Source organism: Papaver somniferum, chromosome 6 (assembly GCF_003573695.1).
Source record: "Papaver somniferum cultivar HN1 chromosome 6, ASM357369v1, whole genome shotgun sequence".
Lineage (NCBI taxonomy): Eukaryota > Viridiplantae > Streptophyta > Magnoliopsida > Ranunculales > Papaveraceae > Papaver > Papaver somniferum.
Genome location: NC_039363.1, coordinates 13,294,808 through 13,366,277, shown reverse-complemented (window position 1 = coordinate 13,366,277; position 71,470 = coordinate 13,294,808). Strand labels below are relative to the sequence as shown.

Here is a 71,470-nt window from a genome sequence, read left to right as displayed (position 1 = left end):
GAAAATTAGCCGCTCATCATGTTGGAAAACCTCTCAAAGAATTTCATTGATGCTCAAAAATGGTTTACAAATGATGAGAATATGGGAAATACAATAAAACCAGAGACCTACGACCCTTAGTGACAAAATAAGACTGTTGCAGCTGTGTCGCCAACGCTGTGGCAAATAAGACTGCCTGATGTACGACCCACAGGTGTGAGTCGTTATTACTGTAGAAAAACGACTGCTGGTGCAGGTCCGTTCTTCGTGTTCTTCATGTTCATCAGCATCAGCAGCAGCAGAAACCGAGTTTAGGAAAACTCGAATTTCTTCTTCTCTGGCTCTACTCAGCCCCCCAGACTCTCGACACCTCTTCTATGAGTCCCCAGCACTCTATATATACTCCACAGGATCAAGAAGTCTCGCTATAACTCGAGATAATTCTCTCTTAACTCGGTTTGATGAAAAAATATTCTGGGAATATTTTCTTCCCTGATTTAGCTTCTCACGCATAGATTTCTATCCTGTTCACTCTAGAAATGTTTACACACGACCCACAATGTTGCTAGAGCCCTCATGCATGAGCAGAACACGCTCAAATCTTCTCCAATTCCGTGTTCAACCCGTGTTTCCCTGTTTTGCATTCCGTGAATTATCCAGCTAATTCTGGCCAAATTTGATCGAACCAAAATCCCAAAACGTGTTTGCTAGGACATATCACAACTTCCTACCAAAAATCAGCCATTGAATCGCCCTAGAACACGTTCAAAAATTCCAACAAAACATCTGCCAGTTGATAGTATTTTTTTCCCGCCAATTTTTGGTTTTTGAATTTGGGAAGAAGATGTCCTCCCCGCTAACCAGAACTGGGGTGTGAATAGCAGCTGCCTTTGGGGTGACCTGGGGTGCCCCTTAGTAATTGAGGTGCCCCTTATCCAACCGTGAGAGTCCGAATAACATGTGTCCTCCGGGGCATTTACCAACTTTTCGAGCCGAATTTTCCAAAAAATGTTTATTTTCCAAAGGTGCCTACAAACACATAAAACACCAAAATTAGTACAAACTCGAGTGCCAACAATATATAGTATTGAGATCAAATTAAACATAAAAATGTGTCTATCAAATACCCACAAACTTATTATTTGCTAGTCCTCGAGCAAAATTTAATTTTGAAAAGATAAAAAGACCACACTTAGCACGTGCAGCAGGCCGTTAAACTGCTAGGTGGCCCTAGTGGCGGAGTGTTGTCTCCGGAGGGTTTACCAGAGGTGTACCCACAAAACCTTTTCTCCTAATTGGTCACAAGTATCCAAAGAGCTATGAGGACATACATATTCTCAACCTATCTCCAAGTAAGTAGAATGCCAGATAAATTAAAGGTATCAGCTCTAAAGCTGACTGAAGAAAAGGGGAGACACATCCACACGACTGCTAGATAAAGAGATATCCGCTACACAGCTAGATAAACATTGTAAGATGCGTCCGCTGCTTTACAGCTGGATAAGATTAGGAGAGAGATAAAAATGAGAGGGACATCTGCTACATAGCTGGGCTAATTACGTGTGATGAGTTAAACCAGTGCTAGAAAGATCTTGTGCCAGATTGAAAGCAGACTAACAAAGCAACCAAAATGCATCTTTCTTCGACTCTCTCACAGTGCTCAGAAGAAATAACGTCTTCTTCGGTCTTCAACTGTTGATGATAAACTCTCGAACCTCATAGAACTTTGACAATTAACTCTTATCTTCGACTTCTTGCTAAATTTCTTCTTCCCTATGGCCTTATTGAACAAAAAGAACGTAATGATGTTTCATTTTTTTTTATTTTTTTTTTTGGAAAACAAAAAATTACAAGACAAAAATTTACATGGCCATGAGAGAAGGACTTTAAAAACTTGGATCTTCGCAACTTGTGATGTCTTGGTATCATGGATTCTAACAACTTATAACATTTGCTCTTATAACTTCAACTTTGATTTTTGAATTATTCTCTTCTATTGTTGCTTCTAAACCTAAAACGTCTTCAACTTTCTTCATAGATTTTGATGTCGCTCCGCTTGTTGATGATGATAAGTTTCTACTGAGAGAGAGTCGCAATCCAGTAACTAAGACTACATTGTGAGGTTGCTTTGTCTTTCTGGCATTTCCCTGACCTACTTGCCTTTCCATCATGTATGGTTAGGTCCATCACGGTTACCCTCTAAAAGGAACAAGTTCTCTCCTGAATTTCAAGGATCTCAATGTATTTTTCTCTAATGTCTCAATAAGTTGTTATCTCTAGCATTCCAATTTCTATCTTTTCGGTGAGAAACAATATTTAAACTTAGCTAACCGGATACCATGTGACGCTAGAAGTTTCAAAAGTGCAACTAAAAAGTTTCTCCCATACCCCCAAACTTAAATCTAACATTTTCCTCGATTTTCTAAAGATAAAATTAAAAGCATGAACAAGGAGAAACTGTTACCAATGAAGCAAAAGAGATAAGGAAAGATATTACCATGTCGCATGAATATTGGGTTACCTCCCCAGAAGTGCTAAGTTTAAAGTATTCAGCCAGACTAAGCAAGGATTAGTCACCACGTAGAATCATATAGTAGTAGCCGGAATAACTGTGGGTCATCTGGATCAAAAAGTGTTACCCACAAGAAGAGGAAACTGCAACAGACCAAGAAGATACCGAACATACCCTTGCGTAAGACAACTACATCTAGTTGTGGTTCAGGTTCAGGCTCTGTAAAAGGGTCTAAATAAAAGGTTTTCATCAGTTGGATTTCCTCAAAGCTAAGATCCGGTTCAGGTATTAGAGTCTGGAAAAACTCAACGAAGAACTTAGAAGCACATAACAACAACCTGAATAATTGGGGATCCTCAGAGTCAATTAGATTAGACTCACAAAGTTGACCATAATAATGGTCATTCTTAAGAAAATGTGTCGACCCTAATATCCTAAAGTAATTAGGTTTAGTCTCAAAACTTAATATCCGACACATCTGAAAATCATATGTTCCCACAATTGGAAAAAAAGTTTTTGGTGGGAAAACAAAGTCAATCTTGGTATCATATCCTGGGTTAACCATATCAACCAGAGGATGGGTTTCTAACAACTGAGCTTCTCTATGGACATCATTAGGTTCGGGAAAACATGTATGAAGATAATCTTGTAATATGGTTGAGGCATAAATGTCAAGTCCTACACGAGGGAACTTTCTAAGAGTTAAAGCACATGGAGAATGATAATCACCCCCAAACTTAGAGTTTTCTGTGTCTCTAGAACGACTAGTCACAACTTCCCTAATTTCTAGGTCATCAGATTCCTGGAAATGGTCAATTGATTCTTCTAAGTCAGGTTCATCCTCACTCATCTCTACGAGTTCATATTCTTCGTCTAAGACTATTGTTTCTAAATCGCTAGACTCTAAAACATTATTCTCAGAATAAACTCGTTCCTCTAAATCATTATCGGCTTTGTAAACAGGAAATACTACATCGTCTAAAACGAGGGTATCTCTAGTCAAATCCTCGTCCTTTTGAATAGGTGAATAATTATTAAAATTATTTGGATTTGAACTAGAAATAATATTATCATTGTAAAGCTCAATTGGAGTAACCATTTCCTGATCACTATTCCTACATAAGTATAATTCTCCATCAACACTATCCTCATCATAATAACATGAAAAAGATCGAACCTCATCAAAACAAGTAATGTTACCAATTCTAACCTCGTCATCTTGATTATGAAAATAACTATCCTCATTTTTAAGGGTATTATTGGAAACACTATATTGGAAAGTAAGATTATTTCGAGCAAGTCTTTCGTTCGTCTCAGCCATCAGCTTGAGGGATTCCTCTATAGAAAGTTCACTCATTATTGTAGTTCTTTCGTCTATAATTACACTATTCATCTCAGCTAACTTACGCGTCGACTCAGCTAACTCCCTGAGGGACTCTTCTAAAGGAGGAATAGGAACAGAGGGATCATAAAAAGGACTACTTTTAAATAGTTTAATTGTATCCTCTAGAGACGAAGAACTAGTACTATAATCTTCTTGCTAGTAAGACTGATGCATGTGTGGATAATAATTGGGCTCACCAGGGTATGACCCATATCCTTCCAAAGGATGGCGTTCCCAACCACTATTCCCAACATGGTCATAAAAAGGATGATGTCCATATTCAAATTCAGGTCGATAATCATTGTATTGGCTTCTATCATACCAGTTCGACATTCTTAATTGCAAGGGAATTCTACACAATCACAAACAAGGCTGACTCGACCAAATCAAACCTATCAAATCTAGCAAACAACAAGCATGATGGCTCCACTTAGATTGTTTCTAGACCAGCTTCTAATCCTTCGAAAGGGAATTCGTTACAATTTACGCAAACCCCTCTGGAATCAATCCGAGTCAAAGTAAGTTGAATTAAGGCGAGGGAAGCTCAGTGGAGCTTTGATACCCAAGGCCTCACCGCTATCACAAGGCGGCGCAGTCACGCATTCAACTCACAGAAACCATCATGAACTTCGAAGTATGCTAAAAGAGTAACCAATATTTTTCGAACGACTTTCCTACTAAGCTCGTTACCTATAGGTCTCGTTCTAGTCAAAATTTTAAGCTTAGGTTCGCGTTTGGTTTCGTTTTCCTAAAGCGGGCAAGAAGGAAACGATGATGAAATCCGAGTCCTTATCTTAATTTGGCCAGGCCTTTCCCTTTACTAGGAAATTAAAACAACCTTATTCAAATCCTCAGCATATATTCACCTTAAGGCATCCAATAAACCCGCTGACAGGGGATTCACGGGTGTTTCGAAAGCTTACCTCCCGTACCAGACGGGCGCAGAACCGCTGAAGTCGACTCGGGCCACGACTCCTATGTCATGTGCGAATCCGAGGGGCCGAGACGATATTGTAATCGTCGTCCTTCCCTGCAAACAGTTTTATATTTAATGTACCCTTCCTTAGGGTATTAAAAAAATAAAAAAAATAATTGTCCAAGTCCAAAGTCCAAATAAAGTGCAAAAGAAAAGAAAAAAAAATAATTACAAAAAATGGAAGGTCTCTAAAAAAAATAAAATAAATTCTCTCTCTTTTTTTTTCTTTCGCTTTTTTTTTTTTTGCTTTGTCTTTTTCCATCTATTTTGGCTTTAAGCTTTGATTCCAAGTCTTTAGTATCCAACTTCAAACCTGTAATACAAAGACACACCCAAAGAAACGTAAAAAGAACAAATGAAATAAAATAAAACCTAAAAATTCTACCTAAGCACAAATCCGCGTCGGCGGCGCCAAAATGATTGAGTTTTTTGATTGTTGTTGTAGTAATGAGGTTCAAACTCTCGGACTTGTGAAGATTAAATTTAAATATTTAATAAAATTATATACAAAAATATTAACAAAGTGGGCGAGAGGTAACCAAGACACTAAAATCCACTATTACACATGAATGATGTCAAATATTTCATAACTCTAATTATCCTTTTAATCCTTTATTTCTTAATCCACAAATAATCAAACATATTCTCAAAAATTAATTGTATACCATAAGCATAGATTATCTAACCAAAGCATAACCTATCTAATTGAATCACAACTAATGAAGAAAATTATGTAAACTTTTAAGAACTCTGCAAAAGCAGTGATTGAGTTAATTATAATTAAATATTAGAGAAAATGAAATAGTTACCCATTGTTCATGTGTGAATAGCTTCATCCATTGCCTTGGTTACGAGAGAATTAGCCGCTCATCATGATGGAAAACCTCTCAAAGAATTTCATTGATGCTCAAAAATGGTTTACAAATGATGAGAATATGGGAAATACAATAAAACCAGAGAACTACGACCCTTAGTGACAAAATAAGACTGTTGCAGCTGTGTCGCCAACGCTGTGGAAAATAAGACTGCCTGATGTACGACCCACAGGTGTGAGTCGTTATTACTGTAGAAAAACGACTGCTGGTGCAGGTCCGTTCTTCGTGTTCTTCATGTTCATCAGCATCAGCAGCAGCAGAAACCGAGTTTAGGAAAACTCGAATTTCTTCTTCTCTGGCTCTACTCATCCCCCCAGACTCTCGACACCTATTCTATGAGTCCCCAACACTCTATATATACTCCACAGGATCAAGAAGTCTCGCTATAACTCGAGATAATTCTCTCTTAACTCGGTTTGATGAAAAAATATTCTGGGAATATTTTCTTCCCTGATTTAGCTTCTCACGCGTATATTTCTATCCTGGTCACTCTAGAAATGTTTACACACGACCCACAATGTTGCTAGAGCCCTCATGCATGAGCAGAACACGCTCAAATCTTCTCCAATTCCGTGTTCAACCCGTGTTTCCCTGTTTTGCATTCCGTGAATTATCCAGCTAATTCTGGCCAAATTTGATCGAACCAAAAGCCCAAAACGTGTTTGCTAGGACATATCACAACTTCCTACCAAAAATCAGCCATTGAATCGCCCTAGAACACGTTCAAAAATTCCAACAAAACATCTGCCAGTTGATAGTATTTTTTTCCCGCCAATTTTTGGTTTTTGAATTTGGGAAGAAGATGTCCTCCCCGCTAACCAGAACTGGGGTGTGAATAGCAGCTGCCTTTGGGGTGACCTGGGGTGCCCCTTAGTAATTGAGGTGCCCCTTATCCAACGGTGAGAGTCCGAATAACACGTGTCCTCCGGGGCTTTTACCAACTTTTCGAGCCGAATTTTCCACAAAATGTTTATTTTCCAAAGGTGCCTACAAACACATAAAACACCAAAATTAGTACAAACTCTAGTGCCAACAATATATAGTATTGAGATCAAATTAAACATAAAAATGTGTCTATCAAAGACTTAATGAAACACACAACTACTCAATAGCCTATTAATAGTTTAACAAACTTGACTCCCAAGCAAAGAACTTTCCTAACAAATCAAACTCTAAACAAAGACAATTTTAGAAACTTAAACTCTCAAACTCTTAAACATTAAATTACCCAGCCGTTTGTTTTATAAAACGGCCGGACCTTTCTAAGCCAATTACCCATTACCCAGTCGTTTGTTTTACAAAGCGGCTGGACCTTCCTTACTCGATAGTTTCTTTTATTAAACTGTCGGACATTCCTTAAAAAAATAAACTTCTTCTGTTTGTTGTTGTTTGCTTCACATAGTATCTTGGTTTAACCTTCAACATTCTCCCTTAAACCAAGGTTCTCTTTACTGATCATCCCAAGTTTTCCACGCAAGTAAATAAAAGTATTGGACTTCAAAGACTTGGTGAAAATATCAGCTACTTGATTCTCACTTTCACAAAATTCCACGGCTATTTCTTTGTTACTGACAAGCTCTCTAATGTAATGATACTTGATGTCAATGTGCTTACTCCTTCCATGAAGCACTGGATTCTTTTTTAATGTAATTGAAGACTTATTATCACAAATTATTGTTGTAGGTGTTACCTGCTCATGGAAAAGAGATTTCAACATCATTCTCAACCATACAGCTTGTGTAGCACAATTGCTAGCAGCAATATATTCAGCTTCTGTTGTAGTCAATGCAACAACCTGTTTCTTCTTTGATGACCAAGAGAAAAATCATTTTCCTAAATGGAATGCATAACCTGAAGTACTCTTTCTTCCTTTTGTATCTCCATCCCAATCACTATCTGTATAACCAACTAACTTTGGTTCTTCTGAAACTGTGTAAAGAATTCCTATACTTGTTGTACCTTTAACATATTTCAAAATACGTTTTGCATCTTGTAAGTGTGACTGTCTTGGTGATTACATAAACCTACTAACCAATCCAACTGCACACATAATATCTGGTCTTGTAGCAGTTAAGTATCTGAGACATATAACCAGACATTTAAAGTCAGTAGGATTCACAAGCTCTCCTGATCCATCTTTTGTCAACTTCAACCTCTCCTCTACTTGTGTTAAAATAGGATTACAATTATCCATCTTGAACCTCTTCAGTATTTCATCTGCATATCTCTGCTGATTAATAAAGATATATCTTTCTGTTTGTTGTACTTCAATACCAAGAAAATATGACATTAATCCCAAATCTGTCATCTCAAACTCATTCAATATATCCTCCCTGAATTCATTGATCCTCTCTGAGCTATTTCCTGTAAATATAAGATCATCCACATACAAAGAAACTATAATATTATTGCCAAGAGAATCAACTTTCAAATACAATGTATGTTCATATGGACATCTTGTAAAACCTTTCTCAATGAAGTATGAAACTATACGAAGCTTTGTTTAGATTGTATACTTCATTCTCCTTCCCCTCCATAACATAACCCGCTGGTTGTTCAACAGAAACTTCTTCTTTTAGTACACCATTCAAGAATGCACTCTTCACATCCATCTGAAAAATCTTCCAATGCTTCTGAGCAGCTAAAGCAATAATCATACGTACTATATCCAATCTTGGAACTGGTGCACACTTCTGAGTAATATATTCCTTGTTTTTGTTTATATCCCTTAGCAACTAATCTTGCCTTCAATCTATCTACTTCTCCATCTGATTTATATTTAGTCTTGTAAACCAACTTAACACCTATTGCTTTCTTTCCTTGTGGAAGTTCAGTAAGTTCCCAAGTATTATTCTTCTCAATAGACTTCAACTCTGCATCCATAGCTTGTATCCACCATTTTTATTTGGAAGCTTCTTCATAAGCTACAGGATCACAATCTCCAAACAAAGCAAAGTTATTCCCTTCATCATCAGTATCATCATCATCTTTTGTTAACACATAGTCATTCATTCTTGCTGGTGCAACAATATTTCTTCTTGGTCTTGTATTTTCTTCTTGTTGTGGTGCAGCATCAACTCCAACTTTTTATTGATGTTCAACAACATCATTCTGAGTTCTTATTTCTTGTTCAACTGTAACTGGTATTGTTCTGACAGTTTCGTTTGTTGTTGTTGAAAAAGCGGGGGTCTAACAACACCACCCAATATTTCGCTTAGAAATCTGTATGGACAAACTAGAATATACCTTTAAGAGAATCAACAAGACTCAATCAATCAAAAGTATATCAACGAGTTTATATCTCTCTCTTGATTTGATTTAATCAAGCAGGAACTGCGAGTTCTAACCAAAAGCAAGGAATAACTTGGATGGTACCAAAGATCAATATCCAAGGATCAATCAATGACAAGCAATAACCAAAGGTATGATTACTCTAATTGATGATGTAACGCACAACCTGTATTATTTCAATTATAAAGATAAAACAATATAATGCGGAAATTGAAATAACACAGACACCAGAAATTTTGTTAACGAGGAAACCGCAAATGCAGAAAAACCTCGGGACCTAGTCCAGATTGAACACACATTGTATTAAGCCGCTACAGACACTATCCTACTCCAAGCTAACTTCGGACTGGACTGTAGTTGAACCCCAATCAGTCTCCCACTGATCCAAGGTACAATTGTACTCCCTACGCCTCTGATCCCAACAGGATACTGCGCACTTGATTCCCTTAGATGATCTCACCCACAAATAAGAGTTTCTACGACCCAACGTCACAGGCTTTGACAATAATCAAATCTGTCTCACACAGACAAATCTATCAAAGGTTCAATCTGTTTCCCACAGATAAACCCTAAAAGGTTTTGTTCCGTATTTTGTTAATAATCAAGGTGAACAGGAACCAATTGATAATCCGGTCTTATATTCCCGAATAACAACCTAGAGTTATCAATCACCTCACAACAATCTTAATCATAAGATAGCGAAACAAGATGTTGCGGAATCACAAAAAATGAGACGAAGATATTTATGATTACTTTTTATATCTTTCCTATCGAAGAAATCAATCTCAAGCCAATCAATCTGATTGTACTCGTACGATAGAAGATGCAAGATCATATCACACAACTACGATAAAAGTAGTATCGGCCTGGTTTCACAATCCCAATGAAGTCTTTAAGTCGTTAACCTGGTTTTAGAAGAAGAAAACCAAAGGTTAAAGGAGAACCGACTCTAGTATGCAAACTAGTATCACACGTGAGGTATGGGGATTAGTTTTGCACAGATTCTGTAGTTCCCCTTATATAGTCTTTCAAATCAGGGTTTGCATTTAAGTTACCTTGATAACAAAGCAATCAATATCCACCGTTAGATGAAAACTTTATTTATATTCAAGATAATATTTCTCAACCGTTAGATCGAAAACTTATCTTGTTATACACACTTGACAATGCACGCTTCTAGGTTTGTTAATCGTACCCAAACGTATGCACTTGTTGGTTCAACAATAGTTAAGCAAAAGGTTAGCCATATGAGCATTTCATATCAACCACGTTCTTTTTCACCATAACTAGTTCAAATGACTTCAAATGAACTAGTTAGAGAGTTGTTCAATTGCAAGTAAATCTCATGTACTACACAAGACATAATTGAAGCAAAGATGATTTGATTCACTCGAATCGGTTCATGAACTTTTATATCCACGGTTTGGAAACTGCATTCCTTAGTCTTTTTCAAGTTTAAGTTCAGAAATTATCTTCAGATATATAACCTTCTCAAGTTCGCAGACTAGGTTCGTGGACTTAAGTAACCGGGCAGAGTTTACAAACTCCAGCAGAAATTCTCGGGTATGAGAACTTCTCCAGTTCGCGGACTAGGTTCGCGAACTTAGTTATACGTAAGTAGTTTGTCAACTCCATCAGAAATTCTCGGGTTTGAGAACTTCGGCAGTTCGCGGACTTAGCTCACGCCATTCTTCCGGTTCTCTTGATCAACAAAGTTCGCAAACTTTGGTTCAAGGAATATGACTTATACATAAATGTGTTTCCATAACAATGCTTATGTCCACCATTGAATATGTAATCTAAACTCTCATCTCAATCATTGAAACATTCTTAGAGGACGTTATCTAGTTGTCACACCATTTCTCGTCAAAGTAATTTTCAAGATGATTGAAACATATCATGACTTTCGTCACATGGTAAAGATAAACTTGGTTAAAGAGAAAATCTTACCAACTCATATTTCGAGATATAGATAGGTGAGGTATACTCGGCTCGAAATACCAAATGTGTATAATCAAAGTCTATATATATAGCATACGACTTCTTGTCTCAAACAGTAGGAGATAGAGTAGATAGACTTTTGAGTGATAGATAAGTTCAAGTCTTCACATACCTTTTTGTCGAGAAGTTCCACCGGTTCCTTAAGTAGTTCTTCTACTTGTATGATGAATCTCCATGAAGTCCTTGAGCTCAACTACACTTTTTATCCTAGTACGAGACTTAGCTATAATAGACTAGAAATCAAGACTTATAGTTTTGATCACTAACATCGAAAAACATGCTTGAGATAGCAACGCATGCGAGTTCGACCGAGCAATGCTCTAACAATCTTCTCATTTGTCAATTTTAGTGACAAAACTATCAATACATAAGGAATACAAAAAATATAAAGAAACTTTAGTAGCTCCTATTCCACATGTTTAATCTTCAACATTCCTCGAAATCTTCGTCACTTCCAAGTACTTCAATGATCCCAAATGTTGTAAGTTTAGCATCACCACTGTTGAAGATCCGTAGCTATAACAATGAGAAAGCATCGGTCTCGATCATTGTTATACAGTGTCATAGTACTATTACACAATGTCAAAGTTCAATTGTATAACAACTTCAACAATAATATGATGGTTATATGTATCACTCCCCCTTAGTCAATACTCCATCTCACATGGAAACCACTCCCCCTTACACAATGATCCTAAATCCATATGTATTTGTAGTGTGAATTACATATTAATTCTCCCCTTTTTTGTCAATAAAATTGGCAAAGGTACAAGAACGGGATCATAATGAAATTTCCGAGAGAGACATTTCATGAAAAAAGGAAAAAATACATACCAACTAATTTAGATGCAATCATAAAGCCGAAGCTAAATGCATTCATCAAGGAGTTTAAAGATACAAGATAACCCCTCTAAAGTTCCACAGTCGCACACCCCTCAAGATATGACGATTAAGCACAAGTTCAAAAGAACTCTCCCCCATTTGATGTCATTCTCGAACGAACAACAAGAGCGACCTTAATTTCTAAGGAAAAGAAGGGTTATTATTGGACACCAAAACCCATAGGAATGACTTTTATATCCAAAAACTCAATCAAATTAATCACAAGTAAACCCATGATTAATTTAATTGGAATACGCAATCAAATTAACCACAAAGAGTGATCAATTAGATTGATTATGCTCAACATAAGAGAACTTATGGAGACACGAAAATACTCAACTAAATTAATTACACGAGAACCCATAATTAATCTAATTGGAATACACAACCAAACTAATCACAAAAGTAATCAATTTAATTGTCATTTGTTTTGCTCGGCATAAGAAGACTTACGGAGAAATAACTAACTAACCAAACAAGATGATTAATTTAGTTCAGTATGCTCGACATAACATATCTCACGGAACACCAACTAAGCTAAAAAATCAACTTGGTTGTATAGTGCTCAACATAAGATACATTACGGAGCCTCACAATAATACATAAAATATGGATCAGGGATGATCAATACTGCGGAATACACAAGGATTCATTCTATTTTCAACCACTATTTGCATAACGATATTAATAGAAATTATCATTGAAAAAAAAAATTTAACCTATCTTCCATCAAAGAATTGACAATACAGGCTTAAATTTTGTATTTGTCAAAAGTCCATTCATTCTTAATTTTATCAATACGTGAATACCGATCACGAACGACTTTACTTTTGACAAAATATGGGACAAACATAGTTCACGGAAGTAAACACCAATATCCCATAACAAATTGCAATATAAAAAATCATAAAGATTAATACTGCAAAAACATCATCTTCCAAATAGGTTTTAGAATTTAACCCAATAAACCTAAAAGAGAACAAGAAGATAAAAAATAATAGCTATGTGTTGTCACAATCATTGCTATTCAAAGCACTAGTTATTCTTCCAACTAAACCAAAAAGAAGACATACTGGGCAAAAAAAAATAAAATCAGTTTTCCTTGATGATTTCATACCTCTGGAAGGTCCATCGAAATAGGAATCACTGATATCCTTGATCTTGTTGACCATAGAGACACCATGTTCATGAGTTAGAACTAGTTTTTCGATCAACAATTCAAGCAAGATGTCGATCCTTAGCGCAGTCATGAATAACTTTCTTATGATTCCTGATCAAGATATTTTTAGTACCAAGGATTTTTGCCTGTCCATCAATAAGCTGGTTGATCTGCAGTTCAAGGTTAGCAAGTTCGTTATTCACTGAACGAGAATTAAATCCTTGACAGATTCTACAATCCAATAGTTATACTCTTTCCTTTCAAGCATCTTCTTCAAAATAAACTCTTGAGCAGGATCACTTCCTTTGAGATCATCCTCTACAGTAGGGTTAACTTCTTTTTTGGGAATAGTTTTCATCGAGTTCCTTTCTGAAGCTTAATGAACGCATATATGAGATATATATATGTTCAGGTGTACACCCTAGACAGAAACCCTAGAGTTCCTTGAGGAGATATGGACGTTCGTGGACTAAGCCACACGCCAGAAAAAATGGACCCAACTAGGAAAACTGCATACTGTGTCGATTTCAAAATTTCTCCATCCCTAAAAAGAAAGGTTACAGTGATGAAAGAAAGAAATACTAAAAACTCACATCGTAAGATATCAAACATACAAACTGATGAAAATCATCTAATCACTTGAGCATCTCTCAAACATCATCCTTATATCTCTCAAGTTAGATACAAGAATCGAACTTTTTGCTACTAGGTAGCAGAGGGAGACATAGTCTCACCATAGGTTTTGAGAGAGTAGTTGTGATTTCCACCAGGATATCTGACCTCAGCATTTCTTGTTTTTCGTTGGCATTTTCTAAATATAGGAAAATTTCTCACAACCCTTATCGAAGGTTCAAAAAAGAGGTTTTCTGATTACTGAGTCTAAGACCTCTAGAGATTGGTTATAGACGAGGATTTTCCGAAATGGGTCTTCATATTCTAGATTTAGATTTACCATAGTTGTTCTTATAAGCACAGGACATGCTTTCATTAGAAGCATAAGAATTTATACCACTAGAATGCACCAAAGTCCTGTAATGATCTCTAGGAAAGAGATCATTTTTATAAGATGCCTGGTTTCCTGTGAGCATGAGGTTCACTGCAGTAGTCGACTGACTGTTTAATCCATTGATAGTGAAAAGAAGCAAATTACGAAGTTTAGAAAAAAATTTCTTCCTGGCAAAACAACAGATAGTATAGTGATTTCCTTTTCCACGGATAGTACAGGTTCATGGAGAAGACGCAACAGACGGCATCTGTTTTAACTTTACAGCCCTGTGAGAAGATTGTAAGTTATATAAGCTTTTATCGACACAATCTTCTTTTGGAAGATATTTCTTCATGTACTGTATTTCAAGAGGAACAGTTGGAATAGAAGAATTTTTCCTTAAGACAGAGTTTTCCTTTTCCAAGGTCATGCACTGTTCATGGGCTAGTGAAAGTGATGCTTCTAGCTTCTCTTTTTCAAAACGAAATTTGTCAAGATCGGATGAATGCGTCTTGATCAAACGTTTTTCTCTAATTGAGCCCTCTTTGACAATCTTTTCAAGATCACAAATCTTTTCACGATGTAGATTATTTTATTGAAGAAGTTTATCAATATGTTTAGAGAAGGACTCAATAATGTTATAGAGTACACGTTCTCGATCAATAGACTTTTCAAATTCATCGATAAGCTGATCATGATTCTGATGATCAACAAACTCAGTAGAATTTTTTGCGATTCTAGTGATCTCCATTTCAGCTTTTGCCATTGTGTTCAATGTCTCATTGGAGGAAGAGCGGTCAACACAAGATGAGACAATCTTCCTACCCCGGGATTCGGAAGAATCAACCAAGGATCAATCCTTTGAGGTATTCCCGAGACAATTGACATAGTTGAAAGCTTTTGGAGGCATCTTGGTATGCGTAAGAGATTCTGTCCTTAGACTCAGAATTCTACAAACACAAAATTTTAAGTCTTGAACCTGTTTGCCGGCTCTGATACCAATTGAAAAATAGGGAGTTTAACAACACCACCCAATATTTCGCTTAGTAATCTGTATGGAAAAACTCGAATATACTTTTAAGAGAATCAACAAGACTCAATCAATTAAAAGTATATCAACGAGTTTATATCTCTCTCTTGATTTGACTTACTCAAGCAGGAACTGCGAGTTCTAATCAAATGAAAGGGATAACTTGGATGGTACCAAAGACCAATATCGAAGGATCATTCAATGACAATCAACAACCAAAGGTTTCATTACTCTAATTGATGATCTAACGCACAACTTGTATTATTTAAATTATAAAGATAAAACAATATAACGCGGAAATTGAAATAACACAGACACCAGGAATTTTGTTAACGAGGAAACAGCAAATTCAGAAAAACCCCGGGACCTAGTCCAGATTGAACAAACACTGTATTAAGCCGCTACAGACACTAGCCTGATCCAAGATAACTTCGGACTGGACTGTAGTTGAACCCCAATCAGTCTCCCACTGATCCAAGGTACAGTTGTACTCCCTACGCATCTAATCCCAGCAGGATACTGCGCACTTAATTCCCTTAGCTGATCTCACCCACAACTAAGAGTTTCTACGACCGAAAATCGTAGGCTTTGACAATAAGAGTTACTATTTATATCTTTCCTATCGGAGATATCAATCTCAAGACAATAAATTTGATTGTACTCGCACGATAGAAGATGCAAGCTCAGATCACACAACTACGATAAAAGTAATATCGGTCTGGCTTCACAATCCCAATGAAGTCTTTAAGTCGTTAACCTGGTTTTAGAAGAATAAAACCAAAGGTTAAAGGAGAACCGACTCTAGTATGCAAACTAGTATCACACGTGAGGTGTGGGGATTAGTTTTGCATAGATTCTAGAGTTCCCCTTATATAGTCTTTCAAATCAGGGTTTGCAATTAAGTTACCTTGGTAACAAAGCAATCAATATCCACCGTTAGATGAAAACTTGAATTAGATTCAAGATAATATTTCTCAACCGTTAGATCGAAAACTTAGCTTGTTATACACACTTGACAATGCACGCTTCTAGGTTTGTTAATCGTACCCAAATGTATGCACTTGTTGGTTGAACAATAGTTAACCAAAAGGTTAGCCATATGAGCATTTCATATCAACCACGTTCTTCTTCACCATAACTAGTTCAAATGACTTCAAATGAACTAGTTAGAGAGTTTTTCAATTGCAAGGAAATCTCATGTAATACACAAGACACAATTGAACCAAAGATGATTTGATTCGCTCGAATCGGTTCATGAACTTTTATAACCACGGTTTGCAAAATGCGTTCCTTAGTCTTTTTAAGTTTAAGATGAGAACTTCGCCAGTTCGCGGACTGGGTTCGCAGACTGAGTTCGCGGACTTAGTTTCACACAAGTAGTTTGTCAACTCCAGCAGAAATCCTCGGGTTTGAGAACTTCGGCAGTTTGCGGACTGAGTTCGCGGACTTGGCTCACGCCATTCTTCTGGTTCTCTTGATCAATAAAGTTCGCAAACTTTGGTTCAAGGAATAGGACTTATACATAAATGTGTTTCCACAATAATTCTTATGTCCACCATTGGTTATGTAATCTAAACTCTCATCTCAATCATTGAAACATTCTTAGAGGACGTTATATAGTTGTTACACCATTTCTCGTCAAAGAAATTTTCAAGATGATTGAAACATATCATGGCTTTCGTCACATGGTAAAGATAAACTTGGTTAAAGAGAAAAGATTCCAACTCATATTTCGAGATATAGATAGGCGAGGTATACTCGGCTCGAAATACCAAATGTGTATAATCAAAGTCTATATATATAGCATACGACTTCTTGTCTCAAAGAGTACGAGATAGAGTAGATAGACTTTTAAGTGATAGATAAGTTCAAGTCTTCACATACCTTTTTGTCGAGAAGTTCCACCGATTCCTTGAGTAGTTCTTCTACTTGTATGATGAATCGCCATGAAGTCCTTGAGATCAACTACACTTTTTATCCTAGTCCGAGACTTAGCTATAATAGACTAGAAATCAAGACTTGTAGTTTTGATCACTAACATTGACAAACATGATTGAGATAGCAACGCATGCGAGTTCTACCGAGCAATGCTCTAACAGTTGTAACATTCCAATCCCATTGTGAATCTTCATCAAAAATCACATCTCTGCTAATGATTATTTTCCCTATTTCTGGATTATAAAGTTTGTATCCTTTGGTTACTGAGCTATAACCAACAAGATTACACTTTTCACTCTTATCATCCAATTTCTTCCTAAGTTATTTAGGCACATGTGCATATGCAATGCACCCAAAAATCCTCAAATGTATTATACTTGGTCTTATCCCTCTCCAAGCTTCTTCGGGTGTCTTATTATTAAAGCTATTTGTAGGACATCTGTTAAGCAAAGATATTGTTGTATCAATAGCATAACTCCAGAAATTCTTTGGTAAATCTTTTGTTCTTCTTATAGTTCTAGCCATCTCCATTATAGTTTTGTTCTTTCTTTCAGCAACACCATTCTGTTGAGGTGTATATCTAGGAGTTAACTGATGTAGAATACCATGTTCTTCCATAAAACTATCAACAAAGGTATATTCTGTTCCCCTATCAGTCCTCAATATCTTAATACTCTTACCAATTTTTTTCTCAGCATATGCTTTAAAACTTCTAAAAGCATGAAAAGCATCACTTTTTTTCTAAGCAAATACACCCAAGCTTTTCTACTAAAATCATCAATGAAAGTTATGAAATAGTTATTACCTCCATGTGATGTAACTTTAATAGGACCACACAAGTCTCTATGTATAATCTCTAAACGTTGTTCTGCTCTTCTAGCTTTGTTTACTGGGAATGGATCTCTGTGTTGCTTGCCAAAGATACAATTCTCACACCTTGACTCTGGAAGATCTATAATTGGTATAGCTGACACCATCTCCTTCTTAGATAAATCTTGTAAACTATTAAAGTTTACATGACCCATTCTCTTGTGCCATAATCAACTATCATTATGCACATGAGTACTGAAACAACTTTCCTTCTGATGCTGAATATTCAAAGGAAATAATCTGTTTTTGTCATCTGTACTTTTGCTATCAGTCTTCTTCTTCTATCTCTAATGAAATAGGTACCATTGTAAATGTTCATAGAGTATCCTCTCTTTGATAATTTCCCCATGCTCAGCAAATTCTGATGTAAGACATGTACATAGAATACATCCATTATATATGCCTTTGAGCCATTCTTAAGAACAATTCCTATTCTTCCTTTTCCCAAAACAGGAATTGTAGAACTATTACCAAACTTCACAGTTTATCTTACATACTCATCAAGATTATCAAATAAATCTTTTCTGCCACACATATGGTTGCTACAACCAGTATCTAAGTACCACTTAAGTTGAGGTTGTTCTTCTGCAGTATGACAAGCAAGTAACATGTTTTCAGCTTTCTGTTCTTCTTCTTCTTTTTCTTCTTGACTTTCAGCTATATTTTGATTTCAAACTAAAATAATCAAAACAGACAATCATCCTTACATACTAGGAAAGCGAGCAACAAGCTGCCCCGCAATTTGCTTTGAAGCTATATTTTCTTTGAAGTTGGCTTTGTAGTTATTTTCTGTTGAAGTTTTAGGATTTGGACAATCAAAAGAAAAATGACCAAAATCTCCACAATTATAACATTGAAGCTTTGCTTTATCTACTGGTTTTCTTTACTGATAACCTCCATTATTTGATCTTCCTCCAAAATTATATCTTCCCTGATAACTTCCATTATTTGATCTTCCTCTAGAGCTAGAATTTCCTTGATTATTGGTCCATCTGACTTGACTTTGTAGTGCTTCTTCTACTGTTTTTGCAGCAGCTGTCTTTTCAAGTAATCTTTGTTCATAAGCCTGTAATGAACCTAATAACTAATTAAGAGTCATAGTTGCAGCAGTGTTACACTCCTCTATAGAAGTTATTTTTGCTTCAAACTTCTCAGATAAGCTTCTCAAAATATTTTCAACAATTGTTGAACCTTCAATAGTATAACCATTAACTTTCATCTCATTGACAAGATTTAAAGTTTTTGAGAAAAAATATGATATTGTTTCAGATGAATCCATCTGTAACAGTTCATATTTGCGCTTTAGAGTTTGTAATCTCACTTTCTTGACCTTTTCATAACCTTTATAATAATTCACCAAACCATCCCATGCTGCTTTAGCTTTATTAATATAGATAACTCTATCCATGAGAGATTCATGAATATCTTGATGAAGAATATAGGTTGCTTTAGAGTTATTCTTCCTGTTTGCTGTTAAAAAAACTCCTTCTGTTGGTTCATCATAACCATCTTTCACAATATCCCACACTTCTTAATATATGAAAATATTCTCCATATGTAACCTCCAGTGTTTAAAGTTTTTACCTTCAAACAATGGCACTTTAATAGAACTCAAACTTGACGCCATCTTCTTATTCTCAACAACTCATACCACATCCCTAGAATCTGATACCAGATGTAGAAAATCTGATATCAAAGACTTAATGAAACACACAACTACTCAAAACAAAAACTCTCTTCTATTGATATAAATAATTTCATGGCTTAACAGCCTATTTATAGTTTGACAAACTTGACTCCCAAGCAAAGAACTTTCCTAACAAATCAAACTCTAAACAAAGACAATTCTAGAAACTCAAACTCTCAAACTCTTAAACATTAAGTTACCCAGCCGTTTGTTTTATAAAACGGCCGGACCTTTCTAAGCCAATTACCCATTACCCAGCCGTTTGTTTTATAAAACGGTTGGACCTTCCTTACTCGGCAGTTTCTTTTATTAAACTGTCGGACATTCCTTAAACAAATAAACTTCTTCTGTTTGTTGTTGGTTGCTTCACATAGTATTTTGGTTTAACCTTCAACACCTCAAAGGCGAAGAACTTAAGTCGGGGCACTGAAAAAGATATGACAATATCTAAATCCTTCTGGGTACATCTGCCCAATACAAATTCTTCAAGTATTGGACAGTTTGAAAAAAGTTGTTGCGTCAATGCCATATCCAGATATCCTCAAATAAAACACGCGATAACCGAAGTACCTTAAGTCTAGGTAATGAAATTGATTGTGGGAGATCAAGAACTTGTTGGTAATGAAACTTAATTTCCAAGATTGTCAGTGATTCACAAGTGAAAAGGCCTTGGGGAACGGGATTAGGTTTCGGCCAATATACAGTAAGAAAAACTTTTTCAACTTTACGGCTTATTAAAGCAGTAATCCATCCTCTCACCCGGTTTGCATCATACCGATCATTGTCACAATGGAGATAGAACTTATGTATATTTGATGATATATGATTAGAAAACAATGTCCTGTCCAAAAAATCCATAAACTTGCTGGCATTCGTATGTTGCTTGGAAGTCATCGGGGTAAGAGTAATAGATAGCCGCCATTCACGAAAATCATGAATCGGGATAGATACCCAGAGATTTCTCCATGTTTTAGACAAAATAGTAGTGGAAGCAGCACACTTGGTTGGAAGAAAAGAGAGTACATGATGAATTATGGATTCAGGCAATTTACTAATCCTATCCTCTCCCATGTCCTCCATGTTGTTGTTAGTGATGTTTCTAATAAAAAAGATTTATAGTTAAAATATAATATTACCTCGATTGTGAATAGATGAGCTTCTATTTTCTGTTTCTCAATCTAATCTTCTTTCTCACATAGTCTTATATGAAACTGAATGATTCCGACTGGGGTTTTAAGGTTTTGTGTTTCTTTCTCTAGATTTTCTTTTCCCTCTATTTTTATATCGCCTTGCCCCTCATCAACATGGCGTGCATGTCAAGAAACAGATTTAAGCGACACTTTTCAAATTCACAAAATTGTTTAAAAAGACCAAAATCAATAATATCTGGATGAAAATGACATTTAGATTTTGATACTGTTTAAATGGACAAAAATGTAAAAATAGCCAGGATGTAAACAGTTTTATCATACCCATTTTCAAATATTTTTTCTTATTTTTAATTTATATCAGGATGCATCCAGTTTCATCCTTACTATTTTTTAAGTTTAAGTCAGGATGAATCCAGTTTCATACTTGCTATTTTTTTAGTGTCTATTTCACTCATACTAATTTTTACTCGTCCATTTGAACCATGTTTTAAAAATATTTGGACAAATGACCCATTTTCCATTCCAAATTTTGGGTCAGTCGGGTATGTTTCGACTCATAAAGTATTAGGATTCAGCTCAAGATAATAGAAACCTAATGATAAAATCATTTGAGTTGGGGATTAGCCACCCTATTTTTGAAGAAAACTTAATAGATTGATAAACTGAATTCGATTTTATTCTTCACAAGTTCTACAGAAAAATATTTATAGACTACTGACCTCCAAAAATAAGAACAATAAATAAATTAAGCAACACACCTATCTTAAGAAACAAATAGAGAACTAAATTAGGGAATCAACTAGCTACAGTAGAAAGCAATAGAGTAACTAGTGGTGTCGGTGTCAACCTCTATGGTGTCCGTATCCAACATAGAGGTTGATTTAGGTTAGTATGCATGTTGGAGGAGACGTTGCGATCTTCAAAGGGAAGAACCAGAAACTTCAGCAACAGATAACTCAAAGAGGAATCCATAACGTTCAACAATTAATGGTACTTCGTGTACAAGTTAATATATGTAGCGAGAGAGTGTGCCAACGTTAAACACTAGGTATGCTTATTATGTGTTCAGATAATGCACAAGAAGAAACATAAACTTTAGAAAGAATTTCCTAAAAATGTCAGCACGATAGTATGAATATCATAATTTGTGATTATGCTCGTAGCTATGTTAAAGAATGTTGCGTGTAATAGTCCTTTTCATTTATTTTTCCTTCTGAATTCAGGGATTTCAGAAGCCACGGATTTCTAACCTTAGCCTTCAAACAGTACTGAAACTCAACTTGAGAATATATTAAAAAAAATAGTGCTTGAAAACAATTGTTTCCTTGATAAATAAGGATTTCGTGAACAGAAGACAACATGATAGAAACAGTTAACACTCCACGACTAAACAGAAGAATCAAAGACCCAACCCCTTGTACTGTCCAGAAAATCCATAAACTTATCGGTATCCTTCTGTCGTATGAGCACATTTGCATTACTGGTTTCTACAGTAACTTCAGTTCCCGGGGAAAGAGTAGCAATAGATCTCCATTCGCGAAAATCAAAAACCGGAATGATACCCATTTATTTTTCCATGTTTTAGACAAAACAGTAGTCGAAACAGCACATTTGATTGGAAGTAAAGAGAGTATATGATGAATTATGGATTCAGGTTGTTAAGCTATGGTCAAGATATGATATATCTTGACATTATTGTGTTTGTTATTTGTTTGTAACTGCATATATATTCTTTCTGTATATATATCCTAGATATTGTTAGTTGTATCTTTTATTTGCCTTATCTAGTTGTTAGGTGTATCTTTTATTTGCCTTATCTAGTTGTGTAAACATGTATAAATCAGGCTTTTGCCTATCAATGAAGATACAGAGAATTATTCTCACAACTACATTAGAATCTCTATGCTCATGTTCATCATGGCATCAGAGCTAGGAAAGATCTGAGAACCAGTTTCCGCTGCAATACAATCCAGAGAAAATACAACCCAGAGAAAACATAGTAATCATGTCAAGAGAAGATTCTCAACCTATCACTGTCCGTTTTGATGGAACCAATTACAATCACTGGTCATTCCTCATGAGGAGTTTTCTTAAAGGAAAAAGTATGTGGAAGTATGTCGATGGTATAGAAAAGAAACCTACAACAAGCAGTTCTATTGAAAAAAGGAAAGAAAATGAAACACAGAAAAAGGATCCAAAAGAAGAATGGGAGATTAACAATCACAGGATTCTCACTTGGATTGGAAACATAGTCATTCCTTCCATAAGCATGCAACTCACAAGTTTTGAGGTAGCCAAAGATGCATGGGATTTTCTTTCGAAAAGGTACACCCAAATCAACTTTGCTCAGAGGTATAAACTCGAACAAGATATTAGATCTATGAAACAATCGCATGATCAGTCTATTTCTGTTCTTCATTCTGAGATGTCTTTAATCTGGAATCAATTAGCACTCATGGAACCAATATGGACCGTAGATTTGGAATTGTGGCAGAAGTATAGAGAGGAAACACGTTTAGTTAAGTTTCTAATGGCTTTGCCTGATGAGTTTGAGTCTGTTAGGGCATCAGTCCTTCATCGTTCACCTCTTTCCACGTTGTAAGTTGCTTTGTCTGAACTTATTATAGAAGAAACAAGGAAAAGAATCACACCGGAGATATCAGGAGTATTTGCTGCGCCCTCACGATCCAGCCCTAAAAATTTTCCAAGAAACTCAAATGCTCAAGTGTAACGTGATATGTCTCAAGTACAGTGTCATAACTGCAAGACCTTTGGACACTTGGCAAGGAACTGCAATCTCCCATCGGCCAATACATCACCTGCTGCCACAATACCTGACACACCCACAACACAATATGGGTATTGTAAGGAATTTGGTCACTCATCTAGATTCTGCACCTCACCAACCTCAAGAAACATGAGAAGGATCAATGTTAATGGAGGAAACAAATTCAATACACCTACCAGATTTACGGCAGCTCCAGTTTCATCTGCAACAGATCCATATGCAACATCGACAACCTCATCTGCATTAGTTGTACCTGGTGGTGGTTCAACACCAAACCTTGCTGATATTGAAGAGATGATTAAACAAGCACTCTCAATTGGTAACAACCCTACAGCTGCATCTTCCTTCTCTATCTCCTCAGGTATTTATTCAACAGAATGGTTTCTCGACTCAAGAGCATGAAACCATATGACTTTTAATCAAAAGTTTTTTGAAAGTCTTCATCCTGTCATCACCCCTAAGATTCATACTTTTGATGGATCAACAGTAACTGCAAGTCATATAGGCTTGGTCAACAATTCAAATAACTTCTATGTACCAGATGTGCTTCTTGTTCCAAATATTACAATGAATCTTATTTCAGTTGGTCAACTGTGTGATCAAGGTTATAAAACATATTTTTTTCCTTTTGGTTGTGCTATACATGATCTCAAAACCGGGAAGCTAGTTGGGATAGGCCGTAGAGTTGGTCGGTTGTATCTCCTTCAATCTCTTGCTCTCTCAGCGGAATCTAAAAGTCATGTCGTAGCTGCTACTCCCACTGCACCTGTGTCAATATCTCCCTTCATGTCTTGGCAATCTAGGTTAGGTCATGCTTCCTTTTCTCGTCTTACATATATGATCAATAAGGGTTTACTAGGAGATACTCGGTTAGATAAAGAAACAAATTGCATCTCTTGTAAACTGGCAAAACAACCAGCTCTTTCTTTTAATCTTAGCACTTCTGTCTCAACTGAACCTTTTGCTCTTATACATTCTGATGTCTGGGGTAAATCTCCAATTATGTCAAAGGGAGGTGCTTTGTATTATGCCAGTTTTATTGATGATTATTCGCGTTATACATAGGTATATCTATTCAGCTCTAGAGCAGATTTTCTTAAGTTATATGTTGATTTCTCAACCATGATAAAAACTTAGTTTAGTAAAGTGATCAAAGTTTTTCGTGCTGATCAAGGAGGGGAATATATTTCCAATCCGTTCAAAGAATTTATTAAGACCCAAGGCACCATTCTTCAACTGTCATGTACTGAAACTCCAGAACAAAATGGAGTTGCAGAACGTAAACGCCGTCATATTATAGAGACAGCTAGAACTCATTTAATTTCTGGATCAGTTCCTTCAAATTTCTGGGGAGAATCAGTCCTTACTAGAGTCTACACCATCAATAGAGTCCCAACAACTGTCATAGGAGGAATGTCACCTTATGAGCGTCTCTATGGTAAGAAACCAAACTATTCTGAGCTTCGAGTCTTTGGTTCAACTTGTTTTGTACTCCTTCCAGAACGTGAACGTCATAAACTTGGTCAAAAGAATGTCTTGTGTGTCTTCCTTGGTTATGGTATTGAACAAAAAGGGTACCATTATTATGATCCATTTAATAGAAAGCTTCGTGTCTCTCGTCATGTCACATTCTGGGAGAAAGTTCCATTCTGGTCACTTCAAGCAGCAAATCATCATCTTTTGAGTCTTTCACTTATTCTGATCCATTTCCTAGTGAATCCAATCCTAGCACTTTTCCTATATATACTCCTGAAAGTCCATCTCCTCTAGTTGTTGATCCACCAAATACGGATGACCAAGACCACTCTACGACTCAACCTAACAGTGCAACTCAGGAACGAGATCCTGATTCTGAAGAAAATTCTTCGCCACCTTGCAATCAAAGACCGCCAGCTAAGTATGCAGACTATCACTGTTCCTTGTCTTCTATTTTGTCATTTTATGAACCAAAAACATACATAGAAGCTGCAGCCATTCCAGAATGTCAAGATTCAATGGATGATGAATTGGAAGCACATGCAGAGGCAGGCATATGGGAAATGGTGGACCTTCCTCCTGGAAAATCAGTTGTTGGAAGCAGATGGGTTTATAAAGTTAAGACCAAGTCAGATGGTGAGTTTGAACGATGTAAATCATGAGTTGTTGCAAAAGGTTATACACAAGAGTATGGTGTTGACTATGAAGAAACATTTGCACCAGTGGCCAGAATGGTTACAGTTCGTACATTACTTGATGTTGCTGCCGCACGACAATGGGGGTTTCATCAAATGGACGTGAAAAATGCGTTTCTTCATGGTGAGTTACAAGAAGAGATTTACATGCAACCTCCTCCTGGTTTTCCTCATGAACCTAATCAAGTATGTAAGCTTCGACGGGCATTATATGGACTCAAACAAGCACCTCGTGCTTGGTTTGAGAAGTTTAGCAATGCAATTCTCCAGTATGGCTTTACACAAAGCTTCTGTGATTCAGCTATGTTTGTCAGATCGTCAGAAAAAGGAATTGTCATTCTTCTCTTGTATGTTGACGACATGGTTATTACTGGCAGTGATCTACAAGGTATTACTGAACTCAAATCATATCTCAGTGATTGTTTTAAGATGAAAGATCTTGGATCTTTAAGTTACTTTCTTGGCATTGAAGTTGGCATGTCACCCACTGGTTATTTCATATCATAAGTCAAATATGCATCTGAGATTCTACAGCGTGCAGGGATATCTGACAATAAGGTAACTGACATACCTCTTGAATTAAATGTAAAATACAGTCCTACAGATGGGACTCTATTGTCTAATCCAACACTGTATCGTCAACTAGTAGGGAGTCTAAATTACTTGACCATTACGAGACCAGACATAAGTCATGCAGTTCACATAGTCAGTCAGTTTATGTCTGCTCCAAGATCTACTCATTATGCAACTGTTCTTAAAATTCTAAGATATATCAAGGGGTATCTTCATCAAGGTCTGTGTTTATCATCAAAGTCTGATCTCACTCTTCAAGCTTACTCAGATTTCGATTGGGCTGGGGATATTACAGATAGAAAATCTATTACAGGCTATTGTGTGTTCTTGGGAGACTCGTTGATTTCATGGAGAAGTAAGAAACAAAGTGTGGTTTCTCATTCAAATGCTGAAGCAGAGTATAGATCAATTGCTCACACCACATCTGAACTCATTTGGTTACGGTGGCTACTTCGTGATATGGGAGTTCTAGTTTCTGCTCCTACACCACTGTATTGTGATAACAAGGCTGCTATTCAAATTACACACAATGATGTCTTTCATGAGCGTACAAAACATATAGAGATAGATTGTCATTTTACTCGGCATCATTTCAAGAAAGGTACAATCACTCTTCCACATGTTAAATCAGAATTTCAAGTGGCTGATCTTTTCACCAAGACTCACTCTGCAGCTCGTCTTCGATTCTTAATTTCCAGACTCAAGATGTGTACTCCACCACCTTGAGTCTGAGGGGGGGTGTTAAGATATGGTCAAGATATGATATATCTTGATATTATTGTGTTTGTTATTTGGTTGTAACTGCATATATATTCTTTCTGTATATATCCTAGATATTGTTAGGTGTATCTTTTATTTGCCTTATCTAGTTGTTAGGTGTATCTTTTATTTGCCTTATCTAGTTGTGTAAACATGTATAAATCAGGCTTTTGCCTATCAATGAAGATACAGAGAATTATTCTCACAACTACATTAGAATCTCTATGCTCATGTTCATCACAGGAAATTTACTAATCCTATCCTCTCCCACGTCCTCCATGCAGTTGTTCTTGATGATGTTTCTAAATAACGAGACATAATAATCATGTTAAACACATAATAATTTAAGCAAGAACAAGACCCAAGAATCTTTGCAAAAAGCAACAAGTATGCATGCATGCATACATAAATATAAATATCTATTACCTCGACTGCTGTGAATCGATGAGCTTCTTCCTCCTTTTGTTTCTTGTTGTTGAAGTCAGTCTTCAACATTTTGTTTCACAATCTAGTCTTCTCTTACGTGAAACCGCGCAAACCGATTCTATGGTTTCCCATTATAAAGAAAAATCCAGGATTTCAGAGTTCAGGTTTCCCCTAATAAAAATCAACTGTTCTTTGACTTCCCTATTTATGTCGCCTTGCCCGTCATCAACAAGGTGTGCATGTCACGAGACGGATTTGAGCCTTAATTTGCAAACTTTGGGTCAGGCGGGTATGTTTTTGGCTTACCAAAAAAAAAACAGATTTCTAATCATAATTACCGACAATTTTCGGATCACGAGAAATATTTTGGCTTGAAGTGGAGAATTAGGTAGAGTGGAAAATTTTGGTTGCAATCCAATTATGGCATGATCCATGTTAATCTGGCACGTTTACTTTGATTAATCGGCAGCATTGTTACATGTTGGAAGAGACATGCATATAAATGTTGCGTGGAGTTGCGAGCTTCAAAGGGACAAAACCAGAAACTTCAGCACCAGATAACTCAAAGAGGACGTGTGAAAGTTGATATATATATGTACATTATAATTTAGGATTCAAGAATATGCCACATTGACCAGAAACTTCAGCACCAGATAACTCAAAGAGGACGTGTGAAAGCTGATATATATATATATATATATATATGTACATTATAATTCAGGATTCAAGAATATGCCACATTGCCACCTTTAGACCCTAGGGATTATTATTGTTAAAAGATATGGAATATATATGCAGTTATGATAGAAGATATGGAGTATATATGCAGTTATTTCGCTTTTCTTTTGTACATATATTTCGTATTCATTAGTTTATATTTGTAGTTATCTTCTTCCTGTTTGTAGCTTCTTGAATCTTCTATAAGTTGACGTTGTAATCCTTAGATGAATCAACAAAGTGAGAGAACCTTTTTCCTCGACATACTATTATCATGACTAATTTTGTCAATTATGTCTTCAGCGAATGCGTGGGGCATAGGGTTCGGATCCCCTGTCTCCTTCCTCCCTATCCCCTGTCCCTCCTATAATATGATGACATGTGTCTTCTATTTCTTTCCATTGTTCGTTACGGTCAGGAGACCAGCTATCTTGAGAAATAATAGCCGAAAAACAATCTCTTTCCTTTATCGGCGTTTAGCTATTCCTAACTGGATATCTCCTTATTAATCAGCAATATTATTCCATTGAAGGGAATCAATGGGATCCAAAATAAAAACTAAATTATTAGATTAAGAAGATCTTGTGATAGTTGAACATTTACAGTAAAAAGAAGATTTAAAACTCAACTCATCAGAGACACATTGTGCGATTAATAGTGGGAGAGATGTTTACGTTCTTCAACAAAATTAAAACTGTTGCTGAAGTAGTAGTGTAGTACTGTAGGGGAAAGGGAAGGAGTGACCACTCAAATGCAAAGGCATTTTGATATCACGATCCACTCTCATATCTCCATGTCCCATGCCCATAAAGCTGAACTAGATGGGATTAACAGCAAAGCAAGTGATATATGCCAAAACAATATCATCACGATCAATTTTGTTTTATATAAATGATGAACTATTAGTGCCTTCGACAAAAAAAATAAATAAACATAGAATCAAATTAGATATTAAGTTTGGATTAATTTTAGTGCAGGGCTGCAATTCGCGGATTCATATAATTAAGAACATGATGAGCTTGTATAGAAATATATAAACAGGATGAAGAAACGTAGGTTTGGAATTTGGTTTGGACTTGCATAAAAGGAAAAAGATCAACTTTCGGCTGTTATTTCTCAAGATAATTAGATCTTTTAACCGTGAGGAATAATGGAAATAATAGAAGACATGTGTCGTCATATTATAGGAGGGACAAGGGGGATAGGGAGGAAGGACGGGGGATCCGAACCCAATACGTGAGAAGAAAAATTAAAACTGGGGAACTAATTTCCTAAATATGTCAGCAAGATGGTATGAATATCAGGATTTGTAATTATGCTCAAAGCTACCTTAAAAAATGTTGCTTGGACTAGCCCTTTTCAGTTATTTTTCCTAAATATGTCAGCAAGATGGTATGAATAGTCAACAGTTTGACAGTCCACGACTAAACAGAAGAATTAAAGACCCCACCAATAAATCTCCTTGCTGCTACGATTTATCATGGCTTGCACGTTTTATTCTTGGGAGCAACTGAAAACTACAATTAGTTGAAACCCTTGGAAAATTTTGTAACTGCGGAATGATTTTGGATGAAGCATTAAATGAAATTCCTCTTCTAATAATCATCAGTTGAAGGACTCGGGCATGCTCCAAAAACAATCTAGCGAACTCCATCTCATTTCTGCGTCGCTGCCCTATCCTTAAATAAAACATAGGAAAGCCGAAGTTTTTTAAGTCTTGGTAAAGAAACTGCCTGTGGGAATTCAAGAACATGTTGTTTTACAAAATCAATATCCAACGCTGTCGGTGATTCACAAGTCAAAAGGTCTGAGGGAACCGGATTGGCTTTCGGGAAGTTCACGGTAAGCATAAGCTCTTCGACTTTACGCTTTATTAACCCGGTAATCCATTCTCTCACCCGGATTGCATCAAAAAAAATATCACAACAGAGATAGAATTTCTGTATAGTTGACATGTTATTATTAGAAAAAAATGTACTGTCCAAAAAATCCATAAACTTATCAGTATCCTTCTGTCGTATGAGCACATTCGCGTTACTGGTTTCTACATTAACCACAGTCCCTGGGGAATGAGTAATAGATCGCCATTGGCGAAAATCAAAAACCGGAACACATACCCATTGATTTTTCCATGTTTTAGACAAAACTGTAGTGGAAACAGCACATTTGATTGGAAGTAGAGAGAGTACATGATGAATTATGGATTCAGGCAATTTACTAATCATATCCTCTCCCACGTCCTCCATGCAGTTGTTCTTGATGATGTTTCTAATAACGAGACATAATAATCATGTTAAACACATAATAAATTAAGTAAAAACAAGACCCTAGAATCTTTGCAAAAAGGAACAAATATGCATGCATGCAAAAATATCTATATATATTACCTCGACTGCTGTGAATCGATGAGCTTCTTCCTCTTTTTGTTTCTTGTTGTTCAACACTTTGTTTCACAATCTAATCTTCTCTTACGTGAAACCGAACTGATTCTAGGGTTTCCCCTTATAAAGAAAATCTAGGTTTTACGTATGACTTGTATTACTTAGATTTCCCCCTATCCATGTCACCTTGCCCCCCTATCTTGTCGTAGGGTTACGAATCCTAGTAGTTGATTTAGGTTAGCGTAAGCTAGGAACACCAAATGACCCTTTTGCTTCCAACAGTCACGAGCACATGGACGTGGTGAAAAATGAGCAGTTCTAGCTAGTTATTAAGTGATTAGTCTAAAACCGCTATCACGGAATCTACAATTTCCTGGGTTTTACTTTGTCCACCAAGATCTTTGCTGCTGATATGTCAATAACATCCTTAGAAAATATACATCAACCAAACATACGGGTTAATTGTGAAGCTGCGTGCCAAATCATCAAACTGCTCTGGCTTAACGATTTCATTATACTTACCAGGGTACTTTGTCGCAACCCTATGACAAGATTCTAAAAACAAGCCATCAGCAAGCTTCATGATGTTTGGCTTGTGGATGGCAGTCACCGCCTTTATGTTGTTTTACATTTTTGTTGCATATGTAAAACTTAAAGCAGAAGACCTTCTTCTTGTCAACATATTTATCTCCCGTTTTTATTCAATAAAATATTTGTAAGCACTTTTTATTATTATTAATTTTGTTCATTAATTTTATTCTTTATTTCATGGTCTGAATCCATGGATTTCTAAACTTAGCCTTCATACAGTGATCTTAACTTAAGAATACAAAAAATGGTTCGGGAATTGGGAGGGTGAATACACTTTGTTTCATCTATAAATAATTATTTACTGAGAAAAAAAGAAGCTGATACGAAATAAAGAACAAACCTACCTAGACTAAACGGAGGAATCAAAGACTTGACAATCAAAATCTTCTGCTGCTGCTATCTGTGCACCCTGTCATGGCTAGCACATTTGGTCACGTTTTACAGCAACTGAAAACTACAATCTGTTGAAGCCCTTGGAAAATTTTGTAACTGCTGAATGGCTTCGGATGAAGAATTTAGTGCAATTCCTCTTCTCAATACCACCAGTTGAAGGACTTGAGCATGTTCCAAAAAAAATCTAGTGAACTCCATTTCCTCTGGGAGACCTTTAAAATTTCGAAGTTCGATTGATTTGAGGAATAGCAACAAACAGAGAGGCGTTGTATCTAACGTCCACTCGTACCCCTTTACTTCTTGGATAAAATGTACCTGCAACCCGCATTGTGATTTCAGCCATAGGTGTAACTGAAAATATAATATTAGCAACAACCCTGCACACAGTATTACCTGATGGATGACTAGAGATTCCAAATTTGGTGAGAAATGTAGAAATTTGACTAATGAACTCATGGAAGGTATTGGAAAATCAACATAATCGTAATCCACTTCCAAAAGCACCAAATTATTGAAGGTTGGGAAACTTGTTAAGGGAACATTCGCATTGACAAAAACCTAATAACAAGGCATACAAAGCATAGATATTGTTAGACAGTATAGCATAGGAAAGCCATATGGCAAAGGAATGACGCTACAACATACTAGAGAGTAAGTTACCATACCTGGAAACACTTGTATGATGCTTTAAGGAGCTTTATATTAGAAGACAGTCTTATAAACTTGGTGGGTTCGCTTTCTGTTCCAAGGAAGAATTCTGGGTCCATTTTTGCTTGGAGCAGATCCTAGGGGAAGCTTCAACAAGAACTGCAACTGGGTTTTATTGATGTGTTTGACTGATGAAAATTACAACCTTCAACAACTGGTTCTATAGTGGACAAACTGATCAATGAGTAACAGTCGGCGACTTCAAATCTTCCATGGAGATTCTGACGTGACAATTGATCACTCATCCATGAAATTCACATTAATTCAGAGCTTCAAAGTCACAGAACTAGAAACTTCAGCACCAGATAACTCAATAGGAAACTTCAAAGTTACAGAAGCCATGCATTTCTAACCTTAGCCTTCAAACAAACTGAATGTGAAACTTAAGAATACCAAAAATTGTTTGGCTGATGTGAATACATTTTGTTTCATCGATAAATAATGATTTACTGAGAATAAAGAAGGAAATACAAAATAAAGAACTAACATACCTAGACTAAACGGGAATCAAAGACTTGATAAGAAAATCTTCTGCTGCTATGGTCTGTCACTCTGTCATGGCTAGCACATTTGGTCATGTACGTTTTACAGTAACTGAAAACTACAGTGTGTTGAAGCCCTTGGATAATTTTGTAACTGCTGAATGATTTCGCATGAAGAATTTAGTGAAATTCCTCTTCTAAATATCACCAGTTGAAGGACTTGAGCATGCTTCAAAAACAATCTAGCAAACTCCATCTCCTCCGGGAGACCTTTACAGTTTCGAAGTTCGAGTGAATTGAGGCAGAGCAACAAACAATGAGGCGTTGTGTTTAATGTCAACTCATACCCATTGACTTCTTGAATAAAAGGTACCTGCAAGCGCATACATACAATTGAAAAGATAATATTAGCAACAACCGTGCACACAGTATTAGCAACAACTGCGCATACAAAGTACCTAATGATGCAAATTGCAAGTGCCAATATTACCTGATTGATGACTAGTGATTCCAAATTTGGTGATAAATGTAGAAACTTGACTAACGAATTCATGGAAGGTAACGGAAAATGAGGATAATCGTAATCCACTTCCAAACGCACCAAATTATTGAAGGTTGGGAAACTTGTTAAGGGAACATTTGCAATGCCAAAAATCTAATACACAAGGCATACAAAGAATAGATACTGTTAGAGAATATTGTATAGGAGAACCATATGGCAACTGAATGACGCTACAACATAATATAAAGTAAGTTACCATACCTGAAAACACTTGTATGATGTTTTAAGGAGCTTTATATTGGAACACAGTCTTACAAACTTAGATAAAGAATCTAATGTAATTACTTTGTTATCACGGGCATGGCAAAAATCTGCTTCAACTAGTGATGGAAAGTTACCCGCAAGAAAGTCTCTTGGTAGCCAGCCACCATACTCAATGGAGGTTAGATTTGGTGCGTCGATCTCAACTCTAAGGTTATAACAAAAACGCTCTCTTAGAGAACCCTTTAAGGCGAAGAACTTAAGTCGCGGTGCTGAGAAAAATAAGACATCTAGATCATTCCGCCTACATCTGCACAATACTAATTCTTCAAGTGTAGGACAGTTAGAAAAAAATTGTTGCGCCAGTGCCTTATCCTTGAATAGAACATACGATAACCGAAGTACCTTAAGTTTTGGTAAAGAAATTGATTGTGGGAACTCAAGAACTTGTTCTTTTCCAAAATCAAAATCCAATATCGTCAGTGATTCACAAATGAAAAGGTCAACGGGAACCAGATTGGATCTCGGGCAATTCACCATAAGATTAAGCTCTCCGACTTTACGCTTTATTAAAGCAGTAATCCATTCCCTCACCCGGCTTGCATCAAAGTGTTCATTGTCACAATTGAGATGGAATCTCTGTATAGTTGATGATGCGTTATTATTAGAAAACAATGTATTGTCCAAGAAATCCATAAACCTATTGGTTTCTTGATGTAGCTTGAAATCACCACCTTCAGTCCCCGGGGCATAAGTAATAGATCGCCAATCAAGAAAGTCAAAAACGGGCATAGATATCCAGAGATTTTTCCATCTCTTTGATAAAATTGTGGTGGAAACAGCATATTTGATAGGAAGAAAAGAGAGTACATGATGAATTAAGGGTTCAGGCAATTTACTAATCCTATCCTCTCCCACGTCCTCCATGTTGTTGTTGACGATGTTTCTATTAATCAAAGATGATTTAAAATAGTCAAGATATAGCTAATGTAATCACACAGACATATAATCAAACAAGAACAAGACCCTAATTTACAAACAACACTACAACAACAAAAACGACAAAAGCGTACCTAGATTGTGAATTGATGAGCTTCTTCTTCTTTTTGTTTCTTGTTGCCATTCTTCGACCCTTTTGTCGATCAATCGAATTTTTTTTCCGTCAAAAACTTATGTGAAACGGAATAATCCCAGTTAGGGTTTTAAGGTTTGTGTTTCTTTTCTAGATTTTTTTGTCCCGGTTTCCACTTATAAAAATCAAAATTGTTCTTTGACTTCCCCTTATCCATATCGTCTTGCCCCCTATCAACGTGGTCCCTAACCACACAGACGCAAATTTTGGGCCACCGTGACAGATTCCTAGCCATAATGGCAAACGTTTGGACCACCTTTTAAATTTAACCTATTTTTGGTTAAAAAAAAAAGTGAAAGTATTATTTTTTCCTTAAAAAGTAGGATATATACTCTGAATGGAGTTGCAAGCTTCAAAGTGTCAGAACCAGAAACCTCGGCATTATAAAGTAAACCACGGCAATAATGGTCTTTCACGCTTCAATTTTAATAAAATTTAGATGCATTACAGAAGGAAGGTATATATGATAATCATAAATTCTGATATTCGTAATATTATGTTTAGGTAATTTATTCCTGCAGTTTATTTTGTTAGTACTTTTGAATAGGTCTTTACTAGAATAAGTCGTATCTGTTAGTAGTCAGTAGTACTTCCTAGTTTGTCGCCATTACTTAGTAGTGTGTCGTTGTTTCTGTTTACACGTTTCTTAGTATTCCAACATCTATAAATAGGTGTTTTTTTTCCCTGAAATTGTATCTGAAGATAAGCAATAATACAAGTATCTTCTTCTTCATTTCTCTGTGTGGTCAGAATTGGTTTCATATCCAATATCTGGCATCAGAGCTAGGTGGTCATAAAGTGTTTGCTTTTATCCCTGTGTGAGTTTTTTTTTTCTTGTCATTGTTGTGAGAGTGAGAGTGATAGTTGAGTAACTATCAGTAATGGCGTATGAAACTTTTGTGCAACCTGCAATTCCTCGTTTTTATGGTCATTATGACCATTGGAGCATGTTGATGGAGAATTTTATAAGATCCAAGGAGTATTGGCATCTTATAGAGGATGGGGTTAATGAACCAGTTAATAGGGTTGCGTTATTAGCTTTGACTCCTGAAAACAAGTCGAAGTTGGATAAAGAAAGGTTAGCGGATCTGAAATTGAAGAACTATTTGTTCCAAGCAATTTATAGGTCAATCTTGGAAACTATTCTTGACAAGAGTTCTTCAAAGTCAATCTGGGATTCGATGAAGAAAAAATATCAAGGAACAGGGAAGGTTAAAAGAGCTCACTTACAAGCATTAAGGTCAGACTGGGAAGTTCTGAGAATGAAGGTAGGTGAATCTGTTTCTGATTACTTGGCTAGGGCAATGTCAATCGCAAACAAGATGCGAAGCCATGGTGAAAAGATGGATGACGTTGTTATCATCGAGAAGGTTTTGAGGTCCATGACGTCGAAGTTTGATTATGTTGTTTGTTCGATTGAAGAGTCACATGATGTTGATACTCTTTCAATTGATCAACTAACAAGTTCGTTGATGATTCACAAGAAAAGAGTCAATCAACATGAAACTGTTGAACAAGCATTGCAGCTGCAGCACTCCAATAATGGCAATTCTTCAAAGAAGAAGGACAAAGGCAATTAACACTATGATGGAAACTCTAAGGAGAAAGGAAGCAACAGCAAAGGAGATCAACCTTTCGACAAATCAAAAATGCAATGTCGTCGATGTAAGAGGTATGGCCATTTTGAAGTTAGTTGTCGAGTTAATTTATCTAAGAATAATGGTGAAAGGTCGAATTTTGCAGAGAAAGATGATGAGACAGAAATAAGTTTGTTAATGGCATGTCATCACCAAGAAGAGATTGATCATCGAAACGATATGTGGTACTTGGATACAGGTTCAAGTAACCACATGTGTGGAGATAAATCTTTTTTTAGTGATTTGGATGAAACTTTTATAAGTACCGTGAAGTTTGGGGATAATTCTACTATTGTTGTGAAGGGAATAGGAGATATCAAATTTCAAGCCAAAAACAACACTCAACAAGTCATCTCAAATGCAATCTACTAAATGTCGGCCAACTCTTAGAAAAGGGATATGAACTGACTTTTAAGAATGGAGTTTGCCGAATTGAAGACCCGAAGAGAGGCTTAGTTACCCAGGTACAAATGACTCGCAATCGCATGTTTCCTTTGTTTCTCAGAAATGATGTTCTTTCTTGTTTTTCTAGTATAGTGAACGATCCATCGTGGTTATGGCATCTTCGCTATGGACATCTGAATTTCAAGGGTTTGAGGATCCTATATCAAAGAGATATGGTGAAGGGATTACCTCAAATTGATTTGCAAGAACAATTGTGTTGTTGGTAAACAACACAGAGACTCGTTTCTTAAGGAAAGTAAATGGCGAGCTAAGAAGGTGTTGGAGTTGGTTCATACCGATATATGTGGGTTGGTCACACCATTGTCAAACGATAACAAGCGGTATTTTATTACCTTTACTGATGATTTTAGTCGCAAAACTTGGGTTTACTTTTTGAATGCAAAATCAGAAGCTTTTTCTGTATTCAAAGAGCTTAAGGTTCTTGTTGAGAAAGATGCAGGGTGTCTCATTAAGACCTTAAGGTCAGATCGTGGTGGTGAATATAAGTCTAATGAATTTGCTGATTTTTGTAAGAAAGATGGCATCAAACGGAAATTTACAGCAGCTTTTACCCCACAGCAGAATGGTGTAGCGGAGCGTAAAAATCGTACAATTTTGAATATGGTGCGTAGCGTACTGTACACATCTGGAGTTCCCAAGAATTTTTGGCCTGAAGTTGTACAGTGGAGTGTTTATGTGCTGAATAGAAGTCCTACACAATCAGTTATAAACATGACTCCAATCGAGGCGTGGAGCGGTGAAAAACCTTGTGTATCACACTTGCGGGTATTTGGTTGTATCGCTTATGCCCATGTGCCGGATGAGAAGCGGAAAAAGCTTGATGATAAAGGGGTAAAATGTGTTTTTCTTGGTTATAGTGATGTTTCAAAAGCTTACAAGTTGTTTGATCCTATAACAGAAAAAATTATGACCAGTCGAGATGTTGTGTTTGACGAAACTCGCTTCTGGAATTGGAAGACTAATGATGTTGGTGAGTTCATTCCAGTTGAAGATGATTTTGTAGGCAGTACAAGTCCAGAAATCCATACTCCTGTTATTTCACCTCCAAGCTCACCAGAACCGCAGCACATCGCAACACCAAATGCTCCTACAGAACAAGGTTCTCCATCAAGCTTACCTACTTCACCTGAGTCAGAAACTTCTCAACCATCTGTTGCAGCGTCAAGACCTCGTCGCACAATTAATAGACCTTCTTGGATGGAAGATTATCAACTACAAGTTTCAGGTGATGATTCTTCTCAAATTCACCTTGCTTTATTTGCTGGCAGTGATCTTGTGAGCTTAAAGATGCTGTTCAAGATCCAAAATGGCTTGTAGCTATGGATGCTGAAATCAAAGCAATAGAGAAGAACAATACTTGGGAGCTGGCAGACCTTCCATATGGTCATAAACCCATTGGTGTTAAGTGGGTTTATAAAACAAAGTATAACTCAAATGACATGGTGGATAAGTACAAAGCAAGGTTGGTTGTCAAAGGGTATGCGCAAGAAAAAGGAGTCGACTATGATGAAGTGTTTTCTCCAGTGGCGTGGCATGACACCATCAAGTTACTTATTGCACTAGCAGCTCAGAATTCTTGGTCAGTATTTCAGCTAGATGTGAAATCATCTTTCTTAAATGGAGACTTACAAGAGACTGTTTATGTTGATCAACCTCCGGGGTGTGTAAGAAAGGGAAGCGAGAAGAAGGTGTATGGACTGCGCAAAGCCTTATACGGACTGAAACAAATTCCACGATCTTGGTACAGTCGTATAGAAGCATACTTCATCAATATGGGTTTTCAGAAATCTCCACATAAGCCTACATTGTTTGTGCAAGCCAAACCAGATGGGAAGTTTCTGGTTGTATTTTTGTATGTGGATGACTTGATTTACACCGGTAATGATCGTTTGTTGTATGAAGAGTTCAAAGCATCGATGATGGCGGAGTTTGAAATGTCAGACCTTAGAATGCTGCATTATTTCCTTGGTCTTGAAGTGGTGCAATCCATTGGAGGTACGTTTTTATCTCAAAAGAAATATGTTTCTGAAGTTTTAAGTAAATTTCAAATGGATACTTGCAATTCTGTTCGAACACCTGCTGAGGTTGGAATGAAGTTGGAGAAAGATCCTCAAGGAAAAAAGGTGGATAGTACATTGTATAAGCAGATTGTGGGTGGTCTGATGTACTTAACAACTTCTCGACCGGATATAACGTATGTTGTTAGTCTCATCAGTCGGTATATGGAAGCTCCAACTGAAATGCGTCTGAATGCCGCGAAGAGAATCCTCCGTTATTTGAAAGGTACTCCTGACCTTGGTATTTTTTATGAAAAAGGTACCAAACCAATTCTGGTTGGTTTTACTGATAGTGATTATGCTGGAGATCCCGACGATCGACGTAGTACGTCGGGCTATGCCTTTATGTTTGGGTCTGGAGTCATATCATGGTGTTCAAAGAAGCAACAGATTGTGTCTTTATCAACCACGGAAGCTGAATACATTGCAGCTTCCTCTTGCACTTATCAAGTTGTATGGTTGAGAAGGTTACTCGTTGAAGTTCATTTCCCTCAAGATGGCAGCACCACAATCTTTTGTGATAATAGTTCTACAATTAAACTTTCAAAAAATCCAGTTTTTCATGGTCGAACTAAGCATATTGGCGTTCGTTATCACTTCATACGGGATCTGGTGAATGATGGAACAGTTGATATACAACACTGCAGAAGTGAAGATAACCTTGCAGATATCTTTACAAAGCCTCTCAAGTTTGCTGCATTTGAGAACCTTCGCAAGTTACTCGGAGTTTGTTCATTCACTGAACAAGCAAACTAATCTTTTAAACTGCTACTGTGAGTTCAGTTTAAGGGATGGAATGTTAGTACTTTTGAATAGGTCTTTACTAGAATAAGTCGTATCTTTTAGTAGTCAGTAGTACTTCCTAGTTTGTCGCCATTACTTAGTAGTGTGTCGTTGTTTCTGTTTACACGTTTCTTAGTATTCCAGCATCTATAAATAGGTGTTTGTTTTTCCCTGAAATTGTATCTGAAGATAAGCAATAATACAAGTATCTTCTTCTTCATTTCTCTGCGTGTTCAGAATTGGTTTCATATCCAATATATTTTTCTTCCCGTGAACTCTCAAACACACAATACCCGTCCCTAAAAGGGGAATGGTAAAGAACCACCACCCGTGAAGGTGAAGATCTTCAGTAGAGGAGCTGAGAAAGATGTGATATCTGAATCCTTCCGTATACAACAGTGCAAAACCAATTCTTCAAGGACAGGACAGTTAGAAAAGAGTTGTTGCGTCGAAGCCACATCCTTAAATACAATCCATGAAAGCCGAAGTACCTTAAGCTTTGGCAAAAATATTGACTGTGGGATATCAAGAACATGTCGGCATTTAAAATTAAAATCCAACATTGTCAGTGATTCACAAGTGATAAGGTTTTGGGGGACCATATTAATGGCAACTTCAAGATGAAACTTAGCTTATATAAAGACAACTGTCTTTATTGATGTTTAGAAAATCTCTCAAAACTAAACACAAGCTCTAATCTTGCTCATATGATCAACCACAACTTTGGTGATCATATATATATAGAACTATGAATTCCTTTTCCTAGTCCTATTACCTTATTACATGTCTTTCCTTTTCTTAGAACTTAGCTAGCTCCCAATTCTTAGAACTTCATGTATTTCCTATTCTTATCCTAACCAACTTGTTAGTGATTTCTATATTGAAGATTAACCAACATTCTCCCCGTTAAGCTTCAACCTTACCCGTGACATATCTTGTACTCCAATCAGTTGTCTCATTTCTTCAAACTTGATCCGAGCTAATGCCTTTGTCAATATATCTGCTTTCTGCTCAGTTCCTGGTATGTATTCAACGTTGATGATCTCCTTCTCGATACATTCTCATATGAAATGATACCTTTTGTGAATGTGTTTCATCTTCCCATGAAACACTGGATCTTTAGTGAGTGCAATTGCAGACTTATTATCAATCTTGATGAGAACTTTTTCAGGTTCTCTTCCTTTGATTTCACCCAACAGTTCTTCATCAAAGTCTATGCCTGATTCTTGAACGTATCCCTTAGCTACAAGTCTTGCCTTATATTTGTTAATAGTTCCATCAGCATTTCTTTTAACCTTGAAGATCCACTTAAGACCAATCACTTTTACCCCACCTGGATTATCAACTAGAAACCAAGTCTTGTTTCTGTTGATTGAAATAATTTCTTCTCTACATGCTTGTGTCCATTTAGTCGAGACCTTTGCTTCCTGAAAATTCCTTGGTTCATCATTAACAGAAAGTAGCATAATCTCACATTCTTCTGCAGCTTGAAGAACATAATCCTCCAGATACTGTGGCTTTTGTATCTGTCTTGTTGATTTTCGCAGTGGAATGGGTTGAGTTATTTCATCGATCTCTTCTTCTTCTTCTTCTACTTCTTCGTTATTCTCAGTGTTTTCATTATTCTCTTCTTCTTCTTGATTAACATCATTGTTTCCATTGGTATTGATGATTATGGGTCATTCGCCTTCATCAATTACTTGACCCCATCTCATGTGAAACATTCCTGGATCCCTACTTGGTCCATCATTAGTTTCTTTCCAGTTCCAGTTTGCTTTTTCATCGAATACCACATCTCGACTCACTATCACTCTTTTCGTTGTTGGATTGAATAATCTGTAAGCTTTGGATCCAGGCTCAATTCCTAGATTCACAAGAGTCTGAGATCGATCATCCAGTTTCTTAAGAGTTGCAGAATCAACTTTTGCGTATGCTTTGCAACCAAACACTCTTAAATGATCTATGTTTGGTTTTCTCTTTCGCAAAATTTCATATGGATCCATGTCTTTCAGATCTTTCGTAGGTATCCTGTTTATTAGGTATGTGGAGTGTCGTATAGCTTCTCCCAATAGATAATTAGGTACCTGCATAACCTTTAAAGAACTTATTGTCATCTCCATTAGAGTCCTGTTTCTCCTCTCCACCACTCTGTTTTGTTGTGGTGTATATGGTGTTGTGAGTTGCCTTTTGATTCCATTTGACTCACAGAACTTGTTGAACTCTAAGGAAGTGAACTCTCCTCCTCTATCAGTTCTAAGCATTTTGACCTCCTCTTTTAACTCTTTTTCTATCAGATTTCTGAAAGCTTTGAATCTGTCAAATGCTTCACTCTTTTCTTACATAAGAATAGACCACATATATCTTGAGAAGTCATCTATAATAACAAATATGTATTTGTTATTTGCAAGGGTTGTGTGGTGTAATAGGACCACATAAATCAGCATGAAGAAGCTCTAATGGCTTTGAGGCTCTGAATGTTGTTGCTTTTGGGAAACCTTGACGAGTTTGTTTCCCAACTAAACATGATTCACAGATTTTTGATTCATCATTTATTTGTGGTAGTCCTCGAACCATCTTGTTTTGAGACATTGCCTTTAAAGTTCTAAAGCTTATGTGTCCTAACCTTGCGTGCCACTTCCATGTCTGATCTTCCAGTCTCATATTCAGACACAATGGACTTCCAATCATGAGACTTATCTTGTAGAGTCTATTCTGTGAGCGTGAGACTCTAACTAAAAGTCTTCCACTTGGGTCCTGAACTGTTAGATAATCTTGTTGCATTCTAACATCACATCCAACTTATGTAGCTTGTCCTAAACTTAGAATGTTGCTTTGTAAGTTTGGGATGAAGTAGATGTTTGTGACAAGCTTCTGTTCTCCGGTCTTGCTCTGAAATAGAATTGATCCTTTCCCTTCAATTTCTACAGAAGATCCATCCCCAAACTTCACTTGTCCTTTAATTTTCTCATTGAGTTCAGAAAAGTAGTGTCTCTTACCAGTCATGTGATTGTTGGCTCCATTATCTAAATACCATATTCCTTCTTCTCCATCCTTTGATTCGTAGTTCTTTGGTATTAGTTTCCCTTCGTTTAAGAATACAACTTCGTGCACGAAAAGAGTTGTATCTGCTTCCCTTGTTTCATCTTTGTTTGCTTCTTCCATCTTTTGTATTCTTTTAGGGCATACAGAGGAGAAGTGTCCTGGTTTATCACATCTGTAACAAATAATGTTTGATCTATCCTTCTTTTCTTTCCCTTGGTTATGATCATTCTGACTTGTTGTTCTATCTTGTGAGTTAAACCTTCCTCCCCTTCCTCGGCCTCTGTTTACTCTACCGCCTCTTCCACGACCTCTTCCTCTTGTCGCAGAGTTTTGTTGGTAAGAGTTTGTGTACAAGAGTTTTCCTTGAGTTTCTCCATTGTTTTCTTCATCAAGGATTCTCTCTTCATATGCTTTCAATCTTCCAATTATATCTTCATAGCTAGTCTTCTTTAAATCTAAGACTTGTTCGAGAGAAGCTATGATATGAATATACTTGGATCTTGGTAAACTATTGAGAAACTTCTTTACCAGTTTATCTTCATCAATGGATTGTCCAAGTGACGCAGCTTTTGAGGCTATCTCTGATAGCTTTCTTGCTAAGTTATCAATAGTATCAGTGTCTTTCATCTTCACTCTTTCAAATTCAGACATTAAGGTTTGCAGACGGGCTTCTTTAACTCGATCAGCTCCGAGATTACGTGCCTTTATTGCACCCAAATTTTCTTTGAAGTTTCCTGTTCACCAACTTGTAGAACAAGACATTCTGGTATTGCTTAAAAGAGTAATCCAATGGCAACATTGTTTTTGTCTGGGTCCAATGTACCAGGATCAATTGTTTCCCAAACTTTGTAGATTTTCATCGGTACCTTCATTCTCATGGCCCATACTGTGTAGTTTGTGGCGTTGAGGATTGGAACTTGTATTGATGGTGGCGTGAACTGTTTTACACCCACAATGGTGGTTTCGTTTTCCATGGCTCAGAAACAAGCTCTGATACCAATTAATGGCAACTGCAAGATGAAACTTAGCTTATATAAAGACAACTCTCTTTATTGATGTTTAGAAATTAAATCTCTCAAAACTAAACACAAGCTCTAATCTTGCTCATATGATCAACCACAACTTTGGTGATCATATATATAGAACTATGAATTCCTTTTCCTAGTCCTATTACCTTATTACATGTCTTTCCTTTTCTTAGAACTTAGCTAGCTCCTAATTCTTAGAACTTCATGTATTTCCTATTCTTATCCTAACCAACTTGTTAGTGATTTCTATATTGAAGATTAACCAACACATATTGGGTCTCGGGAAAATCACGTTAAGAATAAGCTCTTCAACTTTACGTTTTATCAAGGTAGTAATCCATTCCCTCACCAGGTTTCCATCAAAGTGTCTACTGTCAAGATTGAGACAAAATTTCTGTATAGTCGATATGTTGTTAATAGAAAACAATGTACTGTCCAAAGAATCCATAAACCTATCGGTAAGCTTCTGTAGCTTCGCATCACTGGTTGTTTCTAGAGGAAATTTAGCAATAGATCGCCACTCACGAAAATCAAAAACCGGAATAGATACCCATAGATTTTTCCAGTCGAAACAGCACATTTGGTTGGAAGAAATGAGAGTACATGATGAATTAAAGATTCGGGCAGTTTACTAATCCTATCCTCTCCCACGGCCTCCGTATGTTGTTGTTGATGATGTTTCTAAATAACAAGATTTACAATAATCAAAAATATAGCTAAGTAATCATGTTAATACACATAATAAAGCAAGAACAAGACTAGCTTGAATATATTACCTCGATTGTGATTTGATGAGTTTCTTCCTCTTTTTGTTTCTAGCTGCCGCGCGTTCATTCCAACTTTGTTTCACAATGTAATCTTCTTTTACGTGAAACTGAACTGATTCTAGGGTTTCCCTTAATAATAAAAAAATCTACTATGATTTATGTGACTGAGGAAGATTTTCTCTATAACTTCCGGGCAGTAGGTATTCTGGCCCCTAAAAGTATACAAGTCATGCAGAGTAATTAAGGTGTTTTCTTGCCATGCATGTTGATTCCCTCTGGAGGGCAATTGCAAAGGTCCCTGTATATACTTTTCTCACTTGAGAATTAATTTGTTAAGATTGTGCTTTACTTTTAAAGGCGGTTAGATTTGCTGCATTATTATATTAGCTCCAGTTTACTACGGTGGACTCGTGGAACAGCTGTTGCAGTTGTTGTTATGTACGGTATAACAAGCCCGGAATCCTTCGACAAGGCACAGTACTGGGTCATGGTGTTCTCTCTCGGAAATTTTGAATTTAGCACGAAAAAATGGAGCATGCTGACAGTGAAGATAATATAATGGAGAAAATAGTACTAGGGAGGGTACTTGGTCTAAATTTCACTTCTAACCGTCAAAGGAGGCTCTTATGCAAGGTATACCGCCTTCCCAGTTGCGCATCTATTTATTTACTCTATAAAGCCAAAAAAAAATGTCAAAAATACTGCAACATTGGCTGATGAGGCCCATGAAACTTAAGGTCAACTGTTAACACCGGCAAAAGAAACCTCAGGTTTCACTTACAGACATCAAAATTGTTCTTTTGGCTCGATGTGGAGAAGGTTAGGTCACTAGCAAATTTGTACTACAATCCATTGTTGGCATTCTCAATGTTAATCCAGCACATTTACTGAATTTGTGAACAATATTCAACTTCAAGCCTCTGTGCTCTGGCCCGGTGTACTACTGTCAACACTGACAGGCATTCCCTTGTTCAATCTCAGTTGTTGAATAGTGTAAACTAGAATAACTGCCTGTAATGTAAAAGCAGATACCCTGATGGCAAATTTCAGGCTTGGCTTTAAAAATGTGTATCAGGTAACCTTTGTAACTTAATTTCTTTCAGACATTGGCTTGCTAGATTCTACTACTGTAAAATTGAAATTTGGTATACTGCAAGCCAGGAGATAATATATCATTGAGCTCCTTCTATTTTAGTTCACAGCATAAACTGAACATTAATTCTGGCCCCCAAAAGTGTGTTCTTATGATCCAAAAACAAGAAGCAATCATAGGACACTGGGCGTCTTATGATCGAAAAACAGGAAGCAGTAATGTGAGACTAACTTGTTTACTCTATAAAGCTAAAAATGTCAGAAATTGCTGTAACACAGGCCGACTCAGCCTAAGAAACGTAAGGACAACTGTTAACACCGGCAAAAGGCTTTATACCATTCCGATAAGAACAGAGAGACTGCTGACAGAAAGTAAACTTCTTAACCAGATGTGAAGACCGGTACTTGGACCAAAAGGTAAAAAAATAAATTATCACCAATTTACAAAAGAAAAAAAGCAATGAACACCAGAGGTCCCTTTTGCTTCCCAACAGTCACGACCACTATCAATCTACCATCCACATGTACTAAGCAGTAGCTTCATTTTCTACCAGTCCCAACTCGTGGCTTCCCTTTAACCTCGGATTCCTTCAATCAAATTTTTTTGTCAATTAGCTTTCAAAAGAAAAGAAAATACAGATCTATGCAAGGTGTCTCTAGCTACTCTTCCGCACTTGCAATGATCATCACTGAGAAACAAAGAAGAAGAAAAATACCTGTGGCAAGTGGAGGAAAATGGTCGACTTTGCAGTAGCTGGATTGTGATTTTCTGCACCCTTGCTCCAGTCATAACACACCTATACACAGAACGAAAAGGAAACCATAAGCATTCTTTGATAGAACAACAAGTTCATGGCTATTTCAGAAAAATCCTGTATGAGGTATATCAACATAATGGTAATTATAAGTTATTTAACCTGGTTACATATCAACATAATGATGCGCATAAGTTAATTCAAATAGTGTTCATAACATACTCCAAAGACGGGAGATACAGGAGATGAACTGAAAGAGAATTGAAAAATTCGAAAAATCCTGCTCTAGAATTGCTTACCGCATATGCATATATTGAACCATCACTGTTGAATGCACTGCAAGGAATGGGAGCATTGCACCTAGACAAGGCCTGGAAAAGTAGATAAAGAGTTGATGAGTGAAGCATATGTGTAACATTTAAGCCAACACCTTCGGGAGCTCACTAATTCAAGTAAATCAACGAACTCCACGTATTTTGCCAAATAAAGAATATTTAAGCCAAACTCATGGAAGATTTAACACCTTAACACGTGATATTTTAGACAATTCGATCAAATGGTCATTGACTAACTAGGGGGTAGTTATCTAACTAATGCCAATAATACTACGTTCCTACTCAGGCATGTCATAAGCAAACAAGGATACCTACAGGTTTTAGCATGCTATTTTTCAGTTATTTCTGCAAACATCCATACTAATTTACACCCAGTATAAACATCCATGCGAAAAAATTTCTCTGCAATATAACAGTATCAAACTACTTTGAACCTTTCAAGCTGATAAAACAAAAAACGACGAAACCAGCAAGATGCACACACACTTTTAACGTTATGGGCACAAACTTTTAGCATGAACAGGCAAATTGAACGCACAAACTTTTAAAGTAATGATTAACATCAACAACATAAGACCAATGTAAGCAAACCATAAAGACAGTTAGACAAACCTTGAGTCTCTGTTTGCTATCCTTGTCCCAAAAATTGAACGCACCATCTGATCCAGCTGTTGCAAATGTGTGATGAACCTGCAATGACCACGTAAATTTATCAGGCAAAATTGTGAAAGCTGAAATCCAACCTACTATTAGTTATCTGTATCTCACAAACAACAATAAACAAGGAAACTTAAGAAACATGACATAGCATATCTATTGACAGTTAGCGTCCAAGTATCTTACAGGATGAAAATTTAATGCATTCACTGAGTATATCTCCTGTCCCTCCCTGTGGCATTTGAAGGTGAAGTTTTTCGCCTGCAAAGTTTCATCCAAATGATGGACACCAACTCTGCCCTCAATTGAGCCAACCTATGTAGAGAAAGAAATTTTTTAGTTAGTCAGGACATGTAACAGAATTTCATCAAAAATGAAACAACTAGAGGATAAAGCAAAGTAGAAACTATTGAACAAGTGAAAAGTTAAGGAACATAAAGGAATGTAGTAATAAAACAACATGAAGGGTAAATGACTTCCTTTTTCCCTTTTCATATGTAATAAGCTGGGAACACTGAAGGTAGATCTCATACAATTGGTAGTTGGAATTGAAACGAAGGAATCATGAAGTCAAAATGTGAACCACAAAGTCATATGTCGAACCTAATGTTTGACTAACTACATTTTCAGTAACCAGCCACACTGAAGAAAACTAACAAGAATAGTGAAAACCTTAACCAACTACACAAAATGAAACATAATGGCATAAGAAAATAAAAGCCTGATACTTACAAGAAAACCTTGCTGATCTGGGAATGCAGCAACGCATCTAGTTTGATACTTCAAGGGTGATTGAATTCTCTTAAACTCCTCCTGTTAATATCCGAAACTCTTATTCCCCTGAGATTTGATTACCAAAACATCTAAATTTGTGCTATACTACTAAATAACTTTACCTGAGGTTTGTTAAGGTTAAAAACAATCAGATTTCTGTCTGCGGTTCCAACAACCATCAGAGGATATTTGACAGAGAGTGAGTAACAACGTTCTGGAAGCTGTTGTGTGTGGACCGGCGTTTGCTGCCTAAGGTCCCAGTACCTGAATCAATTAAGCATAAAACTTATGAGACATTATTCAAATAAAAATGAAAATGAGAGAGCTAGTCGACAGGAATCTAGGAATCAGTATTACAAGTACATGGAATGGAGTGCACAAAATTGATCACAGTTGTCAAGACATCCTAATCTTACTTAGCTTACACTGATGAATCACTAACTTTGTTCGCCATTGAAACTACAATATTGCGACTAGGCAGTGCACAAAAGATTATAAGGGTTATATAAGTGAATTTAATCCTAATCTAAGGTATGTCTAAATTATAAGGGTTATATAAGTGAATTTAATCCTTACTTGAGGGTCTTATCCCAGCTTCCTGTGGCCAAAAGATTCATCTCCGGTATCCAAGCAACTTCTTTAACAGGTGCATCATGCATAGCAACAGTGACAGGTTGACCATTAGACATCAATGGCCACATCTTTACTTGTTTATCACACCCTCCCGAGAAAACAGTCATTCCATCATCTTTCCATGCCGAACACAAAACCTACACCAGACAAGCATACCAACATTCAACATTCAAGCAACATTTCAACCAAGAAACAAGCAACCAGCATTTCAGAAATCAATCACAATAGAATCAAGATGTCATTACCGGTTGGTCATGACTAATTGCTGCTTTTGCCACACTTCCTGTATTAGCTCCTGATCTTTGTATTTCCCAACATCTAACCTGTAAATTCCATCAACGCAATCCAAATTTAAGCATTCATTCCTTCATTATCCAACAAAACCACACACACAAGTGGAAATCAAGGGTAAACAAAATCGAAAAACAACCAAAACGAACCTGATTATCCCAAGAAGTAGCAACAAGATAGTTGCCTTTAGGACTAAAACAAAGACTGGATATAGAATCAGTAGGTGGTTGAACAACCTACAAAATCACAACATCAAACACACAGTATCAGAAACTTCACCATTCTCCATTACAAACCAAAACAACAACATTAAGAAAAAGATTATCAGAAAAATTACCTCATATGATTTATTAGGGTTTTGATTGGTAAGTCCACCGATGCCAGCCATTGTGTTAATCTACTCAAACAAAACCTAAAAACCAGAAATAAATCAATTAAAAGCCAAAATCCAAACAAAAGAAATCAAGAAATCGAACTTTACTGATTCCGACTAACTATTTTACAAATTGAACAACGGCAACACAACGATGTGATGATGAATGAGATGATAAACACAGAGATATGATTAGGTTTGATGAACCCTAAAATTTAACCAAGACCTAGAAAAGAAAAGGTAGAAAGCGAGAGGGTTTTACAGTACCTGAGAGAGAGAGAGAGAGAGAGAGAGAGAGAGAGAGAGAGAGAGAGCGGGCGGGCGGGCGGGCGGGACTAGATTTGTGTTTCAAGAGAGGGAATGGGGAAGAAGAATAAGGGGGTGGACAAAGTAGATTTATATACTGTATTCTTAGCTTAGCGTTTGGCAAACGCGCGTATTTTTTAGCTCTGTTTGTAAGTAGAGAGATACAAATACGGTATACGGTATCTGTATTTTTTTTTTCCGTTTTCATGACGAGATTGGTGCTGATCCAACTGAAACTTCTAACCCGTTTTTTTGTTTTTCCATTTTGAAGTCTCAAGTCTCAACGGGTAGTTCACTAGCTGATTCAGTTGCCTTTCAAAAAAAAAAAACTAGCCTGATTCAGTCTCAACTGTTCACCACAATGCACTAGCATATCGAGTTGACCCATACACCTTTTAGAGATGTGGCTTGATCTGGATTGTGCATGCCACAATAATAATCGATAATGAAATACAAATTTTCTCGAGTTATGTTTTAGTTGATCAAACAGGATGCTAGTTGTTTCTTGTCTGAATCTATATCTGAATCTAACTTGTTTAATCCGACTCAAAACTTTTTACTCAATTGTAGGGTCATAGACTTTGAATCTATTAGAACTTCTGATTTCTGAATGCTAGTCAGATATGTGCCGAGTCCACTACAAAATTGTAGCTGACACAAATACTTCTGAGACAAACATCAAAGCACGAAACAAAATGAAAAACAAACGATTTGAAAGACACGAAACATCAGACTACACAAGATGTTGAGTCAAAGTTGTAGAGAGTGTTCATTTTTTGCTGACTAGGTGTCTAGATCTGACTCATATCTGCACGAGTCAGATATCAGACCTTCTCAGACCTAACCTCTGAATCAGGGACATGGGACCAAGCAACTAACTCAAAAATATGAGTCAGTTGAGTCAGATCTGACTCAAAAAACAACATTGGGACAGATCCTGACTCAGAAAACAACATTGGGACAGATCCAGATGAATTGGGTGATTTCAGTTAGAATCAAACGAGTCGGATCCAAAAAAAAATAAAAAATGATGTCATTGTTTTGTGTTGCAAATCCAAGTATTTAACTCAGTCGCTCCAGACAGTCGTATCACAGAATCTGGATAACGTTTCTTCGAGAACTCAGGAAGCCCTCCAAAATTCCAAATAGCAGCATTACCAATTCCCAAACTAAATTCAATATTATAACCTAATTACAGTACACAAATATGATATGATACACAACATGCATTACCAATAAGCTACATCAAACAAAACCTACTTACTCTCTATGAGAGCCATAGAGTTGTACAGTATTTTTCATATTTACAGCTTCCTTCTAATCTGGGATCCGATTTTTTAAGTTTAGCAGTTTCGACTGATAATGGATGCTAAGAATAATGGTAACACTATAACAACGAGGATCTGAATCTATGATGAGAAAAATCTAGCAGCATTGCCGAGCTAGATTATAGTCCCAGCAAAAATCTTACGGTTTTACCGTTAGGATGCTTCTCGAGGGCGGGCAGCCCATAGAGAGCTCAGGGCACGAAGACGCTGGAAATAGTCGCCTAATGCAAGTAAACCTCGAGCAGCTTGACGGGTTGTCAGAATTCGGGACATTTGTTGCAGAGTTTGTTGTCGGAGATGGTCTGCCTGTTTGCAGGACACCAAGTCTTATTAAGTTTTGTTAAAGAGACAACTAAGTAAAGGGAGGATTTACGTATACATTGATATATATACCTGGTCCACGAAGCTCACAAGAGCTTCCAACTCGACCATCGCAGCAGACATATTAGACACATAGTTTCCTTCAGGCAAAGAATTGGCTGCAAGTGCTAGAGAAAGCGAGTTCTGAAGTTTATCCATCCCTTGAGAAAGAGCATCTTCAGCTTGTTGAGATGAATGTTGCAGGTTATATACTTCTAAAAGTTGTTGGTCCGACAGTGGTTCTATATGTGGTTTGAGAACCTGAACTCAACATACAAAAAACAAAGTCTAATTAAGCAAATGTTACCTAGAAATTAGAAGTAAACTCAGTCTCTCACAATAAGAAAAAAGATGACAAACTAAACTGGGGGAGGACATAAAGAACTACTAACTACTAAGATAGAGTGAGAGTGATTATTCAGGGTACACTCAAAGACGTGAAGAATGAACCACTGAGGTATAAATCAATAAAAGGAGCGAGCTATCACCTTCAGAAGTTCCGACGGACGGAATCCTCCAATCCATAGAAAAAAACGTTCTGCGGACGTTTTCCACATGCCAGACATCAAGTAGAAGACATCCGACTTTGCAACAGTACCTTTCATGCGGAAAAGTTCATAGTAATGGTTCATGCCGTTTTCAACAAGCATGCGCAGTTCTATATCACTAACTGAAGCTTGCAGAGCGTTTCTTAATTCAGAAGTCCGCCGATTTTGTTCTTCAACCCAGTGTCCATACTCCATTTCAAAAGCAGCAACCCCTGCAAAAGAAATAATATTTAGAGATTTACCTTTTAATAATTAGGACCAAGCAGTAATAAGAGTGTAATGTAGTGAGAACAGAAATTCACAGAGTTCTCATTCTAAGTGAATTAATTTTTGGCATCTCAAAGACATGGACAGTAGTTCAACTTTCTCTTAAGTTTAACATCGGATCTTATAAGTTTATGGAAAATCAGTCCAAATAAGGACAAAACTGTAAGATCGTGGAAACAAATTCTTGTTTTACCATGGCTGCTATGCTATAGATACTTAAGTGTTAGAGGAATTTTCTGTTTCAAAAAGTAGAATGGAAGTTTATTTTCTTTGTAAGGAGCGTAGAATGGACCTCTGCCACTAAGCCAATTTGACGACATCCAGAAAGAATTATAAGGCAATAAAATTCATTAGTGTGTACAGATTAGAACAATAGGTTCTTGGAATTCTAAGAATTCTAAGGAATTGAAGGATCTCAGCACAAAATAATTAACAATACACAAACTAAATCAAGTGAGAAAAACATAAACAGCTTAGAGCATTTGTAAAAACAAAGTGGGGTATGATTGATGCTACAGGTGTTCAGTACTTGACTTCGACTCAGGTGTAGAGCATGAAACTCTTCATCTAAAATTTGATGAATAGCATTATGCGCTTAACAGATGTTTAAAATTAAAAAGATATTAAAAATAACATTCATAGCATCTCCTTTAAACATTATGTCTATCTCAATGCAGGTCAAACAACAAACCTGAGTTTACAGTTCCTGACAACCCTAGATTACTAGTATCTACACCACCTACATATGCACCCTGCAGTAAATCATACATTGTTATATCATCAGTTAAATAAGTTAAACGTCTAGGTGGTGCTGGATATACTGCAAGTTTTCATGAATATTGTCAACCAACACTAGATCTGAATGCGCTTTGATTGAGGGGGGTATGATGCAATCATTAGAGTAATTTGGGTTTGGACTCTACAAATTTGGTAGAACAGTTGTGAAAATTTGTAGTTTTTCAAACCTACACAAATTCACACCCACTTCTACGAAATTTCATAGGTCTCATTACCAATAATCATTCTGATGATTGCACCTACAATCAAATCACATTTTAACCAAAATTTGGCAGAGAATCAGTAAAAACTCAGCAGCATATCAAGCACAGCTTCATTTTACTCATCAACTAAGAGGCAATGGAAGAAAAAAAATCTCCACAAACCTGTTGTCTAGCTCTGCCAAGCTCCTGTTCAATTTGTGTCAACTTCAACCGACTAGTTTCCAATTGTTGAACATAGGCCTATCAAAATAACCGATAAAAGTTGTTAGTCTCAGGTAACCAAAGGCAACTAATTTATTCACCGGAACTGCTCTTAAATGTTTCATCCTACCTTTTTCCGCAAACGACTTTTCCGTGCAGCTTCACGATTTTGTGCAAGCCGTCTTAGTACCTGTACGTATAATTATCATTCGTTTAAAAAGACTAAACTGAAACGAAACTTATCTAAGCAATGTGAGGTAGAATTTGCACAACCTAATTCCAAATCACTAGTCAGCATATTGTCAATCAGAATTTATTCTAAGTAAGTACGGATGACACGAATTAAAGAAACAATCAACACAGTTGGTTTACCTTCTCAACGGGCTTGCTTGCTTCCTGATCATACTTTTTCGAAGATCCTATTGTTCCATTAGAATTATCCTCGGACTGAAAAATTTGCATTAAACAAATGAGATTCAAATGTAAAACATTCTTATCACCCCAATGTCTAATCGCCATACAAAAGTAGAGTTCCGAAATCCCACCTTGTTATCAAGTTTACCATCGTCCTCCAAAACCGCCGACACACATGTATTTGGACTTGTATCAGCCCTAAATGGATTCCCCCACATATTAACCTGGTGAGATTGTTGATATATACCCATAGTTCCAGAAGTTGCGAACTGAGTTGTCGGAGAGCTCATACTGTAAACTAAGAACACACAAATCAAAAGCTCATTAGCTCGAAACTCATTTCCCCTATACAAAACAGTCAGTTGGTGAATAATTTGGAAAGAATATTGACTTAAATGTCTTACACCAACTTAAACGAGTATCATCTATGACGAAATCCTGACATGAATTAAAACTTACACTATTGAAATCCTTATGTAGAACAATTTGAAACACCATATTGAAGACCAATCCGAGAGCCCAAATTACAAAACATCAGTAACTTATACCACCACCAAATTTCACCTCCAAAACTGTAAAGATTTTGAAAAACAATCCAATTATCAGAAAGGTGAAACCAACTCAAAATGAATAAACCACCAAAGCTATCAAATACTCGATAAAAATCAAATTAAACAAGCATAACATAAACGAATTTTAGTACCTCTACCGACAAATCGAAGTGAAATCTAATTCGAATTATACCTCCAAAATGGCTGAATCAACACTGTTTATCCCAAATTCAGAGTATCCCTGTACCAAATTGAGATAAAAGAAGAAGAACTTCAGTTGATTTCTCCACCAAATGAAATCAGTTCCCGGATTAGATACCAAAACACCGAGAATTTCTTACTTGAGAGCACCAAATAGGAGGAATATTACTCTGATCGAAACCTGATTTACACTTTATTTTATTTTTAATCGAAAATTATTATTCTGTGTGAATTATTTAAAACAGTATCTTGATTTTTGTGCTAATAATTTTTAGTCTCCATAGAAAACAACATTTTCTTCAAAAGATGCTGGAGACTGGAGAGAAATTACTAAACTGCGCTCTAAGTGTTGGTAGGCCTAACCTACGCACACCTCCTCTCTGTATAGCAATTATGATATTCTATGATGTACAGTAGAAGATTCTGATGGCCGTTATTTTACGAGGATAATGAGGTCATAAACATGTTATAGTGACGTCATTATACATGTTTTTGGGTTAATTTTCTGTTGCTATTTTTGGTGATAGAAAAAAAGTTTCTTTTTGTGATGTGATTGGATGAAATTTTCAATTTCCAAACGGATGGACAAGAAATGCAGACTTGTGGTTGTACATTTGACTTTTTTACCTGCCAGTGTGAGCTACATTTTACATACAGCCGCCCACAGTGAAATTGTTTAGGAATCTACTGTAAATCACTTATCCGACTATATTGATCATCCACAAAAAATCTAATCAGAAAAGCAGATGCATTATTGATCGTATCTCTAGCAGAATGACAAAATCACTGTAGAAAAATAACTTATCATCGTTCCAACTCTATGAATGTCATCTATAATTGTTCATGAATCATGATATCAATCGGTATTCATGCGCGCAAGAGCATAACTGTGAAAGAGATGGATATGTAAAATCTGAAAGTTGGAACCATAATGAAATGAAATTGATCTACATGATTGATGTTTTAACAACTACAACTTACTATATGCAAGAATGATCAAGATCAGCTGATTTCCTACCTCTTGACACACAGCGGATCAGAAACTTCTCCTTAGCTTTTTAATATCTCTGAGTTGGCAGAAAGAAGAGTACACTGCTGTCTGTTAATGAGCACATATGTTGAGTTTATTGGCTACTAAAAAGAGAGAAGAGAGTATTTGAGTTTGAGTACTAGTCAAGCTTAACAAGTATATTAATTTCCATTCATTCATGAAAAGAATCTTTGAAATGATATATACTATTCTTTTGAGTGAATATATATATATATATATATTATCTCTGATGGATACCCACTAACAACCACCAAACTAAAGTATGCATGCCCCTCCTCTTTCCTTTTGAATGGGGAGGAAGAAGAAGAAAGGATTTTTGGATTCTTTCAACACATCACTTTGTCTCTTGGGGAAGCTTAATGTTCAATTATACTATGCGCCTACTTTCTCTAATTCTATATACTCTCTTTTCTTTAGGGTTTAAAGTTAGTGCATAAACTATTCTCAAAACAGTATTTATTTTTTATCGAAAGATGATGATGACCCCAAAATGCAAACAAGATAAGATAGTGTAAGCAAGCAAATATGGAATTTTTTAGTGTAAAGTGAAGCTTATAAGTGGATCTAACAAAAAAAATGTTGTTGCTTTTCTAATTTGTTAGGTCATGTAAGTGTGTCACCAATTATATTTCTAGTGCATCAACTTTGTAGTTGTCTGGCTAGGCTTTTTCTCATGTACTGTTGGAGGTGGATGACAATAATTTAGTGGCCTATTCGTATTGCCTATTCCAATGTTTGAGGTAGGATCCCCCACAATCACACACACTGGCTGTACTAGATAGTTGAAAATGTGGGTTCTAGCTAGGTGGATATCATTGAAGTCTATATTGGGTAAAGATACCTTCTCTACGGCACTGATGATTCTGTACAGAAATTTTCTTTAAAGAATTTAAGACAACGCGTAAGCATTAAGTGTATTCAGCTGGAATATTAGTTTCTCTGCTGCTGGTTTCCAACAGTGGGAAATGGAGAGCAGAGAGGATCACTTTATGCAGGTTCCATAAATATCGACATGCAGCAGTGATTAATGATGCATGATGAAGATTCTGCTTCTTCTTCTTACCTTTTCCTCTGAAGGGTCACATCCAACTACTCAGCACGGCAAAGCACAAAACAAATACACTAGTAAGCAAAATATCCCCTCCCGATGACACTATCAAACTCACAAACCACGCATCATTATTTTATGCTATGGCCCTTATACGGATCTCGGATTATTTTGATTTTTTTTACACTGACGACCAGAGGGCTACCCGGGCTAAAGCCCTATGGTCCGTCCCTGCACCCCACAACCTCGCATCTGTCTTTTCCCTACCGTACTCAAAAATTGAAATGTTCTTTTTGGGGACCTAAGATTATTGGGGATGCATTGGATTATGCATATAGGACAGTAAGATAAGGGTGCCTAAGATTTGAGAAATGATTAAGTTACTCTACTTCTAAAAATTGAATTTATCCAAAATGGTGGTGGAATTTGGCATTCCTACAAGGCTGATTTTGTTAATAGATTTACTGATTATTTTTAAATTATGGCCACATTTTTTCCTATAAAACGGAAAACTTTTTCAAATATCTTACATAACAAGTGTTTTCTTTTGAAGTTGTTTATGTTCATAGTGGCAAGAAAAACTTTTACCTTCCTAATTACTTTGAGTGATCTATTATACAAAAAACTTACATGTTTGCCGCCCAAATGATATTGTATCTACTTTCAATACAAATGTCATAGCTTTAATATTTATATCAAAGTTTGAATTGTTTCCGAAATCCGAGATTTGTTTGAATCTTCTTTCTTTAGTATCAGCATATATCTCTATTAGAAGCTTGAAAGTGAGGTGTGAATCACTTTTAGAAAATGATGTGGTACCCGCTCATTCCAGCTCTATTAAAAAGCCTCCTCAGCTCTTACTACTTCTAACTATTTTCTGGTGGTACAATTCCTTCAACCACCCTTAGCTTCAATAATTTTTCCTCCAAAATCAATCATTATTAATCCAACCTTTGAACTAGTCACGGGATCATGCATGGATAAACCTACATTTATCGTTGTTGCCATGTATCCTGAATTATCCTGAGGTAGGCTCTTATATTAGTAACAACAAATAAGTCACCATTCAGTGGGTTATAATACAAGGTTTGCACGATGTCGTATTATTTTTCACATATAATTGTGTATGAATTTTACTATATTACTTGTTGTTACAACACTATTTTGGATTTTGTAAGGACTACAAAAAAACCAACCAAAGGCTACTTGACTAATGGTAGTGGCCTATTCAAATCTTTAGTTGCCTAACAATTTATGCAATTAATGTTAGTTGCCCAGGCGTAGTGGCGTAAGAGGGTGTTGTTTTATGTTTAAAGCAACAAGTTCGCACTGGTTAGTTGGTCCCCATGTCTAAAGCTACTAGTTTGGCTAGTTGGCCGACAGATGTCACCTAATAGGTAAAGTCACTAATTTGTGTAGTCGTCAGGTTATTAGCGAAAATATTAAGGCAACAACTATCTTTTAATTGTTTAATAGATTTTGCATTTAGAGATTCATCTAATGGACAACAACATAAAACCACTGGCTTTTGTAGTAGTCGTTTCATATGCCTAATGGTATAAGACACTTGTTCTTGTCTAGTTGTGGTTTAAGACACTAGTTCTTGTCTAGTTGTTCAATAGGTCACGGGTAAATTATTTCATGCATTTGCAAAAATATATATGCAACTAAGTTTTAGTAGCCAATCTTTTAGGATACAAAGTATCTCTAATAGTCTCTAGTAGCCAAATGGCTAAAAGCTACTACCATTGCAGCAACAACAGTAGCCAACTCATACATGAAACCAACTTCGGAGTTCCTAAACTTAAAGAGCCACTAGCTTTCTAGATTTTAAATAGGTAATGCTACTAACATCTCAAATGGACCGGTGAGAGGGATGATCTGGGCTTGACCGGTGCTACGGACCCAGGCCCGGAAAAAAATTCCATCCGTAAATAACTTCCAAATTTAATGCATTACCAAATATTAATAAATAAATATTAATTGAATTTCTATAATTAACAATAAATACTAAAAAAAGAGATATACTAAAAATAATTTTTTCTAGTGAAACTTTTGTTGCCATTACTGTGGTTGATACCGTTGAGTTGCTTCGCAGCCGCAGCAAGACGTCCTCTTTCAGAATTTTTCTATCGCATGAGGTAAAATGTAAGTTAATATGAAGTTAAGTGTAAGAATGCAGACATATATAAGACAAAATGTTAATAAAAGATCACCCACCCCAACTCTTCAAGTTCAATCTATATATATAACCTTATGGAAAATCTGCCATAACCAAAACCAAACTCTTGTATATGATGTAAGCTACTTTACATCCACATATAATTTATATTCTAAACGAAAAATACAACAAGAAATGATAGCAAGGGTTTGCAAAAAATGAGTTCAGCTGCATTAGAGTGCCCTTGGCAGTGCATTCTTGTTTTCAAACCAATAATGAAGTGCAATTTTAAGATAAAAAAGAAAAGATAACTTGTGTAATGTTTTCCAGTTCCACATATCATACCTAATTGTCCACTCCCATGACTTAAAAAAAAAACATCATATGTAAACAGTAAGCAAATAGATATACCTTGAACGCATCGGTGGTGAAGTTCTCACACATGTGAGCCCAATCACGTTTGTTGGGGAAATCTTTGGGAGGGTGTGCCAAAGCCTCCAAATGGCCATCTGATCCAGCGAACCCATCACCCCAAGCTTTTATGTATGCTAGACGAATTTTGTGCCTGTATGCCTTATAGGCATTCCTCATCACGTCTTTGATCACTTTGACAGCCACTTCATCATCAGGAACGAGAATAAAGTGGTCCTATATGGCCGAAAACAACTTATTAGAGATAGCAACTAAAAAAATTCTAAACTAAGAATAAAATAAGTAACATTAAGTTATTTATACCCGGACATTCTGGATCACTCGGGCAATCTTCTGTTCAGGCATATCATCAAATTTATCATATGTTAGTGGGCAACTGTCCCTTTGCCTTAACCACGACCCAATAGAGTTTATAAGCTCATGTCTATAGTGACCACAAAATTTTTCTTTAAAAACGTACACGCTTACTTTCTCCTTCCCCCTCTTGGCAACCGCAAGATTAGTCGTTTTCTTTCTTGTGGTACGGTGTTCGACCTATTTAAGAAACCAAAGATAGCATACAGGAAAATTATTAGCTAGCCAGAAAAAAACAACATTAAAAAACAAAATGCCTCTCACATAAATATACCATCTTGCAGTGAATAGCCAACTTCTTCATTATTTGCTACAGGAGAATTAGACGCTGATCGCGATCGGTTGGGTTGCGAAAATTTATGGTTTTCAGCTGAAGAATCATGTAGATTGTTCCGCTGTTGTGATCGGCGAGATTGCTGCGAAGATGAACTTCGAAGAGCATTATGCTGTGATTGATGAGATGTTGAACTTTGAATAACTTTTTGTGTTGACCGATGAGATGGCTGAAGAGATGCTTGTGTTCGATTATTATGCAATTGATTTGAACGTTGTTGTATTTCATTCTCTGCGGGAGGTGGTACAGAACGGCGACCTTGAGTTCTCATAGGGCTATGTAGACCATTGTATTCCTTCTCCAGATTTCTGTGTACTCCTGTGCGGTGACCTCTAGGGGATATCCTTGGAGTTTACAGAAAATCATTGTTCAGAGGTGATTCCATTGGATGCACCGCGCATGATATTCCACCATCCCTACTTCTCTCATGCACAGGTGACTCAATTGGTGAACGACTTGGCAGCACAGGACGTGTTCTTCCACCTCCCCTTCCTCCATCCACTGGTGACTCGATCGGTGCATGGCTTGGCAGCACCCGACCTGTTCTTCCAACTCCATTTCCGTCGTGCACCATTGACTGAGCTGCTTGCAAGCGACTGCTAAAGTCATTCAATTGGTGTCCTTGTCCCTCCTTGTTTTTGTCTCCTGCAGTATGACATTTAAGTAAGGCATACATATTAATTGCTAAAATTACCTAACAATACACAACATCGGTTATTGGTTCTATAAGGCAGAATTCAAGAAACATTTGAAAAAATCCCGGCACTCTATTGGGCATCAATCAACAAACACTACACTGTGTACTATTACTTGTCATTGAAAATTATGCAGAAAACGACATGTAAAATTCTAACTCAGTTTACTTGTTCAAAACTGAAAATGTTATTAAGAAAGGAGATTTAGATACAAAAAAAAAAGGTTATTGGTTACCAATAAATTGAGATTGCTGCACATTTCTTGGATTTCCTCCCTGTCGTGTGTACATGGGATTCACAATTGCAGTTGAGGATGCTTTAGCTCTTCGCTTCTGTTCTTTTTGTTTTTTAGTAGTGGATTCTAGAAAACAACCATGCATATTAATCAACACACAACACAAACAGAAAGTTTATGCCTTCATTGAATCATAAGGTTTATTCTTAATTTACCGTATTTTCGGCGCAAGGCGGAATCCCCAAAAAATAGGTCTCGAGCCATATCTGATGAAATAAAAACACCTAAAAATTATTGAGAATAACAAATCCACAGATATATACATTTAAGCACACAATTCAACAACCATTTGATCCGTAAGATAAATCCTCAAAATGTTGACAAAATCAATTTAACCACTAGAATACATATTGAAATCCATTATACCAGTAATTTTTTTAATACCCAGCCATTCGCAAAACTCAATTCATGAAAGGAACAAGTTATAACACTGAGGCGTAAAACTCAATTCATGACAGTATCAAAACAAGAAAAATTTAACCCAAAACATGAAGAAAAAAAACACGAAGATATTCCTTCCAAGATTAATATTCAAAAGAAACATACCAGTAAGAACACAACAACCCGAATTAGATAAGTTCCCTGTCGAAAAAAATACAGAAAAAATCAATTAGGTTTTGATACAAAAAATCAAGCTTAGGGTTTGAAGAGAAAATTGAAAAGAAAATACACCTTCATAAGATGGAGCTGAGATTGGATTGCACTCTTCATGATTTTAGGGATCTTTATATAGCCGAACAGATATACATCAACCGGGAATAATCCCGCCCAAAAAAATTTCAGTTTGAGTTTCATCCCGCTCAAATCAATTTAGGATTAACTGAGAAAAAATTGAATTTTTTTTCTTCGATATCTTCTTTCCAAAAATCTAGAAACCAAGTTTCCCTTTTTCTCTAACGAATTCTCGAACTTTCCCTAATTTTCAGCCAAAATATTTCACGAAATTTTATCCTTCCTTATCTCGGTTCTCTCTGCTGCTGTGATGGAGACGCCCGCCTGTTATATAGAGAAAGTTTGGTGATAATACCACTTACTCAAGATAAAGATAAATGAGTTTATTTTTTTCTATAAATATAGACTAACCGTGATTTTTTCATGGTGAAATCACCATGTGAAACACAAAAATGTGGTACCCACAAAAAATCAAAAGGCCACTTCCTATTGTCTCCCGGTGGATCCCAGGAGTTTCTCTCTTGCGGTGACTTCATGGTGTCTAGCACAGCCGATCTTTTTATTCCTTAAGGATTCTTTAGAATCCCATGAGTGACACGATTCAAGGTCTTGAACCTTCTATGTATCGACTTAATTGAGGTCGAGGGCAATAAATATAAAACATTGTAATACAGTTCCACATTTCTCTCTTTATCTCTTTTTTTTTGTATTATACTAATTTAGTATGTTCATTTAGACTATGATATGTTGGCTACGTGAGCCGGTGATTACACAACAATGCCTTATTTTTATTTTTATTAGTCCGCTTAGGGTTTTTTTTTTTTAGGTTTTGATCACCATAAAGAGAATTAGGCAGATAAAAAGTTCGGAGCAATTGCAAATTACTCTTTCACGTATTGCTCCCGTACAACGATATAGTGAAATGTTTTCAAATTTAAATAGAAAAAGAAATATGTAAAAAAAAATCATGGACCCCAATCCCTTCCCTATCAGGCTACCACTTACATATTCATTAATCTGTCTCTAGCCCAGACCACGATGTTTGAAGCTTGAGTTTTTTATCCTGAATCAATTTTATTTTTAGTATCTGTATGATGCATAGACGTGATGTAAAGTAGTAACTCATACCCTTTCGTTTCAAAAATATAGACTTGTTTCATGTATAATTTGTACGTGAAATCGGCCTATATTTCTGAAACCGAGGGAGTATATATGTTGAGTCATAAACGTAACGTACTCCAGGTTGTTTATGATAAAGGCATCGCGCATGCGCCAGGATCTAATATATACAAAGAAAAACCTTTGTTATGTTTTAGGTTGTGGTGGCAAGATAAACGAAATTGTTATTACACTGTCAGAGAGAGTAAGATAAGAGGTTCTTGAAATTGCTTTTATTCATCCAACCATTAGTAGGGTTCATGATATCTATCATCCGCCATGAAGTTTGGTAAGTACATCCAATTCAATGTAATGTGGAAATAACAAAGTTTGAACATCAACCATTCGTATTTTTTGATCAAGAACAATAACTCTCAATAAAATAAAATGCTGCTTCTTGGATCTGTTTGTAAATTGAGGATAATTAATCTGATTTTGGTACAAACGTTCAAAAATTGAAGTGACCGAGGTACTTCAAAAGTCGTCTGTGATATTTTAAGTTTCGACCATGTTTTCCAATCATTACCAATATCAAATGTTGGACTCTATTGCAATAGATGATCATTAAGGTGATCTTGATCCAGTAGATACACCTTTTGCAAAATCCGATAGATAATCCGATTTTGGTACAAACGTTCAAAAATTTAAGTCACCAAGTAACTTCAAAAGTCGTCTTTGATATTTTAAGTTTCGACCATGTTTTCCAATCATTACCAATATCAAATGTTGGATTACGTTGCAATAGATGATCATTTAGGTGATCTTGATCCAGGAGATACACCTTCTGCAGAATCCGATAGTTAATCCGATTTTGGTACAAACGTTCAAAAATTGAAGTCACTAAGGAACTTCAAAAGTCGTCCGTGAGATTTTAATTTTCGACCATGTTTTCTGATCAATACCAGTATCGAAATCAAATGTTGGACTCTATTGCAATAGATGATCATTTAGGTGATCTTGGTCCATGAGATACACCTTGTGCAACAAATAAGTACTAATTAAATAACCAGATTATTATGAGGATAGTTAATCCGATTTTGGTTCAAACGTACGAAAATTGAAGTCACCAAGGAACTTCAAAAGTCGTCTGTGAGATTTTAATTTTCGACCATGTTTTCCGATCGATACCAATATCAAATGTTGGACTACATTGCAATAGATGGTCATTTAGGTGATCTTGCAGGAGATACACCTTATACGAAAAATAAGTACGTAACAATTAAATAACCTGATTATATGAGGATAGTTAATCGATTTTGGTTCAAACGTACGAAAATTGAAGTCACCGAGGAACTTCAAAAGTTGACAGTGATATTTTAAGTTTCGACCATGTTTTCCGATCGATACCAATAATAAATGTTGGACTACATTGCAATAGATGATCATTTAGGTGATCTTGATCCAGGAGATACACCTTCTGCAGAATCCGATAATTAGTCCGATTTTGGTACAAATGTTCAAAAATTGAAGTCACCAAGGAACTTCAAAAGTCGTCTGTGAGATTTTAATTTTCTACCATGTTTTCTGATCAATACCAATATAGAAATCAAATGTTGACTACATTGTAATAGATGATCATTTAGGTGATCTTGGTCCATGAGATACACCTTGTGCAACAAATAAATAATAATTAAATAACCTGATTATATGATGATAGCTAATCCGATTTTGGTGCAAACGTTCGAAAATTGAAGTCATCGTGAAACTTCAAAAGTCTTCTTTTAGAATTTAAGTTTCGACTATGTTTTCCGATCAATGCCAATATCAAATGTCGGAATACATTGTAATAGATGATCATTTAGGTGGTCTTGGTCCAGGAGATATCTATGGCCTTGTAAATTTTTTGTTATTGGGACTTATCAAATGCACTAATAAAAATAATGCACGTACTAAGAAAGATATGAACATGTCCATCCATCTCATAAAATTGAAAATGTGCTTCAAAAAAAATTAAAAATGTTAAAAAGTTCCAAACTATTCATGATTCAGGTGGTCTCAAGTAATTCATAAGAAACAATGTCGCCTTAAAATACCTTTCAATTCTTGTTTCTTGTAAGTTGATTTATTGTACGGATACTAAAATTTCTGGCAGTCATTAATAATAATAAATACATAAGATCACTTGTATTTGGCTTTTCAATTTCAAAAAAAAATAGCATTTGCAGTCGCTGCACAAGATAGCCTGCTCTTAATCATTCTTAATCCTTGAACGATATTTATTTGGCAGCAATAAATTAAATATAATATATATTTTACCAAACACGTACAAGATACTAACCTTATTTTTAGGATCTCATCGTTTACCAAACACGCCTTATATCTTACCAAACACGTACAAATTCCTTCCAAATGCCCCCCTCGGAAAATATTCTAAGGAAAGAAAGCTAACCAAATGGAAAGATTTGATACGATCCAAAATTCTCCCGCCTTGTTTTCCCTCCATTATTTTTTCCTTCGATCTTCATTCGCCCCAACTCATTATTTTGCCGAGTATTGAGACTTGAGAACAAACACCAAAAAGCAGAGGAGGAAATTGAGCAGGTACGTTTTTTCCCGGTAGAAGTTGAATGATTAAACTTCAATTTATGTGATAATAAAGCATGGGATACCTGCGTTGTATGTCAATTTTATGTTTATCAACTCGAATCGTGTTAGCCAGTCAGTTAGAATGGTTAGTAATATTGGGTTTTGTTTGAATTAAAGTTTCTTGTGTACCATTAGAGAATATATTTATGCATATAACATGTTTGTAATATCACCTCTATTATTTTTGGTACTTGAGTTTCAATGTTAAGAGTTACTGGAAACTTAGTCTTGATGATGAAATTTTAGCAAGAACTGCGAATCCATTTTTCTGATATCTTGTTTGATAAGGATGAAAAGAATAGTAATAGGATATATGGTAGAATATCTATGCTTGTTGTAGTTAGTGTTAGACTATTCTGCCGTCTATATCGATGACGAAAATGAAACATCTGTATTGGAGTTCTCTCAAGTTTGCGTAGCTTGCTCCTATAATATATTTCTGAACTTTCTCATTGGCGATGGCAATGCTAATCTCACTTTACTGTTTTCCAGGGATCCCTCCTAAAGTGCATTTGTAAGCTGCTGCCCAGATTAGATTTAAAGAGATTACCCTGGCGTTCAGTATGGATTTCTAAGAAGATGAAACTATCGACAAGAGTTGGTTGGAACTGCCAAGAAACAATCTTGACTATGAAGCGGGTGTCAAAAATTTCATGAAATTTGCGTGTCGCGACTTAGAACTAGGGGAGGAAATATGGTGTCCGTGTAGAAAGTGCAATAACAAAAACTTACTCAAACCAAGTAAGGTGGAGGCACATATAATGTGGAAAGGGTTTCTGCAAGGATATGTCCATTGGATATACCATGGGGAGGGTGAGGAGGAGGACTATATGTCTAATGGTACTGTGATTGGGGATGAAGACGACCGAATGAAGGAACTGATAAATGAGATGGTGCCTGATTATGATGAAGATGCTCCAAAAGACGAAGCTTCAAATTTTTACCAGGTCCTGGAAGATGCAAAGGTTCCACTATATCCTGGTTGTGAAAAGTACTCACGGTTGTCCTTTACCATACACTTGCTTCACATCAAGTGCCAAGGTGGTCTGAGCATCAAGTGGTTTAACGTGCTACTGAATCTCTTGATCAAGGCATTTCCAGATGCCAAACTTCCAAGGAACTTTTACGAAGCTAGGAAAACAATCAGTAACTTGGGTCATAGCTACACTAAGATCGATGCTTGTCCTAACGATTGCATGTTATATTGGAAAGATGACGCGGATAGAAATGATTGTCGGGTATGTGGTGTTTCTAGATGGAAAAACGTTTCATCTAATACTAATAACGGGTCAGAAAATAGAAGGACACCGAAAGGGAAGAAGATTCCTGAAAAACAACTAAGGTACTTCAACTTGAAGCCCAGACTTCAAAAGTTATTTATGTCTCCACAGCCTGCTACTGATATGCGATATCATGCTGAAGAACGTATCAATGATGGACTTTTGAGACATCCTGCTGATGCGAAGACATGGAAAACCTTTGATAAGAGGCATCCAACGTTTGCAGCTGACCCTAGGAATGTGAGACTTGCATTAGCAAGTGATGGCATGAATCCTTACGGAAATATGATGAATCCGCATAGTACATGGCCAGTGGTTCTAATCATCTACAACTTACCACCATGGGAGGTTATGCAAGAGCAAAACTTCATTTTGTCTATGATAATTTCGGGACCCAAGTCACCGGGAAATGATATCGATGTTTATTTACAACCCCTTATAGAAGAATTGAAGGAATTATGGTATGTTGGTGTTACCACTTACGATGCTTCGAAGAAAGAGTATTTTCAGTTGCGCGCAGCATTGCTTGGCACTATTAATGACTTTCCTGCACTAGCTATGCTCTCCGGGTGGAGCACCAAGGGGTCCTTAGCATGTCCGTGTTGTGGGTCCGACCCATGTTCAACTCGACTGCGGTATGGAGGTAAGTTTTGTTACATGCAACATCGCGGTTCTTGCCTGCTGATCACAAGTGGCGACAACAGACAACACCCTTCAACGGGGAAAAAGAGCTTAGAGAAAAACCACATCTAATGAATGGGGATGAGATAAATCATCAGTTGGCACATTTTGAGCAAGTAGAATTTGGTAAGAATGCCAAACAGAACGGTCTGACACCAACAGTACCGGTCGATTTTGACCACAATTGGAAAAAAAAGTGTATTTTTCGGGAAGAGTTGCCATATGTGAGCACAATTTTGTGTTTCCATAATCTTGACGTGATGCACATTGAGAAAAATATCTTGGAAATTTTGTTGGGAACAGTAATGAAAGTAGAAGGGAAGACAAAAGACAATATCAAGGCCCGTTTTGATCTTAAGGATATGGGAATAAGACCGGAGTTACATCCGAAAAAAAAAGGAGACAAATTTGTTATGCCACCAGCTAGGTATGTGATGTCCACGAAGGAGATGGATACTTTTTGTAGGACTTTGAAGGATATCAAGGTTCCCGATGGATATTCATCAAATATTTCTCGTTGTGTTAATGTTAAAGATCGAAAGATTATGGGTCTGAAAAGTCATGATTGCCATGTGCTAATGGAATGCTTACTGCCGATCACGTTACGAGGGTTACTTCCTGAGGATGTGTATGGCGCAGTGAGTGAGCTTTGTATGTTTTTTAAAGCGTTGTGTACACAAGTTCTCAACATAGCGGACCTAGACAAACTAGAAGACATAATTGCAATTACTTTGTGCAAGTTGGAAAAAATATTCCCCCCCGGGATTTTTTATCGTGATGATGCATTTGCCAGTTCATCTACCACAACAAGCAAAGGATGCTGGTCCAGTTCAATATCGTTGGATGTACCCGAATGAGAGGTATGGTTTAACCATTTTCTGTATATTCTGAATTCTAAATATTAATGTTAATGATAGTTTTCTTACATCAGTTCAAGAAAACAAATATACGATTCTTAGATACTTCACACACATTTTTTCTGTACTTTTTGCAGTGTATATTTGTACAATTTTACTTAAATTACGCCAGTGAATTCTAATAAGAATTACATTTTAGGTATCTGCGCAAGTTAAAGTCTTATGTGCGAAATAAAGCATGTCCAGAAGGCTCTATGGCTGAAGCATACTTAATAGAAGAGAGCCTCACTATGCTTACGCGATACTTGAACAGTACTTATACAATATTCAATCGGGTCTCAAGGAATGAGGATTATGAACAACCACCCTCACGTGAGAAATTATTCGTTTTCAGACAATCTGGTCGGCCCATTGGAGCTGAAACTTTGGGAACGCTTGAGGACTCAGAAATGAAACAAATCCAACTTTATGCTCTGCAGAATACTACAGAAGTGGAGCCGTACGAGAAGTATATACGTTTTGTTTTGCTTTTAAGGCCAATAATCTTTAAATTGTGTCAATTCAGTAGTTAACTATATGAAGCATTCCACTTACAGTGAACATAGAGAAGAAATTAAAAAGGCGTGGAATAAGAGATGCTGACGTTGAAAGAAGACACAACGAAGAATTTCCTTTTTGGTTTGCCAGCAAAGTAAGTGCGTTTATATATACTCAAACACAATAAATGTTTTTAGGATTTCATAACCTGAACTAATATATGAATATATGTACATGAATAGATATATCAACTGCACAAAAATGGTATGGTGAGTGATGAACTCTATTCGCTGAGTCAAGGTCCTAATAAAGAGTGTTCGTCTTTCAACGGATACATCATCAACGGGTTCAGATTCCATACAAAAGCGTGGGAGATGCGACGGAAGACACAGAATAGTGGAGTATGTATAAAGGGAGGGGAAGGTGAAGATGATGATATGAATGATTATTATGGAGTGGTATCTGAAATTATCGAGGCACGCTATTTAAACCAATTATGAATTCTATTTTTCAAATGCAATTGGCGTCCGGTTGCAAATCAAGGTGGCTCCAAAAGAGATAGCTACGGATTTACTTGTGTTAATCTCAACAGAACCTGTTATGCGAATGAACCATTTGCGTTAGCGCACCAAGCACAACAGGTTTTCTATATGAAGGACATAAAGAATCGACAATTGGAAGTGGTTATAAAAACACGACCTCGCTGCTCTTACAACATTCCAGAAAAAAATTCAGTGGAACTTATTGCACCAGAAAACTCGAGTTCTGATGAAGCGTATCAAGAATGGTATTCAAGTTATTCAATCAACGATCTTAGACGAGTGCCCCAACAAGATCACAATGAAAATATGGTTTGGGATAGGACTGATGTTCTACCAGAAACCATCAGCCATGAAGAAGTAATAGCTGCCATCCAAAGACAAGAGGAGGAGGAGGAGGAAGCTGATAGTGACGCAGTTTACACCACTGACGAAGACGATGACTTTGAACTTGGAGATATGGGATTATGATAGCCTACATTTTGGGAAGGTGAGGTTTTTGCACGCTATGGTGGAGAATGCACCATAAGAACAATGCTCCAGAGGTGCGGTTGCTACCGTGAATAAGGCATTCCTCCATGGGGAACCTGGTATGCATATGTGGATTCAATAAGACTTTTGGTTAATAATCTAGCGTAATGAAATAGTTCTTTTTTTAAGCTTTATCCACAAATAATGAGCAAGACCAATCCATTAGCCTTTTATCCCAGTACTCTACTCTTCTGACATTTAGCGAAGTTATATATTTAAGTTACAACCCTAACGTGAAAAGAGTGATTGTCTTTTGTATGCTTGCAACTTTTTTCGCATTATTTATTATTCCTTTCAAATTGGACCGAAATGTTATAATGCCGCAGCCGGCACTCAGCAGGCCATCCCATGTTCCATCTGATTTTTTTTTTCTGTATTTCAAATATACGTACCACTAATTTTAATATTTTCTTGGATATTGATATTACGTACCAATTGGCTTGGTAATTGTTAGAAATTGGTTTAGCACTGATGCATGGTGTTTAACCAACTTTATTACTAAATTACTAAACAACAATATCATCTATACAAATGTGATCACAATAACATGCGTGCCTAGATTTTGATCTTAGAGAACTTAGCGACAAAGCTTCACTACACCAACAACTTAGTCATTCCCTTATTAAATTAATATCTCTTCTTTAAGTTAAGCTACTAAGAATCCTAAGTTGTTTCTTGGAAGTAGCTCAATGAATATGCCTACTGTAGTTGGCATGGTTAGTTCCCAAAGTTCTATTCAACTAGGCTTTCTGGTAGTTGTGTTATTTTAGTGGCTGAATAGAGGGTTAGGTAACTAATATCCCGCCGTTGTTTTTTTCCAAGTGGTTGAATGTCTCAAGATACTAGCGCATTTGTTTAGTTGGCGCATACTTATTTCTAAAGGGTTTTAGAAACTATAGTTGCTTACCGTTTAGTGGCTCAAATCAATACACCACCACAGTTGCCTTTCCTAGTGTCTTAAACTGTGAAGCAACTAAATTTTTTCTGTTGTTGGAAAATTTTAGTAGCCTTTGGTCAGTTTTTTTGTAGTTACGCGAATAATAACTCGATTAGTTTAACACGAACGTTAATTAATATGAATTAATCTAACAATGAAATAGATACGAAACTAGTACCGCTGGATAGATCTCGAAAAGTTACGCGAAATGGACTACTCGAACGTGTCGTTCGGATATTGGATAAAGAAGATTTCATCAAAATAGTCGAAGGACAAAATAGTCATTTTGTTGTCAAACCGTCTTGGTTGCCCATATCAATTTGGTCGGGTGACTTTAGCAATCCTGGTCGGCCTTATCTTCACTAAATCGAAGAGAGAGTTTCATTTTATCTTCTTTATCCTCTTTCTTCTTCTGTGTTTTGTCTCTGTTCTTCTTCTGTTGCTGAATATCTAGGTGTACCGATTGAGAAACATCGATTGATGTTGTTGTGTAGGAGAAGAGAGTGGAGGGGTTACTGTTATGAATTATGAAGGAGAAGAAGATGATGTTGTAAATCGTGAGAAGAAGATTAGGGTTTCTGAGTAATGAATTGATTGAGTAATTATGTGGAATTGGGTATGAAGACGATTAATAGGAGTTGGGTTTTGTATATTGAGAGCAAAGAAGATGGTTCGCTATTCAATTTTCGATTCAAATGGGAAGATTGAAGGATTAGGATTTCAGAGAGTTGATCATGGAGGGAAAGATCACGAGACTGAGATTAAGAAAAGAGGATTAGAATCAAGAGCAGATGATGGTGTTGGTGTTGATTCCGGAGTTGGTTCAATTCAGAAAATTGATGAAAGAGGTAA

General features: G+C 36.5%; 7 protein-coding genes across 10 annotated transcripts; 2 read left to right on the top strand and 5 right to left on the bottom strand.

Annotated features, from left to right (window-relative positions):
- Positions 1–29,809: 29,809 nt before the first annotated feature.
- LOC113290510 (F-box/LRR-repeat protein At4g14103-like) lies at positions 29,810–30,400 on the bottom strand. Its single transcript, XM_026540107.1, has one exon. It carries the CDS (start codon positions 30,398–30,400, stop codon positions 29,810–29,812), a length of 591 nt encoding a protein of 196 aa, XP_026395892.1.
- An 879-nt stretch (positions 30,401–31,279) lies between these two features.
- Positions 31,280–32,325, bottom strand: LOC113286965 (FBD-associated F-box protein At5g22730-like). Its single transcript, XM_026535621.1, has 3 exons — positions 32,185–32,325; positions 31,913–32,077; positions 31,280–31,834 (listed from the first exon to the last, which is right to left on the bottom strand). The coding sequence occupies exons 1-3, from the start codon at positions 32,284–32,286 to the stop codon at positions 31,565–31,567; spliced, it is 537 nt and encodes a 178-aa protein (XP_026391406.1). The 5' UTR covers positions 32,287–32,325; the 3' UTR covers positions 31,280–31,564.
- On the bottom strand, positions 32,301–34,686 carry LOC113286964 (F-box/LRR-repeat protein At4g14103-like). 2 transcript variants are annotated; one of them, XR_003329618.1, is made up of 5 exons: positions 34,546–34,686; positions 33,473–34,418; positions 33,200–33,364; positions 32,719–33,082; positions 32,301–32,497 (listed from the first exon to the last, which is right to left on the bottom strand). XR_003329618.1 is itself a non-coding variant. In XM_026535620.1 (4 exons), the coding sequence occupies exons 1-4, from the start codon at positions 34,593–34,595 to the stop codon at positions 32,813–32,815; spliced, it is 1,431 nt and encodes a 476-aa protein (XP_026391405.1). In that variant the 5' UTR covers positions 34,596–34,686; the 3' UTR covers positions 32,301–32,812. The 2 variants fall into 2 exon arrangements, 1 of the variants encoding a protein (XP_026391405.1); XM_026535620.1 differs by having other exon boundaries at positions 32,301–33,082.
- A 799-nt stretch (positions 34,687–35,485) lies between these two features.
- Positions 35,486–38,023, top strand: LOC113290509. Its single transcript, XM_026540106.1, has 5 exons — positions 35,486–36,176; positions 36,348–36,446; positions 36,545–36,705; positions 36,774–36,832; positions 36,922–38,023. Exons 1-5 carry the CDS (start codon positions 35,486–35,488, stop codon positions 38,021–38,023), a joined length of 2,112 nt encoding a protein of 703 aa, XP_026395891.1.
- A 7,558-nt stretch (positions 38,024–45,581) lies between these two features.
- Positions 45,582–49,611, bottom strand: LOC113286963 (protein RAE1-like). 3 transcript variants are annotated; one of them, XM_026535619.1, is made up of 12 exons: positions 49,561–49,611; positions 49,258–49,332; positions 49,070–49,156; positions 48,875–48,952; positions 48,573–48,766; positions 48,119–48,260; positions 47,955–48,035; positions 47,409–47,537; positions 47,178–47,255; positions 46,530–46,601; positions 46,192–46,272; positions 45,582–46,063 (listed from the first exon to the last, which is right to left on the bottom strand). In XM_026535619.1, the coding sequence occupies exons 2-12, from the start codon at positions 49,306–49,308 to the stop codon at positions 46,016–46,018; spliced, it is 1,041 nt and encodes a 346-aa protein (XP_026391404.1). In that variant the 5' UTR covers positions 49,309–49,332; positions 49,561–49,611; the 3' UTR covers positions 45,582–46,015. The 3 variants fall into 3 exon arrangements, with proteins under 3 accessions (XP_026391404.1, XP_026391403.1, XP_026391402.1); XM_026535618.1 differs by lacking the exon at positions 49,561–49,611 and adding an exon at positions 49,416–49,508; XM_026535617.1 differs by lacking the exon at positions 49,561–49,611 and having other exon boundaries at positions 49,258–49,507.
- Positions 49,612–50,753: 1,142 nt separating this feature from the next.
- On the bottom strand, positions 50,754–54,799 carry LOC113286962 (transcription factor TGA1-like). The gene is made up of 10 exons (XM_026535615.1): positions 54,463–54,799; positions 54,178–54,290; positions 53,850–54,016; positions 53,677–53,751; positions 53,435–53,494; positions 53,266–53,343; positions 52,794–52,854; positions 51,776–52,047; positions 51,321–51,548; positions 50,754–51,233 (listed from the first exon to the last, which is right to left on the bottom strand). The coding sequence occupies exons 3-10, from the start codon at positions 54,006–54,008 to the stop codon at positions 51,081–51,083; spliced, it is 1,086 nt and encodes a 361-aa protein (XP_026391400.1). The 5' UTR covers positions 54,009–54,016; positions 54,178–54,290; positions 54,463–54,799; the 3' UTR covers positions 50,754–51,080.
- Positions 54,800–66,017: 11,218 nt separating this feature from the next.
- Positions 66,018–67,289, top strand: LOC113290508. Its single transcript, XM_026540105.1, has one exon. The coding sequence runs from the start codon at positions 66,018–66,020 to the stop codon at positions 67,287–67,289; it is 1,272 nt and encodes a 423-aa protein (XP_026395890.1).
- Positions 67,290–71,470: the final 4,181 nt, after the last annotated feature.

Coding starts and splice junctions, on each gene's coding strand:
- LOC113290510 (XM_026540107.1), bottom strand. CDS start 30,400: ATGGAGGACGTGGGAGAGGATATGATTAGTAAATTGCCTGAATCCATA.
- LOC113286965 (XM_026535621.1), bottom strand. CDS start 32,286: ATGGACCCAGAATTCTTCCTTGGAACAGAAAGCGAACCCACCAAGTTT. Junction 32,078..32,184: donor CATCATACAAGTGTTTCCAG/GTATGGTAACTT, acceptor CCTTGTTATTAG/GTTTTTGTCAATGCGAATGT. Junction 31,835..31,912: donor AATCTCTAGTCATCCATCAG/GTAATACTGTGT, acceptor TGCGGGTTGCAG/GTACATTTTATCCAAGAAGT.
- LOC113286964 (XM_026535620.1), bottom strand. CDS start 34,595: ATGGCAACAAGAAACAAAAAGAAGAAGAAGCTCATCAATTCACAATCT. Junction 34,419..34,545: donor CTCATCAATTCACAATCTAG/GTACGCTTTTGT, acceptor TTTGATTAATAG/AAACATCGTCAACAACAACA. Junction 33,083..33,199: donor AATCACTAGTCATCAATCAG/GTAATATTGGCA, acceptor ATGCGCTTGCAG/GTACCTTTTATTCAAGAAGT.
- LOC113290509 (XM_026540106.1), top strand. CDS start 35,486: ATGGCGTATGAAACTTTTGTGCAACCTGCAATTCCTCGTTTTTATGGT. Junction 36,706..36,773: donor AGAGAGGCTTAGTTACCCAG/GTACAAATGACT, acceptor TTGTTTTTCTAG/TATAGTGAACGATCCATCGT. Junction 36,833..36,921: donor TGGACATCTGAATTTCAAGG/GTTTGAGGATCC, acceptor TAAACAACACAG/AGACTCGTTTCTTAAGGAAA.
- LOC113286963 (XM_026535619.1), bottom strand. CDS start 49,308: ATGGCTGGCATCGGTGGACTTACCAATCAAAACCCTAATAAATCATAT. Junction 49,157..49,257: donor ACCCTAATAAATCATATGAG/GTAATTTTTCTG, acceptor GTGATTTTGTAG/GTTGTTCAACCACCTACTGA. Junction 47,256..47,408: donor ATGCATTAAATTTTCATCCT/GTAAGATACTTG, acceptor TGGTCATTGCAG/GTTCATCACACATTTGCAAC.
- LOC113286962 (XM_026535615.1), bottom strand. CDS start 54,008: ATGAGCTCTCCGACAACTCAGTTCGCAACTTCTGGAACTATGGGTATA. Junction 53,752..53,849: donor ATGGTAAACTTGATAACAAG/GTGGGATTTCGG, acceptor CAAATTTTTCAG/TCCGAGGATAATTCTAATGG. Junction 53,344..53,434: donor AAAGTCGTTTGCGGAAAAAG/GTAGGATGAAAC, acceptor TTATTTTGATAG/GCCTATGTTCAACAATTGGA.
- LOC113290508 (XM_026540105.1), top strand. CDS start 66,018: ATGTGGAAAGGGTTTCTGCAAGGATATGTCCATTGGATATACCATGGG.